The sequence below is a fragment of the Lynx rufus genome, unplaced genomic scaffold, assembly GCF_022079265.1.
Source record: "Lynx rufus isolate CCGP_SWC_20201006 ecotype Redwood Valley unplaced genomic scaffold, mLynRuf1.p SCAF_19, whole genome shotgun sequence".
NCBI classification, from domain to species: domain Eukaryota; kingdom Metazoa; phylum Chordata; class Mammalia; order Carnivora; family Felidae; genus Lynx; species Lynx rufus.
This window is the reverse complement of record NW_025814833.1, coordinates 8,839,460-8,911,076: the sequence shown is the minus strand read 5'-3', so window position 1 is coordinate 8,911,076 and position 71,617 is coordinate 8,839,460. Positions and strand designations below refer to the sequence as shown.

The 71,617-nt window shown below is 45.3% G+C and overlaps 1 protein-coding gene across 1 annotated transcript; it reads left to right on the top strand.

The window, feature by feature from the left end:
- Positions 1–17,950: 17,950 nt before the first annotated feature.
- Positions 17,951–60,498, top strand: AMOT (angiomotin). The gene is made up of 11 exons (XM_047082128.1): positions 17,951–18,822; positions 25,357–25,834; positions 30,007–30,151; positions 31,234–31,326; positions 33,874–34,019; positions 47,327–47,476; positions 48,441–48,631; positions 57,118–57,240; positions 57,995–58,227; positions 59,315–60,010; positions 60,371–60,498. The coding sequence occupies exons 1-11, from the start codon at positions 17,951–17,953 to the stop codon at positions 60,466–60,468; spliced, it is 3,225 nt and encodes a 1,074-aa protein (XP_046938084.1). The 3' UTR covers positions 60,469–60,498.
- Positions 60,499–71,617: the final 11,119 nt, after the last annotated feature.

The window sequence follows — 71,617 nt, the reverse complement described above, 5'->3', positions numbered from 1 at the left end:
GCTAGACAATGGTCTCTTGTTTAGTTTTATTAATTTTGAGGGCGGGTGGGACAAAAAGATCGGATGGACGACGCAAGTGACCAATCGCGAGCGAATCCTAGGCCGGGATTCACCAACCGGTAGCGGCGAAAGAAGGGTGGGTGGGACTTACTCTTCGCGGCCCGCTCCGCCCAGGCCGGCCCTCCCAGCCCGCCCAGGAGGCGGAGACTCCGCGGAGCCCCGCCCACGCCACCCCCGCCGCCAGCGCGGCCCGCCAAAGGGGAGGGGGGCGGGAAGGGGGAGGCTAAGGGGACCGGAGGGAGAAAGAAGGGTGTCGCACAGAGCTGCGACCTGGGTGGGGGCCTGCTGGTCATAGGAAGCAAGAGGGGAAGGAAAACGAAGGAGCGCTGTGCCTTCCTGCATTATTTTGAGCACACGGCGAGAAGCTGCTTTTCAGCATTTCTATTATTTGTGTTTCTTCCTCCCGCTGTGGGGCGGGGAGCCGCGCTGGCTCTCCCACGCGACTCCGCTCCGCTGGTGTCGTAGATTATTACTGTAGTCTTTGCAGAACCCTTTCCTTCCTCCCAGCCAGTCCTTGCGTAGCCTCTCAGGACTACAGTAAGCGCGTAAAGCCACACGAGTGGGAGGACTAGAGCTAGGACCCCCCGCTTTAGCCAGAGTGGCTGGACCCCGCCGTTCAATTGTTTGAAACTTCCCCGCCCCCTGGCCCCGCCTCTCTTCCGCCCCCCGCCCCCCCCCTCCCCAGGGTCCAGGCCGGCTCCCTCCCTTCTTTCCCCGCCCTCTACTCCGCCCCCCTCTCTAGTCCACCCCCCACGCCTGGGCGGTCCTAGCCGCTCACCGCAAGAAGAAAAGCCACCCATTCGTCCCCCTCCCCTACCTCCCATCCTTTGCCCAGGAGCTGCCTTCATCGCAGTCACGCCCCTTCCTTCCGAGGAGCTTTCTGGCTGCTCAAGCTGGTAGACCCCCTGATTTATTCTTCCATCTCCGCTCTCTTTCGCCTCATCTTAGTTCTCACCGCTCCCTCCACCCCCCACCTCCAGTCTGTCTTGCCTCCGACCATCCGCTGCTCCACCCTCCGGCCCGGTATCCTGCCTGTCCACTGCCACCAAGGAGAGCCCGGACGGAGCAGCGAGGAGGGGAGCAGCCGGGAGTTGGGGCTTCCCCCTGCCCATCCTGGCCTCCGGCCCGGGACCGAAGCCACTTGAGCGAGCAGAGAGTCGTCACCTTGTCTTCGGTGCCTTCAGGGGTAGGAGACGCATGGTTACTTTTCGCGGGGAACTGGGGCAGGAATCCATGGTGGCATGAACTTGATCGTGCCCTCGGCGTGAGTGAGTCGATCTAGATGCATGTGGGGATGCCCGGGTGTTCTACTTTCTTTGCAGCCGGCCTTGAGTTTTCCAGGATGAGCAGCAAGTTAAATGGGTTAAAGAGTGTGCGCTCCTTTCCCGTCCTACGGAGATGCTAGTGGGTACCACTACTTGACGGTACTTTTACTTCCTTGCCTCCTTGGGTGCTTGTAGGTATCTAAGTAATTAAGCACAAAAAGAATGAGGGAACTGCAGGTCAACATTTACCTCAGGAGGAATGTCTATGGGCGCTTATCTCAGATTGCTAGATGCGTTCCTCCTAAGTGTTTAGAGTCGAGGTGGGGGCTCACACTCCCCTCCCCCGGGGGCTGTGAATTCTTGAAGTCTTAAAGTCTAGGAGTAATCTACAATGCTACACTCCTTTTGGTAGATGTGTGTGTGTATGTGTTTGGTGGTGAGGAGGGGATTGCCCATTATCTGCTTTATAGATGTTAGTAACGAGTTTTGCAGGGTCATGCAGGTGCCTTGAGGGTCCCAAGCCTTGGCCACTGTACATTGGAGCTTCGACAGCAAGGTGGATTTATTGATATGTGAAAACAAAGGAAAGGAAAAGTGAGAGGGAAAGTGACAGTCTTTGTAGTCTGGTAAATTGCCACTAATGATAGTATAATAATAATTTGCAGCAAAGAACTAAATACAGTTAAATGAGAGGAAAGGAAACGTTTGTGAGGAAATAGCATTTTCAATCTCTGGCATGTATTTTAGAAAGAGTTGTAGAACACCTTGGAGTGTCTAATTTTGTTCTCCTACCTCCTCCCGCTTCTCCCGGACCACCACGTTAAGAGTGGAAGTTGGGAGGTGTTTAAAACTCTTTTGAATATAACCCTCATCTCCCATCCAGAGAGGAAGATAATTAGTCACCATAATCTTCAATAATGGAGGGCTAAGGTGATTTAAGTCTCCTTGAACTACGTTTTGTGAAAAGTCCTTTCCCCGGGCCAGCCTTTGTGAAGCCTTCTCAGTTAGACCTTTCAGCACCCTCATTTAGTAGCTAAGAATACTTTGAAATACCATTTTGGAGGCAGGATAAATTTTCACCCGTCTCCCACCTATCTCCAGTTGAGCAAGCATGGCAAACTTCTAAGAATGGTGGTCTTCAAAGACCTGTTACCAAGATGTCACCAACCCATTGCTTCTTTGGGAACCAATTCTTTGGCTCTATTTTTAAATGATTGTGTTGGTTGATTTTAATGGGGGAAAGGAAAGCAGGAAGGGAGAGAAGGAACGTTACGGGGCGACAATTTTAAAGGCTATCGTCTTTCAGATCAGCTGGGAGGGAAAAGTTGGCCTGACCAAACTACATTTTATAAGTGGCCTGGGACATTTTAATAGCCAGGTTGTTGTAGAGTAGTTGCATCTATTTACAGATGATAACTCAGGTTCCAGTTATTCTGTATGGGTTTATCCGGTGTCATTTACAGACACTTTCTGGCACTACATCATACTTCATTTTAAGACACTTCTTTCTTTGGAAAAGTCTGTGGCTCCATAAAATTGAAAGTGCTTTTTCTAACTTCATGGCTTGCTATGAAGTAAACCTCTGCCCATGCTTGTACGTAGTTACTTTTATGTGAAAGTTGGGGATCGGTTTACCTATTTAAAAGATTTCAGGAGGAAATTTAAAAATTCATACTCGATACCATTTTGGATTTGGAAATTGAAAGCTCATTTCTGGTTGGTGAAGTAGGGATTATGAGACTAATGTATGTATAGCCATGGCACTTTGTGGACTTGCATTTTCTGAAATTTTGTAAAGAGCAAATCAGATGCTTTCTAGAATGCCTTAAGAACAGTCTATTCAGAACACAGAAGGATGGATGCTATGACCTTGAGGTCCCATTGAGTGCCAGAATTCTAAGTGGGTACATCTGCTTCTGTGCCTCTCCTAAGAGCCCTCTCCCAGGGCCTGTGCCTTCTTTAAAAGGGTGTCTTTGTAATTAAGCAGCCTGTCTCTCCCACCCCCCTTTCTTCCTTTGATCCAGCTTTTTAAGGCCTTTTTCCATTTGGAAACAAGAGGAGTTTCTCACACTCTCCTCCTCCCCTCTTAAGGTTTCTTTCCGTTTACCCCCAAAGAAAGTCCCCCAAAGTTCTCAGGGTGGTTATAAGTTGTTTTGTTTTGTTGGAGTGAAGGGGATGTTACCAGTGAGGAGAAGTAGAGGATATATTCCCTCTTGGGAAATGCTTGTGGCCAGGTAGCCTCTTCCATGGAGACTGAGCATTTGGAATGCATGAGAACAGTCTATTCTTAGGGACTGTCTGGAAGAAATTGTCCTTTGCACCCATTAAGTGCAGCTAAAACCCACTGAAAAGGGTGGACAGAGGTGTGTGTGGTCGTGGCTGAGCCTTTTAGGATGGTAAATGGGTAAATGTTCCCAAATCTCTTATTACATCACCTCTTTCCCCCATGGATTCAGTGGGTTTGGAGATCTGCTTGACAAGTTAATTAGCTTGGGACTAAACCAATTTGTTCAGAATTGTGCTCTATTGATTTCCTGTCCCCAGGAATTTTTGTTGGTGGTTTTCTATGACGTGTTGCCTTTAGTCTTGCTTACTTTTTCGTTCCTTGCTGCCTTTTGTGGACTTTGGTCCAAAATCTAGGGTCCCACCCCCAAGTCAAAGGTTAGAATTTGGTCGAAGGAACTAAGGGGGCATTAAACACGCTGCCCATACTGCACTGCCCTCCTCCATGGTGGGCTCCTGACCCCTTTTAACCCGGAGAAAAGAGGGAAGTTTCCCCTTCTACACACAACACACAAAATCTGAACTGAAAAAAAAAACAAGGGGAAAAAGAAGGAAAATAAGAGGCCATTTGCTTTATAAAAGAACCCACTACAGGTTTCTTGGAAAGAAGTAGCTTTCTTAGTTAGTGCCTTTGAGCTATGACTTGATAATATAAAGCTTCACTATAATCGGGCCTTCTCAGAAACTATTTATTGCATCAAGGAAGACATTAGAATTTTGTTGTAATTATTATAGCTTGAGTTAAGTGAGGCCATTATTTGGCCTTTGAAATCTCTTTGTTATATGGGATGGAGTTAATTGTCTAGATCGTTCTGGCTTGTAATAATGCTGGCCACGTTTAGCTCCAGCGGACAACCACTTGTGGATGGGAGGTGGTATGACTTTCTGGAAAGAAATCAGACTTCACAGACACTGCTAAGTCTGACGGTGGGACTCTGCCCCATAGAGGTAAAGAAATTTAATGCTGGTTGTTGTATTTGAATAACCCAAGGGTCCAGAAAATTGCTTCTGGTAAGTGACGTCACGTGGTGCCGTTTTTCATCGGATAATCTACAATAAGCTTTCCTAGTGAGCCTGCTGGTGCATGGGACATGGGCTGTAAGCCCACCTCTAACTCAGTTTACTGTCCTTGGCAAGTCCTCTGTGCATTGTGAGGAGCTGGACAAGGTGATTTTGAGAACCAGTTCTGAGAAGTTTATGGTTCCCTTCCTAGACCTCCACTTGGGACGTGAGTGTGAATGATTCGTACCAGAATGAGGTGCAGCAGTCATTAGAAATACAATCAGGTAGTCATCTGGATGTAAAAAAAAAAAAAAAAGCCTCTAAGGATATAGCAATATAAATGCATTGTGTTTTGTATCTTAACAACATATCAAATTAAAAAGCTAAGATCCTGCCCAGAACTTCATCACGAATCCTGTCCTAACAGATCACCCGCCTACATTTTTCCTAGTTCCTCTCATGCCCTTGTTTCTGTACTTAACATGAATTTTACATAGTTGTGGGAGGGGGGAGGGGTCATAGAAATCTACAAAGTTTCTTTCAAATAAGAGCCCAACTAAGACTTAGTTTTGTAAACCCATGTGGAAGAATGAAGTCAGAACCTGACTGAGTACGCGTGAAGAATCACGTATGTTTGTTCCTTGAAATGCCGGGAGAGACTAACAGATTTAGTAAGTAATTCCTCAACGTTTCTGTAATTTAGGGGTGTTCGTGTATCTACCTAGGCTGTTAAGTCTATTCCGTTGACCTCCTGTTACCCCTCCCCATTTTTTATTTTATTTTTTTTAATTTTTTTTTAACGTTTATTTATTTTTGAGACAGAGAGAGACAGAGCATGAACAGGGGAGGGGCAGAGAGAGAGGGAGACACAGAATCCGAAGCGGGCTCCAGGCTCCGAGCTGTCAGCACAGAGCCCGACGCGGGGCTCGAACTCACGGATCGTGAGATCATGACCTGAGCCGAAGTCGGCCGCTCAACCGACTGAGCCACCCAGGCACCCCCCCTCCCCATTTTTTTAAGCGAAAAGACAACTAAGGTTCACTGTTTACTTTGTCTAAATCATTAGGAATGAATTCTTAAATCACTGTATCATGATATCCCGTCAAGAGAGTACAAATTTGGGTAGACTATACAATTTCCCCAAGGAGAAAGGAAAAGCAGGAAGGCACAAATGTTTTGTTTCATAGCTTTGAAAATAATATGTTTAAATTAGACTAAAAAAATCGTAAGGAAACTAAGGGTTTGGGACAATTGAAGACATGTAGGTGCGGCAGGATGATGGGCTCTTCATTTGAGGTCTTCACTGTATAGCGAAAGCTCAGGTACGTGGTCCCTTCATTTTCCTTTGATAGAGAAGGCATAATATACATGTGATCTCCATTTTGGATGAATTCATTCCTGGAAACCAGTGGCTCATCATAAATTAGATTAAATACCTTTAACCAGAAGAGGAAGGTGAAGTATGGATTTTTTGTACTTAGAAAGTTCCAAGTTAAGTACGTTTTTTATGATATGTATTCATGGGGAGATGCAGATGGAGGTATTTGCTAATATCTCGTAAGATAATTTTTGAAAATTATCTTTTTTTTTTTTTAACTCTGTAAGGCTGCTCTTGACGTTTGTAAAGTCACTTTCATTATTGCCCCAACTCCATGAAACAGCATTAGACTCTGTGACTTGAAGCCAGGATCTGGGTTTCTGTGCCCAGCCCTCTCTGACCTGTCACGTGACCAAGGGTAAATGAATTAGCTGCTCTGGGCTTCAGTTACCCTTCTGGGAAGCAGGGATATTAATACCTCACAGAGGTGTTTAGGCATGCTTCATATTGGACACATGCTTTGAGGTCATTGGATGAAAGGTGTTTGCATGAAGGCAGAGAAGGCTTATTATAAGGTCCTGAGCAGGTGTTCACTTTTAATGAGCTTTGCTCTCTTATAACTTACAGTGCCCCTTGGTGCCCCAGTGCCTTACTTGACTATGATTGATCATCCCAACATTTATGTTATGGACCCTCTTGGCTTTTTTTTTTTTTTAAGTAAACATTTTCCTTCTATGGGGTAAGTTGAAGTTCGAATAAGAGGACTCCAGCATCTTCCAGGGTGATGAAAAATAGCTTCAAAAAGAGACATCAGTTGAAATGTGCCATAGAGATCAGTGAGTTCTTCAAAGCTCTTCCAAAAGATTAAAAAGGGTAAAACAAATTTCGGCGTGTGTCTGTGTGTGTGAGTGTGTCTATGTGTGTGTGTCTTAAGGGAGAAAGTTTTGAGTAATATTTGCTTGTGACACATACTGATGATAGCCAGTAACTGAAACCCAGCCATTGTAGTGTTTTATACACAGCTGGTTTTTATTAATGATGGAATATTTATGCTTGCTGTACAATTCGTGGCTCATTTCCATGTGTATGTCAGAACTCAAATACCCCCCAAAGCAACATTAAGATAACATTAAATATAAATGTGGCCAAGCTAGAAAGGGTGGATTTGGGGGGGGTCTCCCTTATTCTTATTGGTGTTGCTTCAGATCACCATAACTGCCCCCCAACTTTAGGTGCTGGTGCTGATCTATTTTTCCTTTATGTGTCCCACAGCAAACTTCACATTCTGATCCTTTTGATATGGACAAATGATCTCCCCCCTTCATAATGCAGATGAAACTGATGTATGTGTTTTTTAAGAGCATATTTTCGCTGCACATGCTTCTCATTATCCGAGAGGCCTGGACTCAATCAGTAAAGGAGCAGAGAAACCACATAATTGAAAGGAGAATGACGGTGGTGCATACTTGGAATATTTGTGGGAAGGGGATTGCTGACATCAGAAAATGTAGTGGCCTGAGTGTTAACAGCATTGAAGAGAAATAAGCTTTCTGTGTTTCTGTGCATCGAGAATTATTTTTAAGGAGATAAAAATATGGGCCAGGTTTGACATCCTTTTACGAAGTTGCCCTGGAAACTTTGATGAAGGTTGTTAGAGAAGAGTTCAATTAAAACCTTCCCCATTAGGAAGCTAATTAGTACATCACTTACTCGTTTTGGTTGTTTTCAAGGGGCAGGATTCGCATTGAATTAATGGCACTTCTTTCCATGTGACAGTAAAGTAAGATAAAAATCACAGATGGGGAAAATTATTTAGATAGCCTATTTTGAAGAAATCTAATTTCCACTTTATTACATTTAGGTTTTCAGTTCGGATTTTTGTCTCACTCTGTTTATATACAGTGATCACATTTTAGTTTAGAAACCAGTTTTACGTTTTGGATCACGGGCTATAAACCAAAGCTTATGAATCTGAGTTTCCCATATGAATTGGAGAAATACGGTGAATGACAATAAACCATTTTATTAAGGTAACATTTGTGGTTTTTTTCCGCAATTAGTTTCTCTTTGCTGTGTGTGTGGGGGGGGGGGGAGGAGGGGAGGTAATTTTTTTTAATGTAAACAATTTTTGGAGCTAAGAAAGTTTGGATGACCCCCCCCTACCCCCGAGAGCATTCTGTCTGCCTCAGGCTCTCAGGCTTCCTTGAGAGCAATGCAATGACTATTCTGATCTGGTACTTTTTGTGACTAGGCTAAGTGGTCGTCTCCTGGCAGCCTGAAACAGCGTGGTCACGATGGGCACTGGAGGGCAGGGTTCCTGTTGTGTCCTTTCTACTACTGTACTCTGTCTTTTTTAGGGGAATGAATACTTGCTTATGAAGTTTCAGGGCCATTTGGAGTAGAATAAGAATTCTGTAGCTAAATACGTAACATGGGTCTGCTGTGGTCCTCCTTTTCTCCAAAACTAGTAGGGGGCAGTCATTCTGTACGTGTACTCCCTGATGCTATGATGCTGTGCCCGCAGCATATGCCTACGCTAGTCTCAGAGAGTGGGACAGTTGGCTGGGTCCTGTGATTTGCACCTTTAACTGATTTTACCCTAGGCCTTCCTGGGAAGGCAGAGTCTAGATTTAGTTTTGCAGTGGCCACTCAGTCAAGACAGCTTCTCGGGGCCTGCAAGTCAGCGTGAGAAGGAGGGGCTGCCTTTGGGGAGTGACTCAGGCCCTTTGGTATGAAGATATGAAACTCTGGCTCCTGTCCATGCACCTGCTGGATGCCACACCTGCAGTCAGCACCTGAGCCCCACTCAGACACAAAAACCAGACCGAAGGCAGATGGGGCTCCCTTCAAAAGTGCTACAGCAGAACAGGGAACCCCTAATGATGTTAGGGCAGCACCACTGCAAATTACATTTAACCACTCCGGTGTTGATATGGGGAAACGTCTTAGGTATTTTCTTAGAGGTGCAGTGCACTGGCTTGCTCACGATACTGTTAGAGTCCCGAGAGAATTTGGCTTTCGTGGCGAATTTCTCTTGTGAACTGGAGAGTCGGGGCACCTGGGTGGCTCCATTGATTGAGCGACCGACTCTTGATTTCTGCTCAGGTCTTAATGTCACGGCTTGTGAGTTCAAGCCCTGCCTTGGGCTCTGTGCTGACAGCACAGAGGCTGCTTGGGATTCTCTCCCTCTCTCTCTCTCTCTCTCTCTCTCTCTCTCTCTCTCTCTGTCCCTCCCCCACTCTCTCTCTCTCATTCTCGCTCTCAAAATAAATAAATAAACATTAAAAAAAAAAAACCCTGGAGAGTCAGTTCCATAGAGTTCTGTGTCTAGTAACCCAGCACAGAGCAGGAAAGTCACAAGACCTGGGTGCTGAGCCTGGCTCCACCAGTCAGCCACAGTGAAACCTTGGTCAAATTGGTTATCATGAGCTATCTGTACTGGACTTAAGTTTCTCCAGTTGTAAAATGGAATTAATCACATCTGCCTTTATTTCCTCACAGAGCTGCTGAGGAGGACAACTAGCAGAAGGGAAAGAGACTTTGTCTCCTCGGAAGAAAGGCTAAGAAACTAAAGGTAACAGAATTATGGTTCTTGCTATTCTCTGTCTTTCATTCCTTGTCTTCCTTCTGTTGCCTGTAGCAAAGTCTTTGGGAAGTTGCGATTTACTCAGTATGCAGTATACAACCCTTCTGCATATTTTATGTGCCAGTCAACGTTCTAGGTGTTGGGAAGGGTACGGAGGAAAACCATGCACCCAGCCCGTGACCTCTAATCTCTTGCAGTCTGGCAACTTCCAATTTCTGCCTCGGTACTTAGAAGCTTAAAAGACAAAATTAGCTTCTCTGTCTCTGTCTCTGTCTCTCTCCGTCGGTTTCTCTTTCTCTTTCTCTGCATTGCAACTGGGGACTTCTGTACCTGGAGCATGTATTCCAACATCTAGATCTATGGGTGGGTGGGTGGGGGAAGCCGTGAGGTAAATCAAGAAATTTCTCTCTCACTACCACATTTGCAGAGTACCTGACCCTTGAATGATTGTTTCAAGGGTCCATCGTTAGTTTCATCCTTGGTTCTGCTCTACTCCTTGCCCTACGTGTTCCAGCCCACTCTTTGACCTTACCTGTTATCCATATGCTAATGACTCTCAAAGATATATCTGGGCCTATCTTTGGCTCCTCCCTTTCCAACTTCCCTAGTTATCAAATTGGTTATCAGATGTCTCATCTTCAGCTCATTGGTCTTTTCCTCTGGGAAGCTTTGCTCAGGTGGCCCAGAGTTTTTTGCACGGTCCTCTGTGTTTCCCGTTGGATTGTGCCCCCTCTGCTCGACCAGTAGCTTCTGGAGGACTGGACTCTGGTTTATTTCTTTTTTAATCCACCCTAGGAGCTATCCATTGCCTGGCTGTAGTAAATGCTCAATAAATGTGGAAAATACGGTGTGGTAGAGCTGCAATAGAGATGTGTGCAAAGTCCGGTGGCAACACCAAGGGGAGAGAATTAATTTTCCATATCGAGCACAGTTGGGAGCGGAGGGAAGATCGAGAAGGATTAGAGAACAACCTTCAAGGAGAAGGTGGAAAGCGGACCTACCCTCTTCTGAGAGCTCTGACTAAGCAGCCCAGGAAAGAAATGCCTGTTGTGTCTGCTCTTGCTAAGCCAGGGCATCTCTGGCCTGTTGCCTTCTCTGCTTATCTGTCTATAACACATTGACCATTTAAGACAGGTGCCACTTAGTCATATAATATTAAACAGAGCTGACCTTCAATGCGGCACCTTAACTGGGGCCGAAAATAGAGGTCCACACATAGGCTCCTTGGTCGTGTATACTTAGGTCTACACAGAAACATACCCTTTGCAATATATTGAAGATCGGTATCCGAAAACTAACAAATTGAATTCTCAGAATGTAGCAGGCTGGGTCATTAGAACTGAATGTCTTCAAGCTGACTGTCAGATCTTTCCAAGGGCAAAAATGAAACATGATATAAGCCATTACAGGCCATGAACCTGTTCTCACCCACCTGATGCTTTTACTAATTAGCTTCTTGGCCGGGTGGCAATTTGGGGCAAGTGCATGCAAGCTGGCTTCACAGGGGAGCCCACATTCCACTCTGCCATTTCGCAAGTCACTGGGATACTACACTGCTTCTCTTGGCTTCTTTCCCTCCCAGGAGTCCTGCTCTGCCCTGGTGGAAAAATGGGAGAGGAGAAAGTTTCATTAAATGACGGAGAGATTTCACGGGGCTTTGGTGTTTTGCTAGTTTTATTTTTGTAGTGGGTTGTCTAGAGTCATTCAAGTACCTCGATCCATTAATTTCACTTCTGGGATTCTATCATTAGGAGCAGATCCAAAATGTTGCAAAAGGCCAAGTCTCCAAGATGTTTTTATAACATTAGTTAGAGTAGCACAAAATCGAGAGCAATTTAAATGTCTTAACAATTGGAGAATGGGTAAGTGAATCTTGATACACATATGTAAGGGACAGTTACACAGTCATGGCAATGTATGTTGTGAAGTCTACACTGCTGTCTACACCATGGAGAAAGCGCTTACGACAAAGTGAAATAAATGTAGGATCCAAACTCCTATGTACATTAATATCTCATGGCCTTGTAAAACCACAAATACACACAGAAAACACCAAAGGAAGTGTTCTATATTGGTAACAATGTTTAGTTCGAGGTACTGGGATTGTGAGCGATGTTTTCCTCTTCGTTACAAATATTTGCCTGTTGTGTTTACATTACTTGTAAAAGAAAGTAAAAACAAAACTAAAAGTGAGTAGTATACCACCGAAGATAGGAATTTGGTAAAGTAGGCAGCTTCTAGGTATATTCTTAAACTTTTCTCAGTTTATGCTCAGTCTGATTTCATGGGCGACTTATCCCTTTTCGGAGGCAAGGAGAAATGGGATGTGATGATGTGCTCTATTTTTCCCACGGAATGGGTGTATGTGGAGGGAGGTGGCATGGTGATGGCAACAGTGTTCTTGTTCCTAAATATGCCACTGCTCATGTACACTTCAGGGTTAATCATCTCCGTTGCCTATTAACATGTTCAAGTTAATTGCTTTAGAGTACAGAAAAGCGAAAGTGGGACCCAGTTGACCACACCTTTGAGTTACCATCTCAAAAACAGATAACTGACCCTGATTGTCAGTAAGATTTGGAAATGCGAAGGCCTTGTTGTGGTTCTTAAAATAATCTTACAACATAATCTAAATAGAGGTAGAGCTAGAAGCGAAGAGGTGGGGCCAACTCAAACTCGGTTTCTTAAGTCCGTGCTAGACTAAAGTAAGGGCAAATTCCAAGTTGCTATGACATTGACCAGATCAAGAACATAGGCCTGGAAATGGTTGATCAGTGGAGGTTCATGTTACTCTCCGACCCACCTGCCGATCTTGGCCTAAAGAGGAAAGATTTTGCAAGGTCCTTCTGCCATACTTCTAACTACACACATCTTTCTGTCTTCCCTCTTTGAATTTTTCCTCCCGCCATTAGCATTTTACTTAGGATGGAATTGGAAAACTGGTGGTAGTAGTGAGCCAGGTTTATAGTCTCTTCAAACCAGAGCCAATTCAATTTAATGAATATTTATTAAGCGTCTTCTACACAGAAGCTAATATGCTAGATAATATATTAGAGTGGAAGGACCATTGCCCTGGCTCCAACACTTGTCAAGCTCTAGCACCTTCATTATACAGAAAGAGGGAGTTGGGCCACTAGATGGTCTCCTAAGAGTCTTTCTAGTTCTGGCCTCTGCTGATCTAAGAACCCCTGCATGCACAAAGACTGCGTGGCAAATAAAGGTTTTAAAGACAACTAAAAACTTTAATTCATAAAATTGCTGGGGTCTTCTAGATAAAGGGCCACTTTGAAATAACATTAATAGACATATTTTATTGAGCCTTTACTATGTCCAGGCTCTGTGCTTCGTATTTTACATGGATTACCTCCTTTGATGTTTATAACAGCCCTAGGAGGTAGCAGCACTGTTATCCCTATCTTGAAGATGAAGAAATAAGATTTGGAGAGGTCAAGAGAAATGAATGAGGTCAGCTAATAACCCATAGATCCGAGATTTGAACTTCAGCAGTGTGAATCTAGGTCCAGGCTCTTATCCATGGTGTTTATACTGCCTGCGTGTCACCCATTGAAAGGTTAGGGCAAAGGCACTATTATTTCTTACATCCCAAAGGAAGTGAATTAGTATCCTGGATTGCAAGACTGTTGGGAAAGGTGTTCTCTAGGACACTTCAAGACACAACATCAACCAACCTGAGAGGACACGAGAGAATTCAGGGGGCTGTTTTGCCTCTCTCTTTGTGTGGGAGTGTGTGTGTGTGTGTGTGTGTGTGTGTGTGTGTGTGTGTGTTGTGCACAGATATATGCACGTAGATGCGTACACATAGGGGAAGCTTTGAACTGGCTCCTTTCCATTTAGCTGGAAGTAAAATCATATGGAGCAAATTGACCGAGATTTAGCAGAGAAACAGGTATCCCAGACTTACACCTTCATCTCGGTTGGCAGAGTGAGGGTGGGGGGAAGACTAGGAACAGGAGGGAGGAGGGATAGAAAGATCTTGCAGCCATAATTTCACAGCTTATTTGAAGGGTAGGAATTTGGTCTGCTCTGGCCACCTTGTAGTGTGGGTTTTCTGGGACTTGGCTTGGGAAGCATCTGGGCTGTCACTAATGGGTTTTGGTTCAACCAAAACTGTGTTTGATTGAGGTATACTGGGAGGGTCCAATGACTGCAGATATAGTAAGAATTTAGCTTGGCCCTGCTCCCCTGTTGTTATTACATAAGAGCTGAACATGTAGATTCAAATCGTACTTTTAGAGAGAGAACCATGGATATCCTCTCTTCCCCTATCAAATATTCTCAGGGACAGCCTGTTTGTCCAGGAGAAACAAGGTTATTTTATTGATTGAAGATGATGTCACAACCCTGGCAGTGGCATGATTGAAGGTGTGGGCAGATTGAAGGTTGCAGAGTTCATACTATTTTAGTTCCTGCGCACGAGACAAGGAATCTTTTCGTTTCCTTTCGCTAATAAATAAATGGACTAGTGTTTTCCTTCTTATGTGACTCTTAACATGTAGACGAACATAAGTTCCTGAAGAAAAAAAAAATCTGTAAATTGGAGAGGAATCAGCAAAGCTCTTTTCTTAGGCTGATTTCTTTTCCTCTTTTAGACAGAAACAAAAAAGGCCAGGGGGCGGGGTAGTGGGGAGGGCCAATCTGTGTCCGGTTGACATAAAGTGATTTGGGTTTTGAAAAGGATATGGAGGAGAGGGGACAAAATTAAGGGAAGAGAGTAAGATTTTGGACAAGTAAAGTTTTCTTTGTGAGAAGCTAGGGATGAGGAACAAACCAGTCAAAATCGGCATGAAGAATCTAAATAGTCCTGGAAAATAATTGTATGGTGGTTTCTCGCCAGGGGCTCAAGTTTAAAGGCCTCAGGCTGTTTTCTGCATGTTTCGGTTGGGAAAAAAAAAGACAACTGTTTTGTTCAGAATCGCACAATAGAAGCACGGTGTTATTTACTACACTCTGTTAATAGTCCAGCTTCGATTCCAATTAGAAGTTGTTCCTCTGCTTTGAAATTAGGGAAGACACCCTAAAATAATTACCTCGCAGATCGGAGATGATTTTGGTTATGATTGGGGTTATATGTTGGGCCAAAACAAGATGGAAAGACAAATATCCGTGTTTGCTCACGCTGTATCTCTTCAGTTTATTTTTGGCAACATCGCAAGGAAATAATGTTAAATTAATCACTGTGTGGTTTTGTGGCTTTTTTTTTTTTTTAAACTTGGATGTTTTGGACAGGCTCCCAAAATACAGAGACGCTTGTGTGCTTCCTTTTTGCATTGCCTTGCTCCTCAAATGGCATCTCTGATGTGGGTTAAAGAAAGCCTTTCCTCTGAGTGACAGGAGTGAGTCATGGCGAGGCTGGGACAGAAAATAGGAATGTGGATGATGTGTGTCTCACCTAAACACAAACTGCTCAGTTAAATAACCAGCTCGGTTGGGCCTGCAGGGCTTTGCGGGGGGTTAACCCAGTAATTCAGAACAAGGACTATCAAAATCCACCTCTGGTGGGTGTTTGCATCTAGTCTTTCTAATGTGAGTCTAGTAGTTTCCTTTCGGGGAGCTCCTGGGCAGCGGAAATGCTGAGAAAGCAAGTGGAGGCATCTTGTCCTTGGAGAACAGTTGGTACCATGTGCTGCGAAGAACACATGAGCCGTCAATCAGATTGTAAGCTCTGGGAGGGCAGGACCTATACGTTGTGTATCTTTTACCTCCTTCCTTGTGTCTAGCAGGAGGCTGGCAAATGTGTGGAATGGCCAGTATGCAATAAATACTTAATGACTTGGTTGAAAGGAAGTTTTGGGTTTCCTCTGCCCTTCTGAGGCTGTGGCTTTTAATTTGGAGCTTAACTGAGTGTCTTTTTTTTTTCCTTTTCTTTTCTTTCTTTCTTTTTTTTTTTTTTTTTTTTTTGACCAAAAATCTACCATCTGATGACTGCCTTCCCTTCTGGGATGTGTTTAAAGGTCTCACCCTAAAGGTCACATTGGTTATGTCTTTTGTCATGTCCCACCATGCCAACTCAGAATGGAAGCAGCAGCAATCTTTGCCAGTCTGGGACCTGAACATTTGGATTCCTCTGGAGACTGGCTGACCTCCTGAACACAGGTGCTGGTAGTGAGGTTTCTTTCTCCCCTAATGGAAACGGACTCTGCCACTCATAGAAAAGGCAAACACCTGGGAGGAGAAGTCATTCCCTTGGAAGGACTGGTTTGGTTAACTGTTGGCCATTGGTGGCAAAATAGAAACGACGTTTTTATTTCTCCCTCCCTCCCCCTCCTGAACATTTCAGAGTGACCAGTGGTCGGACTCTTGGCGGCGCTTACCCTGAACCTGAGTGTTAGGGGAGAGGGAATCTGCCGTTGCGGTTTCTGGAGCTGCTCATAAGCGAGAATTCCCTATCCTGATCAAGGCTTTAAGCCTAAAAGAAAGCAGAAATAGGTATGGACCGTGTGTGTGTGTGTGTGTGTGTGTGTGTGTGTGTGTGCGCGCGCCTGTGTGTGAGTGCGAGCCTGTGTGTGTGCAGGGTGGGGCGGGTGTGGAATGGGAGGGGGTGGTATGCTTTCAGGGTCTGGGGCAGCTCAATTTCTGCATTTCCCTGCCTTGTAGGGTAGGTTCGCAAGTGATTTTGTTTTAACCATACATGCTCCCATTTCCACTTTTTTTTTTTTTTTTTGAGAGAGGAAAAGTAGTTTGGTAGTCATCTTTTCAGTTTAAAGGCACCAAAAGAAATTTACATGTTATGCTTGTCAGCCTCTCAGAAAATCCCAGTCTGACAGTTTAAATACAGGAGTCACAGACGGCCACGGGGAAGGAGGGAAAGGGCTGGTTGCTCAGCCCTTTGGGGCACACTTCCCCAAAGAATATGATTATTAGGATTTAAAAAAGAGCCTTTGGGAGGTTAACTGTGGGGTCAAACTGCTCCTTAGAACAACTGGAAACCAGGCAGCAATAATCACGCGAGAGGTACAAAAAAGAAGATGACCTTTTTTCTATCTACCATACACATCTTCTGGTCATTCCCTGCAGGACTGAAGGAAAGGGATCATGTTTGTAGAGAGACTGGAGGCTGTCTAATATCATAGAAATCAGAGCCTGGAAGCCAGGATTCCAGAGTTCTCATCTAAGAACCTGAGGCTGGTTAGGTTGACCTTTACGGTGACTTTTTGTGCGACATCATGCCCATTCTCCAACACTGCTCGAGACCTTTAGAGTAAAACTTTCATTATTGAAATATTGAATTGCAGTATTCACATGACAGACTGTCCAAAAATTGTATGAGCCTCTAATGAGTTTGTGTGTACTATACCATGCAAAGAGAGAGAGGGGGAGAGACAGAGGGTTGGGGAGAGTTCACCCTACTACTAGTTTTTCAGGTGGGAAAATACAAGACAAGAAAAGAGGAATCAGTTGATTAGGTTACCCTGTAAATCCATATCAGGATTAGAATTTGAATCTTGAGTCGTCTTACTATTGATAATCTGTTTCACTCAACCCATATTTCTTCCTTGGGAAGAATTAGTCGTGGTGTGGAAGGGGAGGGATAAGGTAATCGTACCCTTTCTAGAAGGATGACCTTTTTATTTTTCAATTTCTAAATACTATCAGAGGCACACTTCAAATGAAAGAGGGCTTCCCATTTAAGCTCTTCCCTAGCCAACAACAACAAAAAAAATCTCAATGACTATTCCTGGATGGCTGAAAGAGAAACTTTGTCAATATCAGTTATCTCAAGCCCTTCTCTTATTAAGCCAAGGAGAATCCAAAATGGACAATACAAAAAGGATTAAAAAAAAAAAACTGTGTTTCAGAGTTTTATGAGATCAGAGAAAACGATTTGCATCAAGTGGGATCATTCTTATCCGGTGCGAGCCAAGCTCTCTTCACCTTTTATTTATCCTAGTTATTTATTTGGCTCTTTGTAGCTCCCTTCACATGCTGGCCTGCTTTACAGATCCTGTCTTTGGGGTAAATTCTCCCTGTTGGCCTGCCCCCAGTACCACAGCCATAAGAGTTGGAGTTTTCATTTAAGTAGAATACGGAGAGATGAATCTTCTGAGTAAGGACCTAGGAAAATTGCCCTCTCTGGTCACCCTACCTGACTGCTCCAGGTTTCCCCAGTTCTCTTAGGAATTAAGTCAAGATTGGATATCTAACCCATGCTACGTGAAAGAGGAAACAGTGAGTTCTTATGCCCCCAAGTTCCTCATCACGTCAGTGTAGAGCCAGGAGTCACCAACAATTAACCTATTAATTCTATATTCTCTCTGGAATGGAATCCTCACCCCCCAAATACCCATATTCTTCCCCTTTAGAGGAATGACTTATCCATCAACTGGGTGTTAAGCTTCCTGTTTCCCCTTCCCAGGTCAAGGGCAGCCCAGGTGCCCAATTTCTCTCTCTCTTCACAAGGCACCACCAGCAATAGAGATGAGAAATTCTGAAGAGCAGCCAAGTGGAGGAACCACAGTGTTGCAGCGTCTGCTACAAGAGCAGCTCCGCTATGGCAATCCTAATGAGAATCGCAACCTGCTTGCCATACACCAGCAAGCCACAGGGAATGGCCCTCCTTTCCCCAGTAGCAGTGGGAACCCAGGCCCTCAGAATGATGTGTTGAATCCCCAAGACCACCACCAACAGCTTGTGGCTCATGCTGCTCGACAGGAACCCCAGGGACAGGAAATCCAGTCAGAAAACATCATCATGGAGAAGCAGCTTTCCCCCCGAATGCAGAATAATGAAGAACTCCCAACCTATGAAGAAGCCAAGGTCCAGTCCCAGTACTTTCGGGGCCAACAGCATGCCAGTGTTGGAGCTGCCTTCTATGTGACTGGAGTCACCAACCAGAAGATGAGGACCGAGGGACGGCCATCAGTTCAGCGGCTCAATCCTGGCAAGATGCACCAGGACGAAGGACTCAGAGACCTGAAGCAAGGACATGTCCGCTCCTTGAGTGAACGACTAATGCAGATGTCACTGGCCACCAGTGGAGTTAAGGCCCATCCACCTGTTACCAGCGCTCCCCTCTCCCCACCACAACCCAATGACCTCTACAAGAATCCCACAAGTTCCAGTGAGTTCTACAAGGCCCAAGGGCCACCTCCCAGCCAGCATAGCCTGAAGGGCCTGGAACACCGAGGCCCCCCACCAGAGTATCCCTTCAAGGGCATGCCACCCCAATCTGTAGTGTGCAAGCCCCAAGAGCCAGGGCACTTCTATAGTGAGCATCGTCTGAACCAGCCAGGGAGAACAGAGGGGCAACTGATGAGGTATCAGCATCCCCCTGAGTATGGAGCAGCCAGGTAAGAGAGTTCCCTTTCTGTCATTTCCTGGCCTCGTCCCCAACCAGCTTCTGCTGTGTGTTGGGAATCTTAAGGGAAGGAATGGGCAGGTGTTTGGTATAACCAACTCTGCAATGCATGGCTGGCCCCTGGCTTAGTCAATTTCCTGACAATCTGAATTTCTAGCCTCTTCAGCCATAATTAGTACCGTATAACATTCCCTTGACTTTATAGGTTGAGCACGGCCCCAACTGCCTAGTGGGCGAGCAGGAACGTGAGTCTTGATTTCTCCAGCGATACGCTGTCCTGTCTCCCGGGATTTTGAAGGAAGGGTCAGTGTTCCTCTTCTCGGGAGTTGTTAAGCCTTTCCTTGAGGAGCAGAGGCAAATTATCTTGTAGTTCAGTCTGGACTATCTGGTCACTTTTGGTTACTCCCCTCCGCAAAAGTCTCATCACTTATTTTTAGGACCGAATCTTTCTGCAGAATTACTATGATTCTTTCGGACACTAAACAGACACCTCGATATTACTGCAGGGTGGGGAACTATATATGTGCAGGTTCAGAATGTTACTTGCCTCGTACTTCTGTTGCAGTTCATGAAGTCTGGACCGCTCCATCTTTCTTCTGTAGAGAGTCTGTTAGTTGCCCGTCTCATTTTTAATGTCTGAGTTAAATTCACATCATGTCACATCGAAGTTTGATCAGATGCTAAAATGCAGAAAGAATACTGTTCCCATGACTTCTTTACCACTTGTCATTAGTTCAGGAGAACTATTTCATATGTTCAGTTATTCCTAAATAGACTTCTGAATTATTCAGAGGCCAGTTGTCCCATTGCTTTATCACCAGACCTCATGATTCCATGATTGTGTTCATTGTTCTTACTGTTACCGTGGGGGCCACGTCTGCGATCAGTAGCAGTTCAGCATACAGGGAAGAGGGAAGGTTTCGATGACCATGGGCAACAATGATGGCAGTTATGTTGGCGTCCCTGTCCTGTTACCATGGGTAATTATGGGTAACCGTGAGGTTTGAAGTCCCTGGACCTAGCAGAGGCCTCTTCCCAGATTAGGCCTGTGATCTCTTTATGGTCCAACTCTTTGCCTCCTGTCTCCTCACTTATTTGGGAAAGAGCCGCTTGGCTCGAAGTTCATTGGGTGACTCAGGAGAGAAGGCGGTCGGGTGGAGTAGGGTGAAGGTAAGAGAATGCACCTGGCATTTCCTGGTATTTCATTTTTCCCCCTCCAGGTCCTGTTTTATAGCCAGAAGCAATTCACTTTGGGCTCCACCCATAACTTGGCCAGTACAGGATTTTTTTTTTTTTTTCCCTTAACCCAGGTTGAGTTCCTAACCTTTTTCAACCTCCTCTGTGCAGCTTTCAAAGGGCAGGAGCCTAAGTTCTGATAAGTGGCTTAGAACAGGAAATGGGGTAACGGACAGGGCCCTTCCGGTTTAAATGAGAGCCCCCATCTGCCCAGTGAAACGGAAGACCCAGGGAGGGGTTGGTCAGTTGGACTGCTTAGCTTAGTGGAAACCCATCCAAGCCAGCAAAACGTCAATGAGGCTGGGGATTTTTGTTTGGCGCTTCCCATCAGCATGGAAGAGCCTGTGGGACTCTGTCCCTTCTGTGGATGGGCTGACGTCTGTTGCCTTGTGGGAGGGGAGTGTGTCGGCTGGGGCGTGGAGCAGAATCCAAAGCCCCGCTTAGCACAAGGCCCGCCTTCCCAGGAAAGCTATTTTCAGAACTCATTCACCAGTATTGTTTGTGATCTGAAATGACTCCCACAGTGTTTGAAGCTAGATGGAAAAGCCCTTTGATCTGCCTAAATAAATAATAAGGAGCCCAAAGAGGGATTTTTTTTTCTTCCCGTACTGATGAAACCACCAGAGAAATTTAGCCGCATGTATTTTACAGGAAGATGTCCTCCCTCCTATGTTATCTGTGGGTCTCTCTACCTATCCCCAAAAGCAGTAGGGCCCATGCTGATTACCCTCCTTTGAGCAGAATTTTAATACGCAGGTTTGCTCTAATAGTTTTGTTTTGTTTTGTTTTGTTTTTCCTCTATGGGAGAAGAACATGGTACTTGACACGCTTGGTGAATAATCAAACCCAAACCAGTCCTGATCGAAAGATGCTCTGTGTGGAGTTTGGGGTCTGCATCAGACAAATTCTGGCAATAAAATGTCTCTAGGGCCTGGGGTGAGGGAGTGGCACCTATTGACAAATTACTGGCAAGGGGAGGCAGTTGAACTGCTTTCCAGAAATGTGCTGCTTTTAGGTGGTGACACATTTTTCCTCCTTTATTTCCTTGAACCAACTTGCTAGACAGTTTGCGAGTACCTTTCCAAGTAACTGCTGCTAGCCCCAATTAGAAGACGGAATTCTTAGTTCTTAATCCATAAATTACAGATCAAGGCACAAAGCAAGGTCTCTGAACAAATTGCTGTTCAGAAAGCCTTTGTGTGCTTTTAGAGGTGCAGTGAAATGCTAGAGATTTGCTGTGAAAATGAACAAAATGATATAAACAATCTTTTTATTACTTCATCTTCCCTCTGCCCTCCTCCCTGCTTGAAAAATAAATATCCTGAATGCCCAGAACTCCAGATGGGGAACAAGGCCAAGCCATCTGAAGAATTAAAAGATTTTTGAATCTTTGTCTTTCTGAGTGCTGAGCCCTTTCTGCATCTGGAGTTTATACGTTTATCAACTGCTTTTAAAAAATTAAAACCTTTCTGTTTGTAAAGCAGCCACCTCCTTTCATTTGTTGAAATCATGCCCAGATCTGAGGTTTCTTAAAATCCTTGTTTAGTGGAATCTGAGGGTGACCTAACTCTGTAGTTCAGAGCAGGGCTGGTTGTGCAAGAGAAACAATCCAGGCTGTTGGTGGCACCCGCTCTGGTGAGAGTGTGCACGTGTGGGTTTGCACACGTGTGGGCCAGGAGTGTGTAGTGTGGGGGTGTGGGGGGGGGGTGGGTGTGTGACTGAGGAGGGCGGGGGGTGAGGTGGGAGGGCAGAAGGTGCTGTGTCAGCTCGATGACAGGCTTTGGCTTTCCCTTTGTGTCCTTGCAAGCCGTCTTTGGGAGAGAGTTCCCCTGGCTTGGGGGAAGGATGCTGGTTCTGGTCATTGGTCTCTGTCCCGCGTGCCTGCCAAGTCCCCTTTTCCTCCGAGCACCAGGGGCCCAGGTTGTCTTGGGAAGGAGCAGGATGAAGGGAGGGAAGGGGCAGGGAGGCAGGTTGGGGCTTCCATGGGATCATGTGATTCTATTGTCTGCAGGCAACTTGTTGTTCCTGGTTAATATGTCAGCAGGAAGTGATTTGCACTGCCTTACCGTGGAAGCGCTTGGGGACCGTGCCACTCACCCAGCTGCCACCTGTAATATTATCATTACTGTTAACTCTTATTATTTAATCTTGAGCGTAGTTTTGCTTCCTCTCACATCCCCCTCCCCCCAGCTCTCCCCGACCCCGTCATGCCTCTGTCCCCTCCTCTCAGGGGGAGCTCCACAGGAGTGTTAATACAGTCCTGCTTTATTTTTGTGGTGGGTGGATGCTGGAACCCAGATGGAGTTCGTTGGCTGGAGGGCTTCCTCTCCTTTTGTGACTGCCCAAGCCTTGCTTCATGTTTGCAAACCTGCCAGGGATGGACTGCCTGGTTTTCCCAACATCATGGTGCAAGTGAAATCTGCTTCCTTTTCCAGCCTGGGGAGCCCGAGGGGCAGCTACCTTGTCTCCATTCTTTCTTTTTTTTTTTTTTTTTTAGTGTTTATTTACTTATTTTGAGAGAGAGAGAAAGAGAAAGAAAGAGCGAGCTGGGGAAGGACAGAGAGAGAATCCCAGGCAGGCTCCGGGCTGCCAGCCCGGAGCCCAGCACAGGGTTCCGTCTCGCAGACCCGGAGATCATGACCTGAGCTGAGAGATTGAGAGTCGTTGGACGCTTAACTGACTGAGCCACCCAGGCGCCCCCTTGTCTCTGTGATTTCTAAGTAGAGCTCAGAGTCGGGACCGGAGCCACTGCTGTCCTGGGCTTATCTGACTCTAAAGACTTCTTTCCAGAGACCTTGTGATCTCTTCCTTCCCCAGGCCCCCGGGAGGCCACGTACTGAGGGCATGGAGGGGCCTTTCAGCCTCCAAGCAGGAGGGAGGCCAATGATCAGTCTGTTTGAGAGAGAGGCCTGGGCTACTGATGGGGCCCAGAGGAGCCGGGAGGAGGAAACCCATTTCAGAACTGGGCATTCAGTCTTTAAAAAAGAACACCTCCCAGGCCTGGGGTTGCCAAATCTTGGCAACAAGGATGAAGGTTTATTTGGTCATTTTTTCCCTTAAATTTTGAGAGCTGGATTGGAGAACATGAAATTAAAAGTCCCTCTTTTCCTCCCAGGAGAACCAAAAGCCCCAACAAATCCCATTATATTCTAACTCTCGGGATCTATAAAAATAATGAAAGCTCTCACTCCAAGCGGAAGGAGAGCACGTAGTCCATTTTACCCCTACGGAAGCTGAAGATCCACGGTACAGAAAACAGGGACCATTGATGGAGCTGAGATACAGAGCCCAGGTGTTGAGCCTGGGTTCTGGCCAGCATCTAGGTTATTGGGTATCCATTAGCAAGTGTTTAGAATGATTTTGCAGCTGTCAAAAGCCCTTCCAGAGAGGATCTCTCTTTCTCTCTCACTCTTTTTTTTTTTAAGTTTATTTATTTATTTCGAGAGAGAGACCGAGCAGGGGAGGGGTAGAGAGAGAGGGAGACAGGGAACCCCAAGCAGGCTCCGCGCTCGAACCCATGAACCGTGGGATCATGACCTGAGCCGAAACCGAGAGTTGGATGCTTCACCGACTGAGCCGCCCAGGCGCCGCATTGAGGATCTCGTGTAGGGATAGATACATGAACAATAACAGTAACTGAAGTGTGTGTGGGAGGGACGTGCTTTAGCATCTGAAATGCCAGTTTTAAAAGTTAATTGCTCCTAGTGATTTGCCCCAAGTCCCCCATGAATTTGATGCAATTTAGTGCCAAGATTAAATGGATATCCCATACGTAAAATCCCTAACAAGGTCAACCTATCTCACTGGGAGGTAGACAAGAGACTCTTTGTAATTCCTACTGAGCTCAAAAATGAGAAGAGCCCAGTATTTTTGCAATTCATTCGTGACCTCAGGAACAAAACGGGCTCATGCAGATTAAGTAACTTGAGCAAGGTTACACGGCTAGTAAGCAGTAGAAAAGGTCTCCAAATTCTGTCGGGATCCAAATCCCATGCTCTTAGCCATCTGTCTTCCCTGGATTGAGAAATATCAGCTGTAGGACAAGCATCCACAGGATGTGGGAGTATATGAGGTTAGTTGGGCATGGGCTGGGGGATGAACAAGTTTCTCATCTTCAGCGTTTACTTACAGATATTCTTGCTGGTAGTGGTGATGGTGAAAGTGATCTGTTCACATACTGTGATTGTTGCCCTTAATGACTAATAGTCCGGTGTTAGGTACAAAAGTAGGAGAGCCACATTAAGCAGTGTACCAAACCTCTCTTTCTAGAACTTTCTACAAGGAATAGGCTGGGGATCTGAACATCGTGGTGTGGAAATCAATGAATTGTGGTAGTGGTGGTGTCTCTAATGTCTGAGTGTCTGCATATCCTCAAGTAGTTTTCTGTGACTGTATGAATTATGAAAGAGAGCTGCTGATAGCAAGAAGAGGGCTGGTTTTGACTGCAGTTTGCCATTTGCTTGTGGGCAAGTGGAACATATTTTCTAAATCTGACTCTGAACGTGCTGACCACATACAGAACGTCAGAAGAGTGTTTAAAATAATGACGTGAAAATCACCTTCTGGAAGACTCATTTAAATGCTTAGACCTTCAGTTAAGCATCAGACTCTTGGTTTCGGCTCAGGTCATGCATGATCTCACGGTTTTGTGGGTTTAGGCCCCACAAAGGGCTCTGCACTGGCAGCACGGAGCCTTCTTGGGATTCTCTTGTCTTCCTCTCTCTCTGCCCCTCCCCCGCTTACACTGTCTCTATCTCTATCAAAATAAATTAATAAACTTAAAAAAAATGTAAATGCTTAGACTTGAGGGGTGCCTGGGTGGCTCAGTTGGTTAAGCATCCACCTCTTGATTTCGGCTCACGTCACGATCTCATGGTCGTCGTGGGATCGAGTCCTGCCTTGCGCTCCACACTGAGTGTGGAGCCTGCTTAAGATTCTCTCTCTCTCTCTCTCTCTCTCTCTCTCTCTCTCTGTCTCTCTCTAACAAAAGATGCTTAGATTTGAGCAACCAGGGTACAGGCATATGTCACTTAGATTTTCACCAAACAGCCCTGGAAATCACCTGGCTCAGTCGTCCACGGGATCACACCTCTGTCAGGCACTCACAGGTCAGGCCTGGAAAGAGCTGTGGAGGTCTTTGCAGAGATTTCCTTAGTCTAACCCTGCCTGCTCCTTACTTTGCAGGGACCCCGGGGGGCATCGGAAGCCTCCTCATCTCACTTCCCTGTGCCCTTGTCCCCCAGTGCCTTCGGAGAGAGCTTAACCTGAGCGCGCCCTCCATGTTTTACAGGCCGGCGCAGGACATCTCATTGTCGTTGTCGGCCAGGAGCTCACGGCCTCACAGTCCTACTTCTTCCCTCACGTCTGGGGGCTCCCTGCCCTTGCTGCAGTCTCCACCAGCCACAAGACTGTCTCCTGCCCAACACCCCTTGGTCCCAAACCAAGGAGACCACTCGGCTCACCTGCCTAGGCCACAGCAGCATTTCCTTCCGAACCCGGCTCACCAGAGCGATCATTACCGGCTCACTCAGCCTGGCCTGGGTCAGCAGCAGCAACAGCACCACCATCATCACCAGCAGCAGCCAGGAGAGGCCTATCCAGCTATGCCTCGGGCCCAGCCATCGTCCGCTTCCTATCAGCCGATGCCAGCGGACCCCTTTGCCATTGTGTCCAGAGCCCAGCAGATGGTTGAGATCCTGTCAGATGAGAACCGGAACTTGAGGCAGGAGTTGGAAGGATGCTACGAGAAGGTGGCCAGGCTGCAGAAGGTGAGGCCCCCGTTCGGGGGTATCAGAGTCGTCTTTCAATCTTATTTGTTTCACATCGATGTAAGTCTCCACTTACTGGTGCCTGCACGACTTCTGGGAAGGTCTTCTGGATTCTTCTCTCTGAAGGTTAGGTGTGGATCAGACTTGGGGAAAAAAGCCTTCTGCCTAACTTTCTAGGGGAAGTCACATTTGACATCTGTGTGAGGAGAAAACAAAACAAAACAAAACGTAATTACACTGTTTTCCCAGACACCGTAGCCCTAATGAAAACTTGACTGGTTGGTTTCAAATTCCAAAAGGCAGAGAAACTTCTTCGTAAGGTCAAGAACCCTGACCATACCTGTATAGGTGAACATCCTGCCAGCCTTTTGTCTCGGTTATATTTTCCCCAGTACTGAATTGGGATCTTCAATGTGAAACCACAGTTCCTACAAAAATCTCACCACTGTAGTTAGATCCAGATCCTGCCCTGCCTTGTTCTGGAAAAGTCTTAGAGCGCTTTTCCAAGTGGGAGTTCTCATAGCAACTTTTTTCAGCACCTCTTCTGTTGCCTCCTTTTTGCTTTGGTTTTCCCCTGCAGCTCACATTCAGCATCTGCTGTCTCTCTCTGGTGTGTGTGGGGGGCAGGAGGGGCTTAGCACCACAGCTGGGTGACAGGTGCCAGCCCTAGGCTGAGGAAGTACAAAAACGGGTGTATGTCCCATAGAGTTCACTTGCTTCTCTGGGCCCGTCCTGTCTTCTCCAGCTGGGACTTTAGCTCTTGAGTGCCCTAAGCTAGGAATCTTAGCTCTTGGCCTCCAGTGGCTGTCGGTGAATAAGGTTATGCCTTTGGCAGCCTCTTTGCAGCTTTTCTCATTGTGGTGCTCATGTGGTTTTGATCTCCCGACAACGTGAACTGTTCCGGGGAGGTGAGGGTGAAGGTGTGGGAGGGAGGGGACATTGCCCGGTTTTGTTCAGCAGCTCTGTCCTTAGGAGACACCCAGGAGTGGAAATTTCAGGGGCCCGAATGAAACTGAGAATTTGTAAACACCAGATCTGGGTCCTAAAGTCGAAGAGGGCTTACTGTCAGCTGAGGATTTTTTTTTTTTTTTAAATGTAGCAAAACCACCTCCCTCAAAGTGTGCCAAAATCTGGACGGGATTTCTTGGGGTTGAATGAGAAGCGTTTCTGTCTGGCTTTGCCCCCCCCCCACCCCCACTTTTACATTTTCTCCCTCCTCTCGTTTAACTGTACATCCCTCCCCCAGTCATACTGGTGCAACAAATTTAACCATACTCTCACTCTCAAAGCGGACTGGCCTGTTTGGCTGATTGGGTTAAACGGTTAATACCCCTCCCCAAACTGTCTATTTCAGGGTGGCTCCAGCCCCGTCTCTGACGCAGTGATCGACAAGGTGGGTGACAGGGGAGAGAAGCAGAATAGGATTTGTGTCGTTGTTTGTTGTTGCTTGTTCCCCAGTGGGGGGAAAGATGCCTCAACCAAGTGTCATTGGCACAGCGTGAGTGTTGCGGGGAGTGAAGGTTGACCCAATGCCACAGTGAATGAGAGGCATAAGTGGGGCAGAAGAGGGAAAGGAAAGGGGGAAGAGTATGGTAGATACCAGCTGGTGCTAGACAAAATACGAAGGTCCGAGGCTCATGAGGGGAATAATTAGACAGAAACCCACCACCACATCCCTCTTCCCTGCCCCCACCATCCTAGACCAAACCAGGGGATATGCCCTTCTGTGACTTCTTTTCCTGGAAAGTCCTGTGGACAGAAGTTAACACTGGTCCATCTGGGGGGCGGGGGGTACGGCGTCTACACAGGGGGTAGGGAAAAATTTGGTACCAGATCTCGAAATAGCACTCCGAACAACGGGAGTGAAGGGACTGCCCTCCGGGTGTGGCATTCTGTGAGGGGACTGGAAAGCCTTGCCTTCTCAACGCTGCCCAGAGCCAACTAATACCAAGCCTGATCTTTCAAATGGAAATGTTTATTTTCTGTACCCAGCACTTGAATTTCATGCACGAGCTTTATCGGGCCCAGGCCTCGCAGATCTTGTCTCAAAATGCCATTCACCAGTTTTCACCTTCTGTGCTGTTATCTTGGTGCCATCTGCAAGGAGAAAAACACTCTGGAGTCCGCTCTTTTCTTTGGTGTAAGCCTCATTTGTTTGCAGGCAGTCCTGCCTCAGGCATCATTTTGGAGCTGGGGCAGGTGGAATCTGAGTTGTTTGGTAACCCAGCCTTTCCCCCGGTCTCCCGCTGGAGGCCTGATATTTCTCTCCATAAAGTACCCCGAGCTGTGTTAAGAAGGGTGGTGGAAAACTGAGAAGGAATGCGGAATGGTTGTAGGAGTCAGATTTAATTTGCAAATTGCTTAATAGGCCATGGGGTTTATTTATCTTATATAAATTATATGCAAATATCTCTGTGGCTGTTTTGTGTGCAATGAAGCTATACTGGTTACGGAAAGACTCTGGAGTCTATTTTGTGTTTTCTTCCCGATTCGGGCTGATCTGGGGCAAGACCCTTTCTCTTTGAGGTTTTGTGTGTTGTTGGGTTTTTGTTGTTGTTGTTGTTGTTGTTGCATTTTACAGGATTTGCACTGGTGTCATAAAACACAACTCCGATCACGAATTTCTGTTCAAAAATCTGTCCTGGTCTCCCACTATGGGAGAAAGTCCAAATACCTGGCATTAAAGCCCTTTTATGATCTGACTCCAGTCTATCTTTGCAGCCAGATCTCATCAGCTTCCGTCCGTGTACCCCACAGTGTCCAGCCAAATGAGACTACTGGTCATTCTGGGAATGCATTCGCTCACTCAGAATAGAATACCCTTCCCCTCACCTCTGCTCATTGAAATCTGACCCAGCTTTCAGGATCTGACTGAAATGCCACCTCCTGCCTGAAATTGTTTGCCTCTCCCCTCACCCCAACCAGGAATACCTTTTCCTCCCCTGCTCTTTTGTGGCACTTACTTCTACTGTTGTGAATAATGCGTCCTTCTCTATATTCTTGTTCTTGATTAGGTTGAGAGCTCCTTGAAGGGAAACAATAATGTCCTCGTTCATATTCACACACCCTACCGCATTTAAAAAAATTTTTTTTAACATTTATTTGTTGTAGAGAGACAGAGCACGAGCAGGGGAGGGGCAGAGAGAAGGAGACACAGAATCCGAAGCAGGCTCCAGGCTCTGAGCTGCCAGCACAGAGCCTGATGCGGGGTTCGAACCCACGAACCATGAGTTCATGCCCTGAGCCAAAGTCGGAGGCTTAACCGACTGAGCCACCCAGGCACCCCACCCCCACCGTATTTGTTAAACGTTTATTTATTTGTGTGTGTGTGTGTGTGTGTGTGTGTGAGAGAGAGAGAGAGAGAGAGAGAGACGGAGAGGGAGAGAAGAGCGGGGGAGGGGCAGTGAGGGAGAGGGAGACAGAATCCAAAGCAGGCTCCAGGCTCTGAGCTGTCAGCACAGAGCCCGACGTGGGGCTTGAATTCACAAACCATGAGATCATGACCTGAGCCGAAGTCGGACGCTTAATCGACTGAGCCACCTAGGTGCCCCTCCCCACCATAGTTTTAAGAGTTCTGTAAATATTTGGCCCTTGGTAAAAGTTTGTTAGATTGAACTGAACTACTGCATAAGGCTGAGGCTTAGAGTTTTTGGGCTTCGCCTCTGCCACTAACTCGATCTCAGAAAGGGCAGTTTTACTTTTCTGTCTGCTAAGATGGGAGGAGGTGTCCTTGTGAAGGCAGATATCCGGGCAAATTGAAACAAACATGGGAAAGCCCTTTGGAAACTCTGGAATAATGTTATCTATGTACCATATACATTATTAATAGTATTTTCAAAATTAGGAAGATTCTTATGCAGAAATGAAAATCATTTATAACTGTGCTGATGAAATTTATTCTCTCCTACCACCTTCTCTGACGGCAGAAACGGTATTTGTTTCTAACCTGAGGGAGTCTCGTGACCCTGTGAATTAGTTGCTGAGCTGAAGGTTGATTTTAGCAATTCTTCTGGGAAACTTTTCTCATCTGACTGTGTTGTGCTGGCGTCGGGCCATCTGTAAAGCCCTGGGAGAAGCTGTTATTAAGGATTTGCATATATGTTTTCAGACCATCTTTCCCATTAAGCTCCTACCATCCCCACTATCTTTCCTCTTTTTTTTTTTTTTTTCAGGTGGAGACAGAAATCCAGCGAGTCTCGGAGGCATATGAGAACCTTGTAAAGTCATCCTCCAAAAGAGAGGCCCTGGAGAAAGCCATGAGAAATAAGCTTGAGGGCGAAATTCGAAGAATGCACGACTTCAACAGGGATCTGAGAGGTGAGGGACTTCCTTCTGAAGCACTGGCCAAGGTAGTGAAGGGAAAGGCGGGGGAGTGTACCTTCAGGCTCTCAGGGCTTGACCACCCCGCTAGCATGGTCGCTAAGTTGCAGGGCATAGATAAGGCTAGGGTTCGGGAACTGCAATAGAACTTGGTCCCGAGTTTGCTTAATCGAAGTGGGATGAGGTGATGTCTGAATCAGACGGTGTCCCTCCCGTGACTCCCGGATCCTCCTGGCCCTGCCCCCACAATCTGTGCTGCTTCTCTTCCCTTATGGGTTTTGCAGAAGCCTGTCTTGGGGCGGTGCAAGCTTGAAACAGTGACGTCCTCCACTGTTTCTAGGGCTCCCTGCTTGTGTTTCTACCTTAACCTTCATCACCTTCAAAACTGATGGCCTGGGGGATGTTATCTTCCGTCTTTGGATTTAGATGACCTTATTGATCAAATGAGACAACTGAACTGGATGCTGCCCATGGTCCCCTTCTAGCTCTGATGTCACACGATTTTAAAGACTTTTTATGACGACTTTGGTGCTCTTTTTTCCTGATGAATGAAAGATGTCATATATTCAGGGGTAGATTCCTTCATTCGCATCTGGAATTCCACACTTAGGTTTTATCAGTGAGGAGTGAAAGTGTTCGGTACTCACCTCCTCCTTCCCTACCATGGCTTAGGTCTGTTTGGGGTTCCACATTTGCAAATCTGTGTCTGTGTCACCTATTCCTGAGTAACAAGAAGAAGCAGGCTTGTTTTGCCCAAGATCAGTATTTATTTTTTTATTTTTATTATATTTTTTTATTTCGAGAGAGAGAGAGAGAGAGCAAGAGCACGAGTGGTGTCAGGGCAGCGAGAGAAGGAGAGAAAATTCCAAGCAGGCTCCACCCTCTCAGCGCAGAGCCCGACGCAGGGCTCAAACTCATGAACCGCGAGACCATAACCTGAGCTGAGATCGAGAGTCAGATGCTCAGCTGACTGAACCGCCCAGGCGCCCCCCTCAAGATCAGTAGTTAGAGGGCAGACACCATGTGCTTGGAAGTTCGTATATGAGGACCTGTTTGTTGATTGTCTTTGAATTCCACAGAGCGTCTCGAGACTGCCAACAAGCAGCTTGCGGAGAAGGAATATGAGGGGTCGGAGGATACTAGAAAAACCATCTCTCAGCTCTTTGCAAAAAGTAAGTCTGAAAGCTCCAGCAGCAGGTATGAATGTGTGGTTGGGAACGAGATGTGTAAAAAGATCACACAGTTCTGTTATCCGTCTAGAACAGCCAGAACAGAGTGAATGCCATCTAGGGATTCTTTTTCCTGTTGGGGCACAAAGTTGGGAGTGTTGTTCTTTTCCTTCTAGGCCAAGAAGGCTGCTTGCCACATTTAGTCACATCGACGTGGCTCCTTCTGGATTAAAGCAGAGAAGCCCCTTTGAAATCCCTGCTTTTGTCAAGGCTAGCTGCAAAGGACCTCAGTGAACATGGGGTCGCTTAATGTTGAAGGGATTTATTGTTGAGGGCTCCATGTGCTGGCTCTGGCAGAGATGGGATTAACATGCAGGACTGATGATTAGTGTTTGGGATACCTGATGTGCACCTGCGGCTCCCTTGGTTCAACACCCTGTATTAAATCATATCGTCACATATTGGCAGACTCCAAGGGCAGCTACAGGAGGACCCGCCGCTATGGCCTGAACTAGTGACTCTGGTTGGAGAGTTGGAGGGGTGGGGGAGGGCAGAACTATGTCTTTCCTCATAATACTGTTTCCTTTGTCTGGAAATACTCCGGAGGACCGTGACAATGAACTAATCCTGTTCTTTATCGGTCCCTAATAGACTCCACCCAGCTAGACAATGCCTCATTCTTTCCAATTGCTACAATAAAACCAGCAATAAAAACTATGCAGTGGATTGAGTCCACAGGGGGAAACAGATGAACTACCCTCGCTTCTGCAGATGTCCATAATTGGTGTTCCCTACTCCCAGCCTCCCTCACTGGGGCTCCCAGCTAGAGTAGTGCATGGTGGGGACTTGTCAGGCCCCATCTCTGCTGGGCCTCCACATGACCCTTTCAAGTCATTCCATGCGGCTTCTAGTCAGCTTTTACAAGTTTGTTTGATCTTCACTTACAATACCCCCCTCCCTTCCCGGGTTGCTCTGTTGTGCTCTGGCCTCAGAAGTGGGGCTTTTTTTTCTTCCTCATTTCCCTGAGCCTCCCGTTCCTTTGTCAGTATGTCTTAGAGGGAAGAATGTAGTTTTTCTGGTGTCATCAGTACCTCGTGTAAATTGTTGTGAAGTTGCTTTTGCGGTGTCACCGTTACCCTGGAAGTTAGTTCGCTGGTGGAGAAGATGGCGGCCTCCCAGGACAAAACAAAACAAAAGAGAAAAATGTATGGATTCTTGCCCTGAGATCTGCTAGTTCATATTCCTCCGTGTGTGTGTGGCGATGGTATTTCAGGTGTGCCACGAGCTCTGCTACTGGTTTATACAATGTGGGAATTTAGTAGAAACAAAAATTGTATTAACAATGCGGTGAGGGACTGTCGAATGGTTCTAGAAGGGAAAAATGGACTCCACTCAGCAAGCGGGGAAGAGGGCATGACTTACGGCCCTTTAGTTCTTTTCGCCTTTGGACATCGACGGGGTGCTGCATGGTTGGGACTGTGGCAAGAGCCAAGAAGGTCCTCTTGAAAAGCCTCCCTGGGGAATGTGCTCCAGTTACACTAAAGAGACCCAACCAGCTCAACCCTAGGAGAAGGCAGTCTCATTAGAAAGAGTTTAGAACAGGCTGGCCTTAAGTATGGGCTCCAGTGTGTCCTCAATTACTAATTGTGAGACCTGGTACACGTTATTCAAGCCCTCCGAGTCTCGTTTTTTTGTGTTTTTTTTTTTTCATATACAAAATGGAAAAGAGAATAACGCCTCCCTTGTATGGCTCTCCTGAGGATTAAGTTAGTACAATATTTTGGTGTGCAGTGAGTATTCAACAAATGTTCATTTCTTTCCGAGGTACCCCTCTATGGGTAGGTAAAGGGAGTGTGGGAGGGAACCCGGGGCTGCCCTATTAAAGTTTCTCTTAGAAACTTAAGTATCACGGTGTGCAGAGGAAGGGCACTCTAACCCCCAAGTGAGAATCAAAACTGTCCCTTTGCGTTTCTGGTATGAGGTTTGTCCCCGTTAAAACGGGAGGGACCTAGAAAGGCAGGGGGGTATCTACACGTGTCATGGTCATCTGTACCTACAAGGCAATCCTGGACTTATTTCAGTTGGAAAATCACGTCAGTGAGTAAAGGGTGGGATTTCAGGTTTTCTACATTCTACGGAATACCATTTTTAGATCGATTTAACATATTGTCAGGAGGAGGTAACTGGGAAAATTTCGGGGGGCTCAGTTGCTCTTTTGCCAATACAAGACCACTTGAGGAAATACAATTGAAGACCCAAGCCTACCTGTTCTGTGTATGTGTATTCTTTGCATAATACTTTTCATAAAACTTTTTTTTTTTACATCTGCATTCACCTTGCTTGTGTACCACAACCATTGTTAGGTGACTTTTCTGAGTTTACATAACAAGTTAGCGGTAGAGCCAATGATAGGGTCTCAATCTTGGGTATCCTGGTGCATTTAGCCGTGTGTTAGAGGATATCTAGTAATGAGTATGATTGTCAGTTTTGCTCAGGTAAGCTTTTGAGCTAGCTCCAGAATGGCGGTATTGATAATTCATGTCTTGATAGATAAGGAAAGCCAGAGGGAGAAGGAGAAGCTGGAGGCCGAGCTGGCCACTGCCCGTTCTACCAATGAGGACCAACGACGACACATTGAAATCCGAGACCAGGCCCTGAGCAACGCCCAGGCCAAGGTGGTCAAGCTGGAGGAAGAGGTATGTGCGGTTTCCTTAAGGTAGCATATGAGTCCCAAAGAGGGGGCGAGCTGGGAAATCAGGGGCACTGGGGACTCCCCATTTTTGTGAACTGGCACCTATGCTGTCCCCCAACCGGAAGGTACCATCTGCTACTTCTCCTTACAGCTGTCCCGGTGTGAGTGGACTTTGATTTCTTTCTTCTTCCCTGCAAGTCCTTTCCTTTGGCTCCAGAAGAGAAAATCACCAAGGTCAAGAAGTAATTTCCATTTGCTCATTCAAATAATAAACTGACCACCTCCTTCCAAGTTCTTACTATGGACCTAGCCCTGCCTTAGGCTTGTGACAGATGCATATTTTTTTTTTTAATTTCTGCCCTTATAGGGCTTTAAAGCTTTCAATTAGAAGGGCTAAAAAATGGCTCCAGATATTTTAAAGTACTCCAAGGATCTTAAAATCAAAATGGTCCTTGTCTCCTGATATTCAGTGGAAAGTTGGTCCACTCGGGTTAAAAAAAAAAAAAGAAGAAGAAGAACCTTGATGGCTATGGCTCTCGTCCTAGGATTTATTTTGCAGATTGGTTCTGAAATAGAAGCAATCTTGAAGGGGTCTAAGACAGGATGGGACCCAGGGAAAATTTACAGTTTATGGCAGGCCAGGAACTGTGCCCTGGGCCTTACTGGCTATGTGACAGGGAGAAAGTGTCAGTTATTTGTGTGCAAGGATGGGGTCTTTCCTTGACAAATACAAGGGCCCCCCAAATCCTAAGCATATGATAAATGTGCATCTGATTAGTCTTGATGTGGATGTTACTCGATTGCAACACTGAACTGTGTTCATGTGAAATAGAGGGAATATTGCTGCTGGACTGTCATTAATTAATCGTGGGTGTCCGTTGTCATTGTATTGACGCTTCAGTGTTTTGTACTTCAGGGAATGGGTATGTTCCAACAAAAATGGATGCCAAAGTGTAACTTGGTGAAGAAAATTTCACATCTCACTGTTCTAAAACTTGAATGTTTTTAAAAAAAAAATTTTTTTAATGTTTATTTTTGAGACAGAGAGACAGAGTGTGAGTGGGAGAGGGGGAGAGAGGTGGGGGGGGGAGATGCAGAATCTGAAGCAGGCTCCAGGCTCCGAGCTGTCAGCACAGAGCCCGACGCGGGGCTCAAACCCAGGAGCAGCGAGATCATGACCTGGGCCAAAGTCAGATGCTCAACCGACTGAGCCACCCAGGCACCCCTAAAATTTGAATTTTTTTAAGGCAAAAAATAGCCTCCATTGTAACAAATTGGAAGCTTTATAAACCTGAGACCAAAAAAAAAAAAAAAAAAAGTGTTTCGTGACCAAGCCCTCAGCCTTGTGGCTTTGGTATGTGAAGTGTCTTTCCTACCTTCATTCATGACCTGCCTCCTCTCCCTCGGAAAGAATGGTTCTAGTTCCCAGAGATCTCCTGACTCACAGATATCTTTTGCTTTTTGGGGATGGGGATTAAAGTGCTTGTTGGGATTGGGTTGTGGATTCATACATTTCCAGTAGGTAATATTGCCTGACCTATGATGTCCTTGACCTGACTTACTTAATCATTAAACTACAGGTTGTATAAAATCTGGCTAGCGTCCTGCTTCATCCGTGGTCTGTGTCAACTGCTGAGTTGCTTTACTGAACATGAGGAATATTCGTATATGTCTGGTGTCCAGACCTCAGGAGCACACTGTTTAACCTTTTGCTACTTCTCGTACATTCTTTCCCTTCCCCCTCTTGTGAAGAAATCGCAGAATCAATTACAGGACAAGGATAAGACTGCATTATTTTAGAGAAGGGACGAGAGACTGGCCGAGAAGTAGCTTGTTGGGTAGAGCCAGGAATAAAACTGGAATCTCATGACTCCCCAGCCCATGAATTCCCTAGCCCTTGCTGCTTGTCTCCCGATCTGAATCATCCTTTGGTTCCATTCCCAAGGAGAAAATGTGGGCGCTTCTTGTTCAGATTTAGTAACCCCTGCATCTTTTCATTAAAAAAAAAAAAAAAAAACGTTCCACCCGTTGGGCCCCTCTTTTTCAACAAGAGGCTTGTCCAGACTGCTTCGAGATTGGGGTATATACACAGTCCTGCTGCCCCTCCAGGAAGGGTGCCCATCCAGTAGGAGGTAAATGGGACAAAGACTCTGCAACTCTCTCGGTTTGCTGTGTCCTAGGGCTCAGTGGTAACTGGTTGTTAATCATGAAAATAATATGCATCTAAGGAGAGGATGTTAATTTGTAGTTCCCACTGGGTAGCCCTCACTGAAACAGTTGCCTGAAATATATTTCTGGCTTCAGACTTCTGAGGCTTTTCTGGGCATTCGTTCCAGAGATTTGTAGTCGTTTTCCAGGGCCCTGCCCCCAAAACACGTAGATTTACAATTTAAAAAAGAAGTTCGCACACTTAGGCTAGGGTTGAATCATGGCATCTAGCGGCCAGATATGTCAAATGAACTCATCAATTATTGTTAATTTTTTAGCCCTCATCCAACTTGTGCTTTCGCTCAGAGGCTAGTGGTTGGGAAATTCTGAGTTGCTCTTGCTACAGGAGGTGGAACATTTGATGGGGGAGAGCGGGCTGGGAGCCTTCTACCCAGTAGAATCACCAGGGCAGAGGCCGTGTAATATCTTCCAGACTCTTTTTCTCAAGAAAAATCCACTGATTCGTGTTTTCTTTTCTGTTTTAGCAGCCTATCAGAGCTCACTTTGCTCTTAGGTGGTGTTTGTCTTGTCTCCTCTATAATATTCAAAGGAAACATTCCTTTTCCTTATTCTCAAATACAGGAATTGATCATTGAAGTTTGGCTTTTCTGCTGGCACTCAACCCCCACTAAGCTCGTTCTACCTGGCCTCAAATTTTTTAAGTACGGGACATTAGGGAAGGTGGCCCTGGAACTAATCGAGTAAGGAATCTTCACTGTTCACAAAATCAGTGAACATCTCTGAATCAAGAAATGGTATTCACGAATAGAAAATGTATTCCTCTATCTGTTGGAGATGGCTTATGTATAGTCCTTTTGGAAGGCAGAGGAATATGTCAGACATTTGCCTGTGTCTTCTATAAACAGAGAATTAAGTTATGGCTCACAAATGGCACCCCAAATTTTTCCTAGAAGTTCTTCCAGGGGAAATATTTGTAGTCTGCTTAGCAAAGGAGAATTAGGGAAATTTTCCCAAATTAAGTCATTTGTCTAAGGAGTATTTTCTTAGCCTGCTAAGTGTCAGGGCAGGTCAATACATATATCAAGTTGTTATGTTGTACACCTGAAACTCATATAATGTTATATGTCAAATATATCTCAATTAAAACAAAGACTTCCAGGGAAAGATTATGGCTACGTTAACAGTCCAAGGACCCTTGCATGCATTTAATGTCTTTCTTGGTACAAAGTCCTCATGTAGATGCTTTTCTCGAAATTCATTTCATTTTTCTAATCCCATGAAGACTCTTGCCCGTGATACTGTGCATCCACTGTGCTCTCTAAGCTCTATACAGAAATGTGCCTCAGGCGTACAGAGAACTTTCTCCCGCCGTCACAACTTCCGTCCCCTTCCACACTCAGCAGAGATTCTCTGATGGACCCCGTTCTGTTGACGTTAGGGAAAGTATCTTGCTGGCAAGGGGCTAGCACTTTTACTAAAGAACAGACCTGTTTGGGGTTTTGTTGTTTGTTTTTTGTTTTCTGGGGTTTTTTGTTTGTTTGTTTGTTTGTTTGGTGATTCACTATGATCCAGGTCTTGCCACCAATCTGCCGCCTATGTATGCAGCAAGCAGCAGCCAAGGTAAATGGTGCCTTTCCATCCTTGCCCTTATCTTTCGGAACACGTAGGTCCTGTTGAAGTGAAGGCTCATTAAACTCCCGAGTCAAAAGAACTCTGTGTCCCACAGCAACCATGGCATTCTCCCATTCAGAGAGATCTCCCCCACCCCCACCAATTCGACCTCACTGGAGAGTTTCGACAGATGCCTGGCATATCCACTCACAAGGCTCAAGGCAGCCCAGGCTTCTGGCTGGCTACTGTCTTATGATGACCCAGAGCCGAGCCACTGCTTGGGTAATTGTTTCAGGGATGGTGGGAAAAAGGCCCCGGCGAGATCAAAGAGGGAAGATGCTGCGGGTGGGCTGCTTACTGAGAAGAGTGCACTGGAAGGGACAGAGCGGAATGTGGGAGGGCTGGCAAAAAAACAAAAAACAAAAAACAAAAGAAAAAAACAACAACAAAAAAAGCCCAACAACAACCACCACCAGTGAGCCTTGTTTTTTGGCCCGAGGCTAGAATGACGGCCACAGAGATTCAGGGAAAGGGGGCCCAAGTGTTAACCTTGGCTCAACTACGATGGCTGGTGATGCCTTAGACATCGCAGCGATAACTCTTGGTGGCAGCGCGTTTTCCAGTGTCCTTTTGCCACTGCGCTCGGTTCTTCAGAACGAAATTCATATTGTTTCCCTCCATTTCCACTATTAGTCTCTATGGCTGATAGTTTCTCTTATGTCTGGCTACCTTGCCACTTGTTTCATTTGTCATTTTGGTTGGAGAGATGGACAGCTTTGTGCCATCCTCACAGTACCGTGACTGGTCTCCTTTCCCGGGATTAGAGGAAGCCGTGCTAGGCGTCGACATTTATGTCCCACCCAAATAATCGTGAAACAAACAGGGTTTTGTTGCTCTAGGTAAAACTCACGTAATAGTTACGCTGGATTATAAAGTCTGGATGGAAGATCTGAGTACGTTATCTAGCCAGGAATCTTCCAGGGTGTTCTGCTGATGAATTATTGACTCATTTGAAGGGCATTTCATCTAAGAATGGCCTTTCCTAGATTTAAGGCCGCATATTTTATTGAGGTAGGTGTTGCTGCACCCAGTATGTGAAGAAATTATGTCCCCACCCCAAATAGAGACGGAGTGACCTCCCAGAGCTTGCTTTCTCTCAGTTTTTTTTTTCCTGTGGTTTTACCTTTTTAAATTCCCAAAGTAGAAGCCTTGTGTAATTCCTTCAGTCTCCTTAACAGAATGAACTCCGTTCTCTTGGTAGCAAGTTTCTAGAGGTGGTTTCAACAGACAGAGGCAGCTTGCTAATACCAGGGTAGTGTTACCAGATTGCTTCAGAGGGAACTCTTACTTGGAGCCCGGGGCTCCTGAGTAAGGCTGAATCAAATCAAACAGAAATCACTAACGGCTCACGGAGCAACAGATAACTAGTTGTGTGGAGAGGAGACGAGGAAAGAAAGTACAGTTTATTTCTGTGTTTGTTTAAATGTTTGTCCACTTATTTCTTTTGAGAAGGAGAGCCAGGGAGGGAGAGAGAATCCCAAGCAGGCTGCTCTGTGCTGTGAGATCGTGACCTGAGCTGAAATGAGACTCAGACGCTCAACCGAGTGAGCCACTCAGGCACCCCCTTATTTTTTTTTTTTAAGTTTACCTGTCTATTTTAAGAGAGACTGAGAGTGCATGCACACGAACCGGGGAAGGGCAGAGAGAGAGGGAGAGAGAATCCCAGGCGGGCTTTGCACTGTCAGCACAGAGCCCGACGTGGGGCTCGAACCCTTGAACTGTGAGATCGTGATCTGAGCCAAAATCTCGAGTCAGACACTTCACCGACTGAGCCACCCGGGTGCCCCAGAAAGTATCCTTCCATTGTGACATTTGTGACACAGTGAGTGGAGTTGTGGGCAATGGAAGGGAAGATGAAAATGAGACATAGTGAAGGATGTTTTCTATGGCACTGGACTTAGTTCTGTATTATTCGTTTCAGTGTCTTTTAGCCAATGAAGTGTGTGTATATGATGATGTTCAGCCAGCCAGTAATAATATCCCACCCCCTCTACCTATCCATCTGTATATTTTTATTACTTAGTAAGATCTTACTTTTTAAGCTTTTTTAAGTGTTTATTTTTGAGAGAGAGAGAAACACACACAGCACAAGCAGGGGAGGGGCCGAGAGAGAGAGAGGAAGACACAGAATCCGAAGCAGGCTCCAGGCTCCGAGCTGTCAGCACAGAGCCCGATGTGGGGCTCGAACCCACGAACCTCTAGATCATGACCTGCGCCGAAGTCGGACGCTTAACCAGCTGAGCCTCCCGGGCGCCCAAGAGTGTACTTGTTAAGACTGGTTTTGGGTTCCCCCCAAAATAGAAGGGGAAGGTACAGAAATTTCCCATATACTCCCCGCCCCCACACCCGCATAGCCTCCGCCATTATCAACATCCCCCACCGAGAGGCAAAATTCGTTATAGTAGATGAACCTTACATTCACACATCATTGCTCCAAAGTCCGTAGTTTATATTAGGGTTCACTCATGGTGTTGTGCATTCTGTGGGTTTGGATAAATGTATAAGGACAGGTGTCTGTCATCATGGTATCATATAGATTATTTTCGCTTCCTAAAAATTCTGTGTTCTGCTTATTCATCCCTACCCCTATGTATTTTTTTTAACTTTTTGAAAACATTTCCAAACGTATTATTATATCTCCCACTATGAACCTTGCAAGTTTTGTCTGCTTTCGACAGATTAGGACATTGAAGTGCAGGCAGATTATACAGTTAGTGATAAATCTAAGACAAAATCCAGATCCCTTAATTCTAAAATATCCTACCCTATGCTGTGTCCGCCAGTGCATACATGGAAAAGGTTAATCATTAAATGACTTCCTTGCAAATGGCCGAGATCAATGGGTAGCTTTAGGGGCCCCAGGAGTAGTTTTGTATATAGCCATCCTTAAAAAAATACATTTGAAAGACGTCCACAGTTGTTGGAAGGAGGGAAAAGATGCCATCACGTGGTATTCATTTGCAGGGATCAGATTTTCCTGAGTCAGAAGGAGGTTAAGAGATCTGCCAAATGCTTGGGAATGGGTTCAAATTATTGCAGAAGTGCAATGGAAAAATATGATTGATTGAGCTCAAGAGTATCTGCCCTATTCTTCGCTGGATTGCCTTTCTGCCATTCATCCCACTTTGGTTCCCCTTTAAAAAATTCTCTCTTAATCGGAATGACGTGACACCCTTAACTGGACTTGCCAAACGGAGTAGATACATTAATGAATGTACGTGTTTATTTTTTATAGGTTTGTAGTGTTACAGCTGAGCTATGCTATGCTCATTTTTACTCTTCTGTTCGACAGCTATCTCATATGAGCTGGTCACCAAGAGGGCCGTGAAAACATGAACTCGAACTAGGACCTCAGAGGGATGCAAAGGAAAAAAGAAAGGCCCTGCCCTAATGGGGCTTATGGGATGTTGCTCTCTAATAGGGCAGGGACTTTGTCTTGCTTTTTGTTGCGTCACTGCTCCTCTCAGATGTAGAATAGGGCCCAACACATGATAAGCATTCAGTAAGTATCTGTTGAATGAACGAATGAACAAACGAACAAATCCACACATGAATAAAATCTTACACAATGACTGATACTACTAGAGTGCACATTATGAGAGACTTCGAGAAAAGCAACAATCAGGGTCAGGTCAGATGATTTGAATGACAGATTATTCTGTGACTCAAGAGAGCATGATAATATTAAAGTGTGAATATAAGCAGTTGTTGAAGGTGCGGCATGAATGAGATCTCCTCAACATTATTGACATTGGGGGCCAGATAATTCTTCATTGGTAGGAGTAGAGGAGGCTGTCTTGTGCATTGCAGGACGTTCTATCCACAAGAAGCCAGGAGCAACCCAGTCCGAGCTGTAACAACCACAAATGTCTCCACGCATTGCTGAATGACCCCTTAGGGGAAAAATCGCCCCCAGTTAAGAACCATTGGTATAGAAGCAAAAGAATAAACACCCATACATTAGACCTTTGTGGTAGCAGGTAGGGGTGGAGTTGGAAGGGAAGGGGAGTCTAAAATATCAAGACACAAATTAAGAGTGATTTAAGGAACACCATTAGGAGAATATAGAATTATAGAAAGCAAGGGAAAGGGAGCTCTGACAAGTTTTTGAAAACTGGCTTTTGGAAAGAAAACTTGAATGGGTGGAATGATTTCTCCTATTCACTGAATATCCAGAGACCATTTGTTTTACTTTTTTTTAATGTTTTATTTATTTTTGAGAGAGAGAGAGGCAGAGAGAGTGAAAACAAGCGGGGGAGTGGCAGAGAGAGAGGAAAACAGAGAATCTGTAGCAGGCTTCAGGCTCTGAGCTGTTAGCACAGAGCCTGACACGGGGCTCGAACTCATGAGCCCCGAGATCATGATCTATGCCGAACTCGGACGCTTAACAGACTGAGCTGCCCAGGTGCCCCAAAAATTTGGTTTAAATGATGAATTTACTTGGCTTTTTCTAGAGGCCCATGAGTACTCATCTCTAGACCTGAGCCACTACCTTGGCTTTAAAAGCTTTTCAAGTGAACTTTCACTTCCTTGAATGCTGAAGACATGGAGAAACGAATCATCTGAGATCCTATGGAGAGTACACCCATTACATGTTCTGTCTTTTGCATGCACATACACACAAACTAAAGCAGAACTTCTATTTTGTTTTTGCCTCCAAGAATGCGCCCATACAGAATTCTGGGATCTCATTTTGCCTCCTTCCTCAGTTGTTGGTCAACGTTGTAGGGGAAAAGGGGAAGTTGAGATCCATAAAATAGTTGTGAATTGAAAGACTATTAGAGACCATCTGAGGTCATCTCTCTAGCCTAGTGATTTCTTTTTAAATTTCTTAAAATCTCCATATCCAAAGGCACTGAGGTGTGAAATACCATGGGGTCCTCAGGAACCTTAAATTATTTAGCCATGCTGAGGTGTCACGTGTGAAAAGATGATGGAGTGAGGTCAGATGACAGGCCCAATCGCTGGGACAGACAGACAACACACAAGAACATGTATATATTCATATATATTTTCGACGATGTGGCAGTCTTTGTTGAAGTTAAGTTTTATGTAGAACCCTAATATATACAACACGTAAAAGAGAAGCCATTTGATACAACTTACCCACCACCGTGGCCTCTGAAGCACTCCACAGAACAATTCGAAAATCACTCCAGGGTCTGGCATTTTATCTACAGAAGGACTGGATAGTAAACAGTTTCAGTTCTGTAGACCATACAGTTTCTTTTGTAACTGCCCCCTGCTCAACTCTGCCATTCTAGCCGGAAGGCATCTATAGCCAATATATAAATGAATGGAGATGGATGGATTTAGCCTGCCGCTGACCATTTTCCTTTGCTGACTCCTGAAACCCTCCTCATTTTGTACAAATTGGGATGCTGAGGCCAAAAACACGGAAACAAATTACCATCAATGGCAGAGCTAGGACTAGAATCCAAGTTCCCTGATTGCCACTTGGTTCCTTTACCTTTCATTTCGCTGTCAAATAGAGAAATAGCTGGGGGCGCCTGGATGACTCAGTCAGTTAAGTGTCCGACTTCCGCTCAGGTCATGATCTCGCGGTCTGTGAGTTCGAGCCCCGCGTGGGGCTCTGTGCTGACAGCTGGGAGCCTGGAGCCTGTTTCAGATTCTGTGTCTCCCTCTTGCTCTCTGCCCCTCCCCCACTCACGCTCTGTCTGTCTGTCTCTCTGTCTCAAAAATAATAAACATTAAAAAAATTAAAAAAAAAGAAATATCTGAGACTCTGTGTGGTATTGTAGGGAATGAGGTCTGCCTAAGGCTCTTTTTTTTTTTTTTAAGCAGTACCTTTGACTCTAAGTAAAGTATTTATTTCTCATTTGGAGAAATGTGTCATTTGGAGAAAATAGGGTGTCCATGTGGCTACTTAGCCCTTGCTTCTAATTGTATCTCCAGTGAATGGCCTTGTCTTATAAAGATATCTGAAGCTCTATCATATGAAGCATTTGAGGATTAGTTTTATATGTCTTCCTAGGGGAAAATGGCTGTGTTTTTAATGTCTTTAAGTGTTTTTTTTTTCATTTGAGTGTAGTTGACATACAATATTAATTTTAGGTATACACCATAGTGTTTCAACAATTATGTGCATTACAAAATGCTCACCATGATAAGTGTGCTACAGTATTATTGCCTACATTCATATGCTGTGCTTTTCATATATATTTTATATTTTATATATTTTAGAACCAGAAGTTTGTACCTCTTAATCCCCTTCCCCCACTTTGCCCATCCCCCACTCCCCTCCCCTTTGGCAACTGCCAGCTTGTTCTCATATTTACGAGTCGGTTTCTGTCTTTGTCATTATTTGTTTGTTTGGTTTGTCTTCATTTGACATGAATGTGATAATTAGAGTTACAGAAATAATGAGAACCATATCAAGGCTATCTGGCATGAATGTTCAGAGTTGAAAGGACCAGAGCATGTGTGATTTGACATTAACTTTTTTTTTAAAAAAAAAAAGAACAACTCTAAGTACTTTTTCTATGAGGTGGTCTACTAAGCACGTCATGTGTTATCTCATTTGATCTTTATAGAGGTATATCACATTATCATCATCTCCATGTTGTTGGTGGATGAATTACATAGCCTACCTAAGTTTGCGTACCTAGTGAGTGGGAGAACTCAGATTGTTTGAGGCCAGAGCTCATGACCATAACCGTTTTACTATGTGGCCTCTCTTTTTACCTAAGAAGGAACCACTGGCATTTCTGATCACATTGGAAGATGAAGTTGGGGATCCAGAATGTCCTAATTAACAATCTAACATTTGAGGAGCTTAGCACAGGAGATACGTGTACAGGGGCGAGGCAGAAAAGAAAAGGGGATTTATCACGATGAAGGTAAAAGTGAACCATATGATGATAGTAGAGGAATGAATAAACCATATAGACCTTTGTTCCTTTCTAAATATAGATGAGATCTAGAAAACAGAGTACGTAACTTAGAATACAGCTGACTTGTGGATTTCATCTCTAGGGTCTTGCATTGGTAGCATCCAACACTTGTCCTTTTCTGTCTTAAGTTATCTACAGATTAAGCATTTGCTAAATGACCATGGTATTTATGGGTGAACTACATACACTCTTTCTTCTTTTAAAGGAGGTGGGAGGTGAATTATGCCAGTAACCGTGGTCTTGGTACCTTATGTATAATCATCTCAGTGGCAAAGCATAATTGGATTTTTCTCGGCCTGCTTTGTGAAAGCTGTCTGACCTGCATGCCTATCTTCACCCAGCTCAGAAAACTCCCTGGGCCTTTATTGCTTTTCCCTTCCGGAAAGGTTGGTTCAGTGACTTCTACTGCTGGAGATGCTTTTGCTAAGATATTAAGGTTTTCTTTCTCAAGAAAGGCAGGGTGTGGAGACCTCCACCAGGCCCTGGACTGCTTGTTTTTCAGTTCTCTGAGCTTGCACCGGAGTACTTTACCATCAAGGCAAGAACTGCATGCTAACTTTAATTGCCTTTAAGTATAACTGCTGTAAGCCTCAGTAATTATAGTTAACATTCTCTGCATTAACATTGCACTGCTCCCCTAGGATTTTCAGAGTGATTCACAAATACATGCATTCAACTTGAAATAGCTCGTGAGGATTATGGAACCCAAAAGGTGAAGTTAGAGGATATTCCCTGCTCTCCAATTATTCTAAGCTTAGCAAATAGGAAGGCAGAGACATCCATGGCCTAAAGGTCTTGATTGCCCTAGTCATTGTTGTTACAAATAGTTACTTATCCCAGGAAAGAAAAGTGTAAGCTTGCTGAAAGAAAGAGAATGGCTTTTGTTTGTTTTATTTTCTAGGAAAAAGTCTAATGGATAAAAAAAAAAAAAAAACATCTAGACTTATAACCCACCTCAACTGGTCCACAAGGCTAAATTGAAGTAGATCTTAGAATGAAAGGAAATGTCAAGAAAGTATAGAAAAAGAATTTTTTTAAGTTTTCTTTTCCGAGTCACTTAGGCAAAGTATACCACAGGTCTGATAGGAAAATACAAGATCGGTTTTCTACAACCTAGATGAAGTTTGGCTATCCTCATTTGGGGACAAGGCATTTAAGACAAGGAGAGTTCGGCACATGCCATTGCTGTCTGACTGGACATTCTCGACAGCAGTGATTTGGACTCATTACTGTTAAGTTACCTGGTTTCTGCAATGGGGGAGCCGGGTTGGTCCTGCTGGCTTGCCCCCTGCTAAATGCGTCTGGGCAGTTCTGGAAGGGTGACTTCTAACATTGCAACTATCTAGCTAGCTAGCTCAAGGGCTGGGGAACAGTGTTGAAAAGTTCAAGTTGAGCTGAATTCTTCAATTCCCTCTTCACAGGGTCATCAATAATATTTCGATTTAGATCTTAAAGTGAAAGTATCCTTAACTAACCTCAGCTTCCATGATTAATGATAATGACAGATGTGAGACTAGCCTGGAAGAATGTATTCATTCGAAAGAATTTGTGGGTTGATTCTGTTAGCAAGAGAGGCACCCCACGAATATGATGAAAACCATAACCTCCTCATTTGCTAACAAGCTGGGAAGCTGCACTTACTTAGCCCAATCTTCTTAAATGTTGAGGTATATGCCTTCTTAAAAGAGCCCTGAGATCCTCGTTCCTCTATTCCAATGGAGCCAGGATTTGGCCTATAAACTACAAGGGGACAAAGAACTCAAATTCTCTTAGTCTCAGGGGTGCCTGGGTGGCTCAGTCAGTTTAGCATCCGACTTCAGCTCAGGTCATGATCTCATGGTTTGTGGGTTCGAGCCCTGCGTCGGGCTCTGTGCCGACAGCTCGGAGCCTGGAGCCTGCTTTGGATTCTGTGTCTCCCCCTCTGTCTGTTCTTGCCCTGCCCACACTCTGTCCCTCTCTCTCTCAAAAATAAATAAACATTATAAAATAAATTAAAAACTTCAAATTCTTTGTCCCAACCTGCTTCTACCTTTGCTTTTAGTTATGGTTCATAGGCTTGTAGAGAGGAAGAATCACGTTTGACTCACTTAGGTTTGGATTTGACTCATTAGTTCGAGTCTTTAGATATCCGTAAAGGGCTTAGCATAAAGTTGAGAAATTATAGTCCTGGGTTCTCAGAGTCCAGTGTTATCAACTCAGGCTCATGAGTGAGGCAGAAATTGCAAATAACCTGTGTTCTTTTCATAAACGTGTAGTGGGGCAGTGCTAGTCAATGAAGAGGTTTAAAAACTCTTATAATCCATTGCATGGTAACTTCACTTTTGAGAAGCAGAAACTGTCCAAGGGGGGCTCCTAATTCCTCTTCCCCGTCGCATTTTCTGCACGATAAGTACAAGGCAGCGTACTCCTCATCCTGAAGGACCTTCTTGCCATTTCATTCTTTACTTGGAGCGGGGCAGAAAGAGATGTAAACACAAGGCTGGATTTGGGGGCTGCATAACTGACTCTGCTGTCCTCTTTTGTGCCGTCTCACATCTCTCCCTACCTGGAATTTCAGCTGAAAAAGAAGCAGGTGTATGTAGATAAGGTCGAGAAGATGCAGCAAGCCCTTGTACAGCTCCAGGCAGCGTGTGAAAAACGTGAGCAGTTGGAGCATCGTCTCCGGACGCGGCTAGAGAGGGAACTGGAATCGCTCAGAATTCAGCAGGTACGGAGAACTTAAAACGAGATCGCTCCTGATTGGTGGTTTTCCATTGGGTGTCGGACATGAAGATAAGAGCCACACTTTTGCTCATCTTTAGGTGTTTTTGCCCCACTTGATCTTCCTCCAGACCACCTCCTGATTGCGACAGTGAAGTCGGCTTCCTTAGCTTTCGTAGCCCGGCAAAATCCTTAATGCCTATTGTCTTGTACCTTTTATTTTCATGTGAACAGTAGACCCTATAAGAAGTGAAAATTCTGTACAAATAGACTCCAGACATTTTAGAATTGGCTCCGGTCTTTATTTATTTTTTACGTTTATTTATTTTTGAGAGAGAGAGAGAGACAGAGCACAAGTGGGGGAGGGGCAGAGAGAGAAGGAGACACAGAATCCAAAGCAGCTCCAGGCTCTGAGCTGTCGGCACAGAACCCGACGCCGGGCTCGAACTCACAAACCGCGAGATCATGACCTGAGCGGAAGTCGGACGCTCAGCTGACTGAGCCACCCAGGTGCCCCACGCTCCGGTCTTTAGAATCATCTGGCCGTACCCCTCCTCATTTTCAGATGGGAGAAAATCAAGACCCAGGAAAGGTTGCGTGACTCACTTAAGGCCACACAACAAGTTGGGGGCAAGGTAGGGGCCCAATCCTAGGTGTTTAATGTCCATTTCTAGTGTGTGCCGTGCTGGCAGGCAGGGATAGTGATTTTTCAACCCACGATCCACTTTCTGAACGGCATGACTATTTGACGTGGCAAGCTGCTTTCCTGATCAAAGGAGTCTCCTGTTCAGGCCCCAAGATAGAAAGTGCCGTCGCCTTGGGAGGAAATCTGAATTCCCCTTGCTTCTGGATCAGGATCCAAACTGAAGTGGCACGGGCAGTCACGCTCTCCAAGAATAGGGGCTCTTCAAGTGGGGCTGCCAGCATGGTTCTCTCACTAACCCGAGGGGTCTCGGCATCTCCCCAACCAGCGCCAGGGCAACCCTCAGCCCGCCAGTGTTTCAGAACACAGCGCCACTGCGCTGATGGAGTTGCTTCGCGAGAAGGAGGAGAGGATTCTGGCCCTGGAAGCCGATATGACAAAGTGGGAGCAGAAGTACTTAGAGGAGAACGTGATGAGGCATTTCGCTCTAGACGCCGCCGCGACCGTAGCTGCGCAGAGGTAAGTGGCTGCCTTCGGGATCCTTGCTTGAAGGGCATGGGTGGGTGGGCAGAACAGAAAGGTGACCTGTTGAAAGATTTTTCCATGTGTTGCTTTCCTTGTCTCCTATAGTGCTCTTTGTTCCCCTCCCCAGTGTCTGCCTAAGTGTGTTTCCTTTCACCTGGTTGAACAGAGACTTTTTAGGAATTGGGGTCAGGAATTTGAAAATGAACGTTAACTTCACGAGATCCACTGAAGGTTCGCAGGCCTCCTTCGCTAGAGCCACGCCTTCTTTTGGCCACATGTGTAGGTTTCTTTGTTTAGCCCCAGGACAGGAGTGAAAGCCACTCCAGAGAAAGGCCACTCAGAAACTAAATGTCACTCAGGAGTGGCTGAGCCACATTCTCCGTGTCCATGAGTTCATCACATGTAACCGGTCACATGCCATTTGGCAAGGGAGAGAAAGCGGCAGAAGGATTTTTTTTTCTTAAATTTTTTGCCTCTTCCGTGTCCCCTATGCACGTGAAAACATTAAATACTGGTCTTTGGAGGAAACAGTGCTCTTGTCCGGTTTGTCCATCTCGCTGCTGTTCATAATCACCCGTTGGAAAAGAAAGAGAGAAACGACAAAAACTAAATTCGCATCAGGAGATGGCGTTGGTTGCTGGAGAGACAGACAGAGGCTTGGTCTCCAGTCGGGTATCTAAGGAGGCCAGAGCATATGGTACCCAGAGAGGCTCTACCCAGAAAGTTATTAAAAACCACAGTGTTGTTTCGAACGTTCTCCTAAAGGTGGTGAGCTGGCAGAATCTGGAAACACTTGCCAGAGTTTAGGCTGTGATGTGTGTGTCGAGTGGGTGGCAGATACATTTATTTGCGAGTCCTTCTCATGCCAAATCGGGAGGAGGTCAGTGCTTAAGAGCTGGGCTCGTGATTTGCACACGTATTCCTGATTCTCCAGGAGGACGTCTTACTGTTTCTCTAACACACTCTGCCTTCCTCCAAGTACATGGAGACCTGATAAATCTTATATGGCTTGAAATCACCTGTGCATGGATTTCGAGGTCATCATGGGCTTAAGCATACCTGTCTTTGTTTTCGGAGAACAGGGCGCTCCGTACGTGCGAGGGCAGTAACGGAGCGCACGAAAGCCCCAGCTGTGCTAGAAGATGGTCGGGGAGTTTGTAGGCAGATTAGAAGCAGAATTAAGTGTAATTTTAGCTGCTCCCTCCCAAGAAAACACCTGTGCCCAGTGCTTATCCAAAGGTTATTCAGGAAACCCCAACACAGAAAAGGAGACGAAGGGCGAATTTTGTCACCTTTGGGCAGAAACTTAGAAAGATCTAGCTCGTAAAGGTGTGCAGTGTGAGAAAATGTGGGAAAGCCAGCGTTCTTGATGCTGGGAGGTTCACTGCTAAAATCAACTTCAGAATAGACTTCAGGTCAGGAAATGCAAGAAAGCTAGGAGGTTGTCACTGGGGTCCTTGTAATAAAGAAACTACCCCCTTCCTTCCTTCCTTCCTTCCTTCCTCCCTCCCTCCCTTCCTCCCTTCCTTCCTTCCTCCCTCCCTCCCTTCCTCCCTTCCTTCCTTCCTCCCTTCTTCCCTCCCTCCCTTCCTTCCTTCCTCCCTTCTTCCCTCCCTCCCTTCCTTCCTTCCTTCCTTCCTGCCTTCCTGGAAAGTTTTGATACTGGGGGAACCCACTTTCTGAGAGACTTCTTCCCAGAATCTGTTGCCTTCCATAAAGCAGATTTAATTTAAACCACATTCGTTTAAATCACCAGGTAGAAAGTGTCCATGTAATCACGGTTTTCAGTAAAAGTGCATGCTTATCATCTAATATGATAAAAAGCAGCCAGTTTCCACCTGGCCAGAAACACTTTACGTTAGTTCCTTGGGCAAACATCCTGTATCGGGACTGTATGCGTCTTGGCATGCCTATTAATCCAGCCCTCAGAAGAAATTGAGAGACTGTGTTCACATTCCCGCAAAATGAGACAAGTAGACCAGGTAGACAAGGACTGGGGTCCTTGTAATAATTCCTCCAGATGCTTCTATTTCTAGGATTATGCTGTTTTTTCCCAAAGATAGTGCCTCTTATGCTCGGCCACGGGGATTGGTTTCCTTTTCCTCTTTTCTTAATGAGATTTCCAATTTACAAGGTGGCATCCAGGAAACTTAATTTCAGAACCTATGGGTTCTTCTGCCTTCCTTTCCAACATCTCTTGCCCTTTCTCTTCTGTCCAGTGGTTTCATTCGACCCTACAAATTTGACCAGGGTTCTGCTCTTTGCCCCTTTCTGTGGTAAAGGCGTTATATTCTACTTTTCCTTCTTGAGAGGTTTTAAATGTCTAGGATATTGGTTGCATATGGAAAGTGCTCAACCTGTATTTGAGTAAGGAAGGAGAGGAAGAAGCAAAAAGGAAGGAAGGAGGAAAGAAGTGACAGAGAAGGAAACGGTTTCTAACTCTCTAACTGCAATCCGTAAATGTAGTGCCACATTTTCATGACCTGCTTGGTTTCTGTGTATTCTGCTAGTATCTCTGACTTTATATGTTCCCAATGTAATATCTTATAGGTAAATGCACATTTGGGAAATGTTGCTTGGGTGGTATCAATGGTGGTTATAGAATTTTTTCAATTAAGGTATTATTTACCTATTAAAAAGCACCTATTTTATGTGGTTTGATGAATGTTGGCAGGCATATACAATAATGTAGCCACCCCACAGTCAAGATAGAGGGTGCATTCTAAAGTGCCCTTGTGCCCCTTCAGCTTGATCCCTTCCTCCCCCACCTGACACTAGACAACAATCGGTCTGCTTTCTGTCGTTACAATTTTGCCTTTTCCAGAATGTTGTACGAAAGGAGTCATGTAGTATATACTCTTTCTGCTTGATTTCTTTCACTGGGCATAACTATTTTGAGATTCATACAAGTTGATGCCTGTATCGATACTTGGTTCCTTTTCATTGCTGACTCGTGTTCCATAGTCTGGGTGCGCCACCCCAGTTTATCTATTCACTTGTTGATGGATATTTGGATTGTTTCTGGTCTTTGGCTGTTGTGAATAATAAAGTACAGATTTAAAAAAAATTAATGTTTGTTTAATTTTAAGAGACAGAGAGAGGCAGGGCACAAGCAGGGGAGAGGCAGAGAGAGAGAGAGAGTGACACAGAAACTGAAGCAGGCTCCAGGCTCTGAACTGTCAGCACAGAGCCCGACATGGGGTTCGAACCTACGATCCGTGAGATCATGACCTGAGCCAAAGCTGGACGCTTAACTGACTGAGCCACCCAGGTGCCCCTCAAGTACAGATTGTCATATAATAATAGACAACTGCCTTTTCTCAGGTGAGAAGACCTATTAGGTGATCTGTTCATACCCCTGTTAGCACTTTGATTGTACAAAGCACCACTTGTCAAAGGGACAGCTGTCAAGGCAAGAAATCACATGTACTGTTTGTTTTCTATATAAGGCACTCTGCTACGTGCTTTACCGTTATTGCTTATGCTCACAATAACTCTTTGCGATAAGTACTATTATCTATTCTACGTATGAGGAACAGTTTAAATAATTTGCCCAAGATCACACACAGGTACTAAGAAGAAGAACTGGGATTGAAAGTGACATTTTGACACCTTCACCACTACTCTGCTGATTTGATGATTTCAGGATGGTGATTAGATTTCAAGATGGTGATTAGGGATTATTAACTGTTTAAGAGTTACTGTTTGAGGCTTATTATTAATTGTTTAGTCACTGAAAAGTATGGTAAGTAATCACAATAATATGGCCCATATTATGACTTCCATATTATCGTGTTCCTAGAGATTCTTTAGATGCTTAATTTACATAAGGGAAATTATTACCGAGTACTTCGACCTAGAAGAATAGATGTGGCAACGCAGACTGTGGCTCACCAGTGGTGAATTTATTTCTGAATAGCAGCAAAAGGATGAAAAGATAATTGGGGCGCCTGCGTGGCTCAGTTGGTTAAGTGTCTGATTCTTGATTTCTGCTCAGGTCATGATCTCATAGTCCTGAGATTGAGTCCCGCATGGGGCTTTGATGGGTCATGATCTCACAATTTGACAGTTGACACCCTGCATCAGGCTCTGTGCTGACAGCATGGAGCCTGCTTAAGATTCTCTTTCTCCCTCTCCCTCTGCCCCTCCCCCATGTGTGCGTGCGTGCCCACACACATACACACACACACACACTCTCTCTCTCTCTCAAAAAAAAAAGATAACAAACCCGATCAGCCATGTAATTTACTAGTTTGCATTTCCTGAATCCAGTCATTAACCTTCCCCAAACGTGCAGTGTTTTGTTTTTATATTGGATGATGTCAATCTGGGAAAGAAGGAAAGGAAGGGAAAGCAGGAGGTAGAAGCTGGTCACACACGTTATACGTGCCTACCTGTTCCTTCCTTATAGGCTTTTCTCCGTTTCCGTCCGCAGGTTTGTTTCTCATTCTGACATCCCTTAGGTTAAAGTTAGAATTGTCAACAACTTGTTGGATATTGTCATATGGCTATTCCTAAGATGTGTTAACTCTGATGTAACTAAAATCAAAACCCATTATAATGTTTCCCCAACAATCTCTCCTTATATTCCTTTTTTTTTTTTAAATTTTTTTTTTCAACGTTTATTTATTTTTGGGACAGAGAGAGACAGAGCATGAACGGGGGAGGGGCAGAGAGAGAGGGAGACACAGAATCAGAAACAGGCTCCAGGCTCTGAGCCATCAGCCCAGAGCCTGATGTGGGGCTCGAACTCCCGGACCGCGAGATCGTGACCTGGCTGAAGTCGGACGCTTAACCGACTGCGCCACCCAGGCGCCCCTCCTTATATTCCTATCATAGAAAATGAGCCGTATGCCATCTTTTCTAGTCTTTTGAATTAGAAACACCAAAAGTTCTCATTCGTTCTTCCCTCTCTCCAACACCCACATGTAAATAGTCTCCAAGGTGTAGCAATTCTGCCTCCTATGGCCTGTTTGCATCGGTTCATGATGTCAGTATCTCTTGCTGGGATTATTACAATAACCGTTCTGACTGGTTTGCCCAAATCCAGCGTATTGCTCCCCGAAATCCCCATCACATTTCAGCCAGAGACAATGTTATCTTTTTCAAACACAGCTTGGATCATTCCAGCTCTCATAATTTTCAGTGCCTGTTGGAATAAAGTTCACGCTCACCTCTGTAACAATTAATTGCTTGCCCTTATATTTTTTTGTCTCCCTTTGCAAGTTTCCTGCAGTCAGGGACTGATGCATGTCTAGCCACTTTTTAGCATCGCAGTAATTTCAACCACAGGGCTCCAGTCATGGTCAAGTTCACATGTTAAATAAACAAAAGGATGCTACTGACAGGAAAAGATGGATTCGAAGTTGAAAAGTTGAAAAGTCTAGCTATTTTAATTAGGGAATCCTGAGTGACGTTCTGGAAAGCGATGTAAGCAAGGTGATGGGGATAATCTCATTGGAAGGAGAGAGATGCCTGGAGGGACAGTTGCCAGAAATCGTTTACTTAAGAATTTAGACGTAGGGGGCACCTGGGTGGCTCAGTCGGTCTGACTGCAGCTCGGGTCACGATCTCATGGTTTGCGAGATTGAGCCCCACGTTGGGCTCTGCGCTGACAGTGTGAAGCCTGCTTGGGACGCTGTCTCTCTCCCACTCTCTCTCTCTGCCCCTCCCCTGCTCATGCTGTCTCTGTCTCTCTCAAAATAAGTAGATAAACATTTTTAAAAATCTTTAAAACAATACAAATAAACATTAAAAAAAAGAATTTAGATGTAGGATGTCGAAATCAGGGATGTACAGTCTGGGGTTTGCAGATTGTGTTTTCAAGCCCAGCATCTCTCTCCTGACGTGCCTACGGATAGTCTCAGCGTTCTGGAAGTTAGGTCAAGTTGCTTCTTCAAACGCTGCTTGCTTGCTTTTGCCTGAGCCACTGGCTCAGTGGCCCCAGTCTTCTAGAAGGAAGATTGATGTTGAAGGCCGTCCTGGCAGCTCTGGAGGAATTCACTAAGTGCCCCACATTTTCAGGCTCCATTCCTGAGGAGTTCGCAGTGTCCATATCAATGAGCTGGCAGGGCTCTGCGTCCCCAAAATGGTCTTTTATGCAATGAAAGTGGCCATGGGCCAGCACTGGCTCCCCCAGCGACAAACCGCACGCTCATGGCCCCGGTGTCCATAGTCACCACGCAGCCTTTAGAGCGGCCTGGCTCTGGAGCGGCCATCGTGTTGGAACTCTGCACTGCAGGAACTGCCCCTAGGATTCCACCTAGAGCCGGAATTGGTTAAAGTCACACCCTCTTGCATGTCACTCTCCTTCTCCCCATACTTCTCTCTCTCTCTTTTTCTTTTTAATTTTTTTTAACGTTTATTTATTTTTGGGACACAGAGAGACAGAGCATGAACGGGGGAGGGGCAGAGAGAGAGGGAGACACAGAATCGGAAGCAGGCTCCAGGCTCTGAGCCATCAGCCCAGAGCCCGACGCGGGGCTCGAACTCGCGGACCGCGAGATCGTGACCTGAGCTGAAGTCGGACGCTTAACCGACTGAGCCACCCGGGGGGCCCCACTTCTCTCTTTTTTAAAAACAAATTTTAAGTTTGTTTATTTATCTTGAGAGAGACAGAGACAGCGTGAGCAGGGGAGGGGCAGAGAGAGAGAGAGAGAGAGAGAGAGAGAATCCCAAGCAGGCTCTGCACCATCAGCGCAGAGCCTGATGGGGCTTGAACACACAGAATTGTGAGATCATGACCTGAGCGGAAACCGAGTCGTACGCTTCACTCACTGAGCCACCCGGGCGCCCCTACCCATACTTTTCTCTCTAATTACGGATATGTTTGTTGGGCGTTTTTACTGTGCACTGTATCTTTTACATGCGTGCTTTTATTTGAGCCCCCCCCCCCAAAATGCCATGAGATGCAGGTGTAATTATGACTTCTGTCTGAGGAGACGGACGTCTCGAGCAGTGAACTGACTTCCTGAGCATAGAGTTTGTTCGTGGCAGGGTACTTGGGAAAGGAGGCTTGGACCCTCGTGTGGTCTCTAATCAGAGCGCGTGCTCTCAACATCACACAACGCCATTTCCCCTTGAGCACCTTGGAACACAAGGGCCATTCCTGGTCGCACTAGGAGCAAGTGTAGAATCCTGAGATGCTAAAATGTTTTCAATTTAGGTGAGCCACTGCAAGGCCTTCTCTCTCTTGGCCCAGTTTGTTTCACCATTCAACTAAATGGCATATCAAGTGTAAGCATGTTGGGGCAATAGGAGTTTTGAGGAACACACCAAAATTCCCTAACTTTAATACCCGCTGTCTGTGTCTTCATTCCTGCCCTTTCACTCCCGTCTGTACTGTCACAGTCTGTAAGCTGACAGAACATAATAGCCAGGTGCCAGCAGAAAATTCTCCCACAGATCCCCGTCCTCATAGGAAGTATGATGAAGCGGTGCTAATTCATTGTTTTCCCAGTCTATTGTCGGCTTTTCCTTTAAGACCAATATAATTACATCAGTATTCTTCCTAATCCCTTTTTCTTTCCCTCCAAGTTACTCAAAGAGGATCCAGGTCGTTTTCATTCCTTTCCCTCTTTTTTTCTACCACTGGTTCTAAATGAACTAAAGAAAGGTGCATGACCTCACTTATCAGGACGATACAGGATCCCCGTGTATCTTTGACTCGTGCTGTTTAGACATCAGCCTTGCCCCGCCCCCTCCCCTTCCTCCTCTCCTTGTTCTTCTCTTTCTCTCTCCGTCTCGCGCCCACGCACACACACGCTTTACTCCTTATTAATTAGTATTAGAGTTAATGGCCTGAGACACTTTGAAAGGAGACATGATGGTCCCTCATGCAGTTCGGACTCTGGCAAGAGAACAGTCATGTAGCTGGGGGAAGAGACTCCTTGATTTGGCACTAGAATGTTTCCAACGTAGGTTAGACAGGAATTAAGTGGCACTGACTCAAAGGCCATGCTTTTCGCTCAGCTCACTTGACCAATCTGACCTTTGCTGGTGCCATCTCTATAGTTGCTGGTATACATCTGTAGCACTGGCTGTTTAGTACGTTCTCGGACTTTCATCAAAGTCCAGCCTTTTTGCCTTCATAACTATCATGAGAATAAAGTGAAAGTCTATAATATCTTCTCTACCATATAAATAATAATATAAAGTGAAAATATAAAGATCTTCATATAACCTGGCCGTGATCTAAAAACTTGAAGGGATTCTTTGCCAGGAGGTTTGTGTCCCTCTCATAGAATCCCCTCACTGACTTTTGCAGCTGTATCCATGCCAAAAACCTCTTCTAGCTAGCTCTGAAAGCTGAACCTTCCCATCTTGGAGGTTCTTTTCGGTCAGTCATCCAGAAACCAACCATTCCTAATGAGTTTCACTATAGCTTACCGCTTTCCAGCAATACCTTTGACGTGGGAGGGAGATGATAAGATTCGTTGATTTTGCTGCCTTATCTTCATCACTGTCATTTTCCTTCCCAGGGATACAACAGTCATCAGCCACTCTCCTAACACCAGCTACGACACGGCTCTGGAAGCTCGCATCCAGAAAGAGGAGGAAGAGATCTTGATGGCCAACAAACGTTGCCTTGACATGGAGGGCAGGTAAAATATCAATCTGGACCCCAGTGGATCTGAGAAGAAAGTATAGAGACCAGATAGGTCAGGAGGGAGGGGTAGGCATCTTCATTCACAAATGAGAAACCTGATAACGCAGCCTCCCCCGACCCCTGCACCCCTGCCAGCCTGTTCACTTGGGTTTGAAATGCAATGACCCTTACCTTGCTTTCCCCATTGGCTTTGGTAATTGCTTTCTATCTTCCCTCCGCCAGAACCGTATTGTTGGTATTTGTACTCTGGGTATTCCTTCTAGCATTGGACTTCAACCCTGTGATACAGCAGAATGCACAGTGAAAGAATATCCATTCAGACTTGGAGGTAGGGCACCTGATATCTCTTATAAACTCAGGATCATTTACTTATCAACTCAAGTTGCGGCCCATTCAAAGAAGTCCTCATCTTCTCACTAAGCGCATTGTTCCGTTAACTCAGAATCTTCCGTATAGCACCCGCTACATCCGTTTACTCTCTTACGTACAGGCCTTTTTCCCACCGGTATCTTGCTGTGGCTTTCTGAGGTGTAAGCAGCGACTCCTGGATGCTCTCCTAGATTCATCTGGGTGTGGAGAAAGGCGTTTTTAAAAACACAGCACACCTCCCCTTGCTTTTCAATGCCGAAAGGACTAAACCACTCCTCAGCTGAAAAGATCATGGAAACTCAAGTCCGTGCAGGCAGTGAGACCAGAACATGGAGGTGGCAATGAGGTTTTTTTATATGTTCTTTGTCTTTGGCTCCTAGGATTAAGACGCTCCATGCCCAAATTATTGAGAAGGACGCCATGATCAAAGTGCTGCAGCAGCGTTCCCGGAAGGAGCCAAGTAAGACAGAGCAGCTGTCATCCATGCGACCAGCAAAGTCTCTGATGTCCATTTCCAATGCCGGGTCAGGCCTGCTCTCACATTCATCCACGCTGACCGGCACCCCCATCATGGAAGAGAAGCGAGATGACAAGAGCTGGAAGGGGAGCCTAGGTAATGACAGTAGATAAAGAAGATTGAAGTGACGCGTTTAGATAATGTGCCCATTCGGCAAGGAAAGGGAGTGATGGTCCAGATTCTGGAGCAGAAGATATATCAGGTTGGGTATCTGTCCTCCTGAGAGGCTAGCTGCCTATTCAGGAACTCCTCCACACTGTGACGTCTCACTGACAGAACACTGGTGGAAGCCAAGGCCTTAAAAGCTAAGAATTCTGAGTTCTGTTTGGGTGGGAAAGAAGACAACTCCAGTTTCCTCTAAAAACTTCTCAGACTTGGCCTTTGCCATGCCAGACCTTTTGTCTTTGTCCAAAGCCCATGTGACCTTCATGTCAGTCAAAAGTTCAGAATTCCAGACTTTTCTCTGTTCTCTCCTCCCACATAATACAAGGATTCAGAGTTCTAGTTAAGCTAAATGGAGCTGGGTGGCAGGTTTTTGTTACCCGAATGTTCTGAGATGAGAACTGAATGTACTTTTTCATTCCATTTCTGTCCATTCCTTCCCCTCTAATCAAAACCCCAGAAGCACTGTGGATACCACGAGGCACATTTTTAGAGCCCGAGAAAGCCAGCTTTGTATTTTAATTGTAGGTCTTTTTGTTGCTTCTGATACCTTCCTTGGTCCTCTGATGCTTGCAGTGTCCTTTGGATAGAGTAGGCATTTCGGGGGCCCCCGGTCTTCATGAGAACGTTAGGTTACACAGTTATCGTAGCACTCATCCGTGACCACCGATCGTTCCCCCACTCCTTTCTGGCTGGCTGGTCATGGAAGACGTGGGTTGTAAGTGGAGCCAAGTAGAAGCCTTCTGCAAGCTCAGTGGAGATCAATCACCGCTGGAAAAGTAGATCAGAACAGATCCGCGGGAGACTTAAAGGCTTAATACACCGTGCTGGGGTGGAGAACGAGGACCAGAAGGGACGGGCCTGCCGAACCGATTTCCTGGGTTCCTCGGAGGCGCAAGTGGAGACTCGCGTCCCGTTGTTCGTGCTTCTCCTGAACCTCCTGCAAGGAAGACGACGTAACCCGATGTCTGCATTTGAGGAACCCGTACTTTTCTGACCTCTTGCCGTCTTCCCTTTGTAGGTATCCTCCTGGGTGGGGACTACCGCGCCGAGTCCGTGCCCTCCACACCGTCGCCGGTGCCGCCCTCCACTCCCCTGCTCTCCGCTCACTCCAAGACGGGCAGCCGCGATTGCAGCACGCAGACGGAACGGGGCACGGAACCCAGCAAAACCGCAGCTGTTGCTCCCGTCTCTGTCCCCGCGCCAGCCGCCGCTGCCGCCGCCACTGCTGCCGCCATCACTGCCAACGCTGCCACCAACACCACCACCATGGTAGCCGCTGCTCCACTTGCTGTCGCTGCTGCTCCTCCGGCTGCCGCCGCCGCCGCCCCGTCTCCAGCAACCGCTGCTGCTGCTGCTGCTCTTGCGGCTGCCGTTTCTCCAGCTGCTGCCGCTCAGGTTCCGGCCGCTGCCTCCGCCGCCGCCGCCGCCGCCGCCGCCGCTGCTGTCGCGCCTCCTGCTGCTGTTCAGGTTGCTCCAGCTGCTCCGGCTCCGGTTCCAGCTCCGGCTCCGACTGCGGTTCCGGCTCCAGCAGCGTCTCCGGCTTCTGCTGCGGCTCAGACTCAGGCACCAACTCCAGCTCCGACTGCGGCTGCTACTCCGGCTCCAGCTCCAACTCCAGCTGTGGCTCAGGCTGACGCTTCTGCAAGTCCAGCTGCCGGCTCTGGACCACGTCGTTTGTCTATACCAAGTCTGACCTGCAATCCAGATAAGACAGGTAATGATCTTCCATACCCCAGGTAGCCTTGGGTTCTGCCCACTATTACGGATTGCTTGTTGGCACCCTGTGGTGTAGACACAGCCGGTCGTTGGGCCAGAGTTGTTCGGGTTTTAAAGGGGATTGATCCCAAGCGATGGCTGCAGAGCCCGTAAATGACTTTTTGGGACACGAGGATGGGAGCAGAAGTGCGTCAAGGTGGTTCTTCCAGTTGCGGTAAATGCTCAGGTGAACAAGGGGAGGTGGAGTCAGGCAAGTCTCACTTGGCCACCGGCTTCGTGGCTCGAACGCTGGCTGTTTCTAGCAATCTGAGTCTTTACTTGATCCCTAAGTGGTTTCTAACCCCCTGTTTCCATTCAGATGGCCCCGTTTTCCACTCCAATACTCTGGAAAGAAAAGCTCCCATTCAGATCCTGGGACAAGAGCCTGACGCAGAGATGGTGGAATATCTCATCTAAACGGCCTATTCAAGAGCTGCAGTTTATCAGCAAGAGTGCTTTTAACCATTTTTCCTTTTTGATTGTTCTTATTTTGAGGGTGAGGACAAGGGGTGGGGGGGATGTTTTTTAAAGGGACTTTTTATTGAAACAATATAGTACTTAAGTAATACCATACAAACTCCAGTCTATTCTGGTACACACTCAGAGAGTACCTCTAAAGACAGATGAATCAGAATGTGCTCTAAAGTTTATTGTTTGGGTTTATACAAACACTTGGACTGTTAATCGCTGGGTATACATGAATGTTTGCAATGTGCGTGATTTTATTTAGCATTTCCATATTCCAGATCATTTTCATTGAAGAGCACAGTATGTTTGGGAGACAGTGCGTAACATGTAGATTTCAGAAGTGGGAAGCCGGAGAGAATTTGCACCTATGCTGTTTTGTACACTTACCATCTAGGCAGCATCCAGAGAGGGAGCTCTCATCTCGGGCTCATGAAAGGGAATAGGTTTAGGAGCTGTGTAAGCTGAAGAAAAGGCAGGGGATATTGGGGTGTGGAAGGGTGCTGGAGCTAATTTTCCCTCCCAATTTCCCAGCTACCCTGTGCCAGGAGATTGTGTTTATCTTCATTTCAGTGGTGCTTTGGAAGTGGATTCTTTTGGTTCCCTCGCGGAGGTTCATACATTCATATATATACTCTGGAGTAATTTATGCATTTGGATAATTAATATATTGCTTTCAGATGCTAGGAGAGTAAATTAGCTGTGTGCTGTACAACTTCCTCCTTCTTAGGGAGTGAGACCTTCGGAGGCCTTGATGGAGAGTTGCGCGAGGTGCTGCGTGTGGCCATGAGCACAGCTCGCTTGGCTTTCCTGAGACCAATCTGGTTAGTGTTCATTGTTTCTCCAGCACAAGTTCACTAGCTGTGTCACCAGTTTCAGGTTTCCAATCATTTGCAAAACGAGGAAGCATTTTTGTTGATGGGCTGAATGCTTTGAATTTCTGGTGACTACTTTCAAATAACTCCGTTTGTTTTCCCCAATTCTTAGCATAACGTCTTAAAAGGCATCGTTGACTGTAACCTCCAAGGGAATAGCAGTCGGGGGAGAGGTGGGCTGCAGATGTATCCTTAGCTGTCCCTTCTCACTGCCAGTGACTCCATCTTGGAATACCTTTGGAGAGCAGCAGAAAATGTGTATGTGGACAGGGACCAAGGAGGCCATGGCTCCGGAGCTTTGCCATAGGGCCGCCTCCAGGGACACAAAAGGGCTGCTTCTTGCCACAGGTCCCTGCTCTGTGTCACCTCTCTGCCCTTAATTAAGGTGACAGATCCACAGACAATGTCATTAAGATCAATTTTCAGGGGTATGGGAGGGTGAGGGAAGTGGGGGGTGTTAGGTAAGGGTGGGGGGGGTAGAAGTTTGGGGATGTGTTAGTTAGAAACCGGATTAATAGAAGAGTAGGCCTGATATATTACGTTGTGAAGCATAGTGGCTGGAAGGAACTTCAGCAATAGAGCCCTACCCCCTCGTTTTAGTGGTGAGGAATTTGAGACCTGGAGAGGTTAGTTTTTCAAGATCACACAACACAGCTTTCCATTTTGCCAATTACCATGCTTATTTTGGGAAACCCTTATATACCAAAAGCCTCATCTTAAGAAAAAGCATCTTCATGGACCAGGGCATTCATAATTTGTAAAATGTCCCTGGCCTCGTGGCTTTGTCCAGGGTTCTAGACTCCTACCTTGCTTCCCCTGCAGTGCCTTTTTGCAAGGTTTACTCTTTACTGGTCCTCATTTCAACATTGACTCACATGAAACTCCCCCCTGAGCAGTCCCCCTCACTTCTTGTCTTGCTATGGGATTGGCTGTCTCAGGTCATCCTACAGGGTCCCTCCGTGACCACGGGAATGGCATATTGAACGGTATTTTTGTGTCATTCCTAATTACCTGCCGAAGGAGTTCTTTTTGTGGGGCCGGGGGAGAGATGAGGGAGAGTGACGTGATTTTCAGCCAGTCTAGACATTTCAATAAAGAAGTGATCATCCTACACGTTAGTCTTCAGTCATCAAATGAATCCCAAATAGAAATGATAAGTGCCATTGTGCTAATACTCGTTCATACCGCCCCTTCAGTCATAAGGGGAAAAGTCCTCAAATAGAAAGCAAACTTGAGGACTGCTGCTTTCTAGCCAAATAAGTAAATACAAATAAGATGAAACCTTTCATCTGCTCCTTTTATGGTTATTACACATTGCCAGATTTTTTGCTAGCTCTGGGAGCCATGATTTTAATCACATTATGGAAGGTGACAAATGTCATACGTTCCACGCTGTGTGGCAGCCGTCTCTTTAGCCTCATGTACTTTGGGGAAAGGAGGAAGTTCTTGGCTGAGTACTACTTTGAACTGTCCACAGCATCTCTGCCCCCTCACACCAGAGGCAGTCCCTTTTGGTTCAGTTTTTTTTTTTTTAATCCCAGGTGCTTTGCTCAAGTAATATCGTACATCTAAGAGATGGAAGGAGTCCGTGGCATATACTGTGTTTACAAAGAAGGTAGATTCAGCCTTTTCAGAAAATTTCTAATAGGTGTCCTTCTAAAGATTCAGGTTTATGGGAGAAATGTCAAGTCAATCACCTTTTTCACAATTGTCAGGGTATAACACTTGGGGGATCTTTCTGGACTCCCACTTATCTATGCATTTTACTGGCACCTCAGGACAGAAAGGTGACCTTGTCTTAACGCGTACTGCCTGGTGATCTCTGGGGACCTATTTAAGTCAGTTGTACCCTGATGCCCCATGCACAGAAAAACTTCATTAGAATGAATTGTACTTGATGGAAAACTCCCATTAACCATTTTTCATTAACGAAAAGTAGCTTGCACATTCTCTTAAAATCATGTATCTCGATTGTTGTTTTCATGAAGGATTTATTTTCGATGTTGCTTTCGAGCTTCAGGGTGACAGGGAGAGCAGGAGCCTGAAATATCTGCCATCATCTGCCACAGAAAACATACCAAGTGTTCTCTTGTTACGCGGTTGGGTGGGCACAACGATTGGAAAATGAGCAAACTGATTGTGCAAACTACTTTTTATGCAGAGCCTAAACACTCATAACGCGGCAGCTTAAAGTATATACATATGGACTAACTTTTATAAATTATATTCTCATGTCTGTTAGCCGTACAATCTCCTGTTATCTCAGTTGCTCCTTCACATATGGAATGTGTTACTTAAAATGTGTGCATTCTTACGGAACATGTTTTCAAAGGAAGGCATCAGGATGGGCTAATTGCCATCAATTTCAGCCCGCCACGATCCTTGGAAATATATCTCCCGAGTGTCATTCATCATCAGTAGGACAAGTGTCAGAGCTTGTTTATTTTTTTCCAGTAGCAGCGGTGGGTTACATGGAATCATCAAACCTCCTTTCTGGCCTCCCTTGTGATTAATGGCATGTGTTAATAAAATGGATAGCTGGGGTTGGCAGATGGCTAGAGAAGAATCGCCTTCGGTGTAAAATGTATGTGGCCCCTTGTTGATTGCGACCCCATTCTGTAATCGACTGAGCTAGTTCCAATAAAGTTAAGCAGGTTTGAATCCACTTTGTGCCTATCTTTTCACTGACAATAAAGTTAGCTATTTTAAAATGCAGTACTGTGTGGAAAATGCTTTGGTGTTTACCCAACAGAGGCTGTATTTACCCTGTATCAGTGATTAGTTTCAATTTACTATGCACTGAAATTGCCTTTCAAGGGCAGCATTGGACAGAATTTGCATTTGCTTAAAGTACGGAATGTGATTATAAAGTATTAAGACAACACTACGGGCCACAGGCTCTAATCGCTTCCTTTATATATTCAGGCAGCATATATTAAAAGCTTTGCATCTTTTTATCTCCCTGTTTCTGAGGGCTAAAATGATGGCCACCCAAAGCAGAGAATTCATCCTTTAGTTAACAATTTGGAAGGCCCCTTGATGTTTCTTTTGTACCCTTGTTCTTATGCCAATTCATCAGTTTTGGTTGAGGGAGCTTGTTATTAAAAGCAAATCAAAACCGCGAACAAGCCGGCTTTTTTGGACTGAAAATGTTCAAGCTGCCTTTACGCTGCCCTCCCTGCACCTCCTGTTTACCACTGTGTCCCACCCTGACTGGGGAGGGGACACGGGCTTTGAGTTGACACTTTTTACAGCGAAATTGGCTTGATGGGTGTTGCAACATGGATGGGAGGAGGGTATAGAATTCATTAAACTCGAAATTTGATTTTTTTTAATTAAGTTGGGAGACATATTCCTTCCATATTTAAAAAAAAAACTTTTTTAATGTTTACTTATTTTTGACAGAGAGAGAGAGAGAGAGCATGAGTGAGGGAGGGGCAGAGAGAGAGGGAGACACAGAATCCGAAGCAGGCTCCAGGGACCGAGCTGTCAGCACAGAGCCCGACGACGCGGGGCTTGAACTCATGGACTGCGAGATCATGACCTGAGCCCAAGTCGGACGCCCAACCGACTGAGCCACCCAGGCGCCCCATATTCCCTCCATATTTATGACAAGTGCATTGAAAACTGTGCGTGAAAATCCACTCCTCTTTTTTGGGACGAAGAAGATGGTATTCAGTCAACTGCATCTTCGTACAAAGGTCTGCGAGGCATTTCTTTCAGAAGTACGTTGTGCCCAGTTCTTAGTGAGCCGTCATTCGTGGGGAGAAAAAACAAGTGTTCCCTCAAAAGTGACGAAGATTGCCTTGTGGGAGCATCTGTAGATATTCTCCAGTATTATAACTGATCCGATTATCCGTGTGGTACTTCACCTCCCCTCCTGTGGGCATCCCCTACTGTGATAAGCTATTCACAGTCTATATGAGTTACACATTTGCAGAATAAAAAAAACATCTTCTGCTTCCCACCTCTACCACCATCTTATCTTGCAGGAAGGTTTTTATTGGAGGAAAAAGTGTAAGCGATTTAGTTTCCGAATACGTTTTACACGGGGTGGCAATCACCCTGATACTTGAGTGAAGACCCCCCGGGTGATAGGACTTGGTTACCAAAACGAAAACAACACGTCACAAGTACTCTTTCCTCAGACGTCCAAACTGGCCAAACCCAGGGTATTTATTTAGGCTCCCATGTATTTTCATTTGCTGATCGCCTCTACTAATGGTTTCAGGCATGTATGAGTTGCTGAGTAACTACATATTAGATGTTGCCATTATCTAAAGGCCCCAAAGTTAAAATAAAAATAGTCCATGGTTCTAATTTACTACAGAAAACTACACATACACACATTCACAATTCATTGTGGCGTATGAAATGAAAAAAGTTTGACCAAGATTCAGAACTAATGCCAAGGACGGAATGATTGTTGAGACGGCACAGAGCATGTGTGTGGGGGCTGGGGAAGACGAAGTTGAGTTTTGAAGGATGTACAGGTATTAACCGGGGTGAACTAGGGGATGGGGATGAACATTCCATGCGGAAGGAATAGCATGTGCAAAGGCAATGTCACTTTGCTGGAACTGCAATCAAATGAAGACCACTGTTTCCAAGATCAAAGCCCTAGAGAGCGACTCTGAATTTTAACACCTCTTAATGGAAACTTACAAACTCGCTCAGTTAGGTGATCGAATGTACTGGTCCAGAAGTCAAAATACCATGGGAATTCTAGTCCTAAATCTGCGGCTAAACAGATGTTTACCTTTGGAGAAGTCCCTTAACGGGATCAGAGAGGTCAGTAAAATGGAGGTATGTATCTATCCTTGTGCGGCTTGTGGAGAGGGGGGCGAGAGCTTCATAAAATGAGAATATTAAACAGATGCCAGTCAAAAATAATGGGCTGAATCTATAAAGATGAAGTTTCTGTAACTTTTTATTAAAGAAAAACTCAGACCTACACAAAACAGAATAGTACAAGGCACCTCTCTGTGTGCATTACTGGGCTTCGGCATTGTCACTGCATGGTAAATTTCGCTTCGTTTATCACCCCTGCCCATCACCCCTGTATTATTTTGAAGCGCATCCCAGACATCATAGCATTTCATCCGTAAATATTTCAGTATGCCTAGACATGAACTTTTTAATGATGAAAAGTATAAAGTGCTACTCCTGGAACCAAGATATATATAACCAAACGAGACGATAGTACATTTGTGCTTTGCTACTTACAAAGCTTCTTTGTTTGTTAGGGGTGCGGGTGTGGCTCAGTTGGTTAAGCATCTGACTCTTGGTTTCAGCTCAGGTTATGATCTCAGAGGTCATGATCTCACCATTTGTGAGTTCAAGCCCCGCGTCGGGCTCTGCGCTGACATTACAGAGCCTACTTGGGATCCTCTCTCTCCCTCGCTCTCTGACCCTCCCCTGCTTGCTCACTGACTCTCCCTCAAAATAAATAAATAAACTTAAAAAAAAAACCAACAAAGCTTCTTTGATCTCACAACTCCCGCCTTAACCCAAAACCTGCTTTCTCAAAAATAGGAGGGTTCATTCTCCCACAATCTGAATATCAAAGAGGAATGTAGTTTCTTTAAAGTCTCCCCAGTGCATGTTCTAAGCTATTATTTCTCCTCCACTCATATAAAAAGGTCCAGCTTCTTTAAAGTCCCTGTCATCCACCTGTTTCTTATTTATCATGGTCCACCGAATTGGCCACACTCCCAAGCTCACTGATGATTTTGGCCCCTGAGTCACAGTTGTCCTCTCCGGGCCCAAAAGACCCAATCAGCAGCTCACTGTCCTTTCCAACTCCGCTGACCTCCATGACCACTCCACTTCAGTCTGCTGTGCTCACCGCTAACCCAGACTTGGTCACCACGTAGAACTGATCCACCGTGGAAATCACATACACCAGCACCTCACTCTCTGGCCACAGTCTCCCATCGCCCCAGTTCTCCTAATCTGACTCTATCTGCCCTTTGACTTCCAAGACACCTGAAGTCCCCTGATGCCCCCATTTCCTCCCAGGCTTTTAGCCCCGACCTACTTAGTCTGGACTTTGTGCTCAATCACCTGAACCCTCAATTCGTACATACTCCTTAAGATCTCAACCATTCGTTGCAAGCCAGAACCTCATGTGTCACAGTTGACACCTCCCTCTTCCTCGTAGCTGATAGCCAATCCGTTATTGATCTTAACAAAACAAACAAAATCCATTCACTGCTTTCCATCTATAGTCAACAGCTCATTTTAATCTACCATTATCTTTCACCTAGACTATTTCAGTAGCATATTGACTTATTTGCCATGTCGACCCCACTAGTGCTGCTGCTATTATATTGATTCAGCAACAAATATTTATATTTATACCTGTATTTGTATTTATATTGATTCAGCAACAAATATACTTCATATCATGTCATGCCCCTACTTAAAATCTTTTGAAAGCTACCCATTGCAGGAGGTAAAACAACAAACCTAAAGTTTTACGGTTGATGGATTCAAAACTAAAACCCAGATATCTTGGACTCTTATTCCAGCTGCATTATCATCATCATGCTTTGTTCTGAGTATCTTCTTTTCTTAATGCTTACAGGACTCTACTGCTGTGGCGTCATTATTTTCTCTGATGTTAACCTTGAACGGTGCTTCTTTTTTTGAAGGGTCTTTTTATTTAGTTATTTTAGAGAGAGAAGGAGAGAGAGTGCATGTGGTGGGAGCGGGGTGCGGAGGGAGGGAAGAAAAAGAGAGAGAGAGAGAGAGGGAGAGAGAGAGAGAATCTTAAGCAGGCTCCACGCTCAGCACAGAGCCCAATGTAGGGCTTGATCCCATGACCTTGGGATCATGACCTGAGCTGAAATTAGGAGTCAGATGCTCAACCAACTGAGCTACCCAGGTGCCCCCAGAACAGTATTTCTTGAAGTCATCTTCAAATCATGTGTACTGGAATCACCTCAAGCATTTATTCAGCGCACACCCCCTGGTCTTGTCCCCAGAGAAGTTTATCCTTTAGTTCTAGGGTTAGACCCAAGAATGTGCATTGTAACAAGCTTCCTGGGAGATTTTGATGTAGCTTGTCCCGACACTACATACCTGGACAAACACTGGCCGAGAATTTCCTGGCATTTATCTTACTTCCCTTCCCGTCTTCAGTCCCCCTGCTACATAATAGACTCCCAACTGCACATAGTGCAATGAGTAAGTCCGGGTTGGACATCAGCTATCACACACACCCTTACTTCAATAGGCAGCCATTTTATTTTCTTCATTCACCCTTACTACTGACGGGGAAATGGCTGTCTCTTTTCCCCAGATACGACTCTTAAGTGGGTGGATTTACTGCTCTGATCAAACAAGACATGTTGTTGGTTACTTTTGTAATTGGTTTACATGGTTCATAGTCTTTGAAACAACCACAACCGTATTTATGATCTTGGCCAGCTCATTTAGCCCCAGTGACCGTTCTGTAATATGAGGTCACAGGATTATGATCTCTAATGTCCCTTCTGGCTCTTACATTCCTTGATTCCATGAGACTAAATACTACCTCTGAGGTCATAAATTCTTTCACATGGATCCAGAATTGGCCATGCGGCACAGATAAAAGACGTTTTAAAATCTGAATATACTGAAAATATTCTTAATTTTTTTTAACGTTTATTTATTTTTGAGACAGAGAGAGACAGAGCATGAACGGGGGAGGGTCAGAGAGAGGGAGACACAGAATCCGAGACAGGCTCCAGGCTCTGAGCTGTCAGCACAGAGCCCGATGCGGGGCTCGAACTCACGGACCGCGAGATCGTGACCTGAGCTGAAGTCGGCCGCTTAACCGACTGAGCCACCCAGGCGCCCCTATACTGAAAATATTCTACCGGCCTAAGATTTATTCATCAGGCTTCAGTTTTACCCCCCCACTGGCCGTGCCCATGCTTGACATTTTATTCTGTCTTGACTAGACCTACTCTATTCTCCTACGAGGCCTGTCATTTTCCAAAGAAGACATATCCGCGAGAATAAATTTCCCAGGAAAAACTGAGGTCGAAACAGAAAGAAAGCAGGATAGTTTTACACTTCTTTTAATAATTTGCATTTATTCAGTTGTAGGGGCCTGAGTGGCACAAAAAAGGGAGGGTAGAAGGGAAATAATCAAGGCATGTGTCATGTCACAGTTGATGGCCAAGAGAAGGATGACAGTTGCTGAACCGCCATGATACCCATGGGACTAATAAGTGGAGCTAGGAAAAGGGAAAGGGAAATAACTTTTTTGTAACCTGCTAGGTGTTAGAGACTAGTTGTAGGACAAATACATAAAATATGTATTCTTCCCGACAACCAAAGTGAAAAGATCCAAAACATAAAATGCATGTGTCTTTTGAAACTCTTTTCTTTCTCTCATGCCCAGAGGGAGATCCACATCTCGTGATTCTTGAAACTTAAAACAATTTGGAGGGTCCTCTTAATAAAAAAGGATCTTAAATAATTATGCATACACTAGATATTAAAGTATTTAATTAGAATGAGAAATCACAACTAATTATAATTTCTAAAAGCTGACAAACGTCACAAGCATGATAATGAATAAGAAAGACAACACATGATTAATATTTTTTAAGTCTTTATTTAAATTCCAGCTACTTCACATGCAGTGTAATATTGGTCTCAGGTGTAGGACTTAGTGATCCAACACTTCCGTACAACACTTCCGGTGCTTATCACAAGTGCCCTCCTTGATCCCCATCACCTATTTCACCCATCCCCCCACCCACCTCCCCTCTGGTAACTATCGGCTTGTTCTCTATAGTTAAGAGGCTGTTTCTTGGTTTCCCTCTCTCTTTTTTTCCCTTATGACCATTTGTTTTGGTTTTAAAGTCCACATATGAGTGAAATCATACGGTATTTGTCTTCCTCTGACTGACTTACTTTGATTAGCGTAATAGTCTCCAGCTCCATCCATGTCATTGCAAATGGCAAGATTTCATTCTTTTTTACAGTTGAGTAATATTCCATTATATATATATATAATATATATATAATATATATATAATATATATATTATATATATATTACACTGTACTATTTTACACTATTTCTTCTTTATCCATTTGGACATTAGGGCTATTTCCATAATTTGGCTATTGTAGACAATGCTGCCATAAACATCAGGGTGCATGTATCCCTCTGAGTTAGTATTTTTGTATTCCTTGGGTAAATACCTAGTAGTACAATTCCTGGATCATAGGGTAGTTCTATTTTTAACTATTTGAGGAAACTCCATACTCTTTTCCAGAGTGGCTGCACCAGTTTGCATGCCCACCAATGGTACAAGAGGGTTTCCCCTTACTCCACATCCTTGCCAACACCTGTTGTTTCTTGTGTTGTGGATTTTAGTCATTCTAACAGGTGTGAGTTAATAGCAACACATTAATATTTCGTAATTTTTTAATGTTTATTTTTGAGAGACAGAGAGAACGTGAGTGGGGAGGGACAGAGAGAGAGGGAGACACAGAATCCGAAGCAGGCTCCAGGCTCTGAGCTGTCAGCACAGAGCCTGATGTGGGGCTTGAACTCATAAACCATGAGATCATGACCTAAGCCAAAGTCGGATACTTAACTGACTGAGCCACCCAGGCACCCCAAGTATATTCCTAACAGAAGAAAACTGCCTCTGTCTTTATGCATTAGTGAGAATTGGATACTGTGCATCCACTTTGCAAGTCAGGTAATGAAAGGCATTTTCCACAGATCCGCTTCTGGACCCATACATTTCAAACCTTACTTCAATCCACATACTTTCCGTGTCAAGTACCATAAGACACATTCATATAGTGATAAGACTGGCTTTGCACCTTTGTATTACCATGCTGGATAAGTCAGCAGAGTGAGCAATAGGGGTATTTCTAGAAGCCATTCTTTTACCAGGATGGTTTTGCAACAATCTATCTGTACACAGGACTGACAGCAAACCACATAAATATATGTCACTAAACACAAACTAAGTATATCTCCAATGAACTTCCCCTTTGTTAGATCTCAAAGATGAGAGAGAATGTAATGGAAGGAAATCAGAGTGGAAAGAGGTATATTAGGGTTCTCCTGAGAAACAACACCTGTACATGTATGTATGTATATCCATGTGTGTGTATGTATGTATATTATGTATATATGTATATGTAGATGTATGTGTGTACGTAGAGAGGGAGACAGAGAGAAACTGTCAAGCCCCAAACATTGAG

Excerpts from the sequence above, each read along its gene's own strand:
- AMOT (XM_047082128.1), top strand. The coding sequence starts at position 17,951 with ATGAGAAATTCTGAAGAGCAGCCAAGTGGAGGAACCACAGTGTTGCAG. Across the intron at positions 31,327-33,873 it reads CTCTCAGCTCTTTGCAAAAA|ATAAGGAAAGCCAGAGGGAG; the intron begins GTAAGTCTGAAA and ends ATGTCTTGATAG. Across the intron at positions 58,228-59,314 it reads GAGCTGGAAGGGGAGCCTAG|GTATCCTCCTGGGTGGGGAC; the intron begins GTAATGACAGTA and ends TTCCCTTTGTAG.